Below are 53,519 nucleotides of genomic sequence, written 5' to 3' on the forward strand. Positions count from 1 at the left end.
GAACAATTTATTTTAGACTAACCCAACTAAATATATTTTAAATTTGTTTTCAGTAATTTAATACTAAACAAACAGTGAAATATATTTTTTTCGTTAGGTTCAGAATGATTTTGGCGAAATTATTGCAGACACAAATTTTCACTTGTCCTATATGGCAAGATGAGCGTTGCTATTTAAGCCAAGATCGCAAGTTCTGCCTATTCGGCACGACATATATATATATATATATATATATATATATATATATATATATATATATATATATATATATATATATATATATATATATATATATATATATATACATATATATATATATATATATATATATATATATATATATATATATATATATATATATATATATATGTCGTGCCGAATAGGCAGAACTTGCGATCTTGGCTTAAATAGCAAAGCTCATCTTGCCATATAGGACAAGTGAAAATTTGTGTATGCAATAATGTCGCCAAAATCATTCTGAACCTAACGAAAAAAATATATTTCACTGTGTTTGTTTAGTATTAAATTACTGTAAACAAATCTAAAATATATTTAGTTGGGTTAGGCTAAAATAAATTGTTCTTGTTATAATAAGGTTAGGTAAGTTTAAAATAAATTGTTCTTGTTATAATAAGGTTAGGTAAGTTTTCTAAGATTCTTTTGGAGCAAAATTAAAAATTTTTACATTAACATTAATGAAAAAATATATCTTTAAACGTATCTGGAGTTTACCTGGAGAGAGTTCCGGGGGTCAACGCCCCCGCGGCCCGGTCTGTGACCAGGCCTCCTGGTGGATCAGAGCCTGATCAACCAGGCTGTTGCTGCTGGCTGCACGCAAACCAACGTACGAGCCACAGCCCGGCTGGTCAGGAACCGACTTTAGGTGCTTGTCCAGTGCCAGCTTGAAGACTGCCAGGGGTTTACCTGGAGAGAGTTTCGGGGGTCAACGCCCCCGCGGCCCGGTCTGTGACCAGGCCTCCTGGTGGATCAGCGCCTGATCAACCAGGCTGTTGCTGCTGGCTGCACGCAAACCAACGTACGAGCCACAGCCCGGCTGATCAGGAACTGACTTTAGGTGCTTGTCCAGTGCCAGCTTGAAGACTGCCAGGGGTCTGTTGGTAATCCCCCTTATGTGTGCTGGGAGGCAGTTGAACAGTCTCGGGCCCCTGACACTTATTGTATGGTCTCTTAACGTGCTAGTGACACCCCTGCTTTTCATTGGGGGGATGTTGCATCGTCTGCCAAGTCTTTTGCTTTCGTAGTGAGTGATTTACGTGTGCAAGTTCGGTACTAGTCCCTCTAGGATTTTCCAGGTGTATATAATCATGTATCTCTCCCTCCTGCGTTCCAGGGAATACAGGTTTAGAAACCTCAAGCGCTCCCAGTAATTGAGGTGTTTTATCTCCGTTATGCGCGCCGTGAAAGTTCTCTGTACATTTTCTAGGTCGGCAATTTCACCTGCCTTGAAAGGTGCTGTTAGAGTGCAGCAATATTCCAGCCTAGATAGAACAAGTGACCTGAAGAGTGTCATCATGGGCTTGGCCTCCCTAGTTTTGAAGGTTCTCATTATCCATCCTGTCATTTTTCTAGCAGATGCGATTGATACAATGTTATGGTCCTTGAAGGTGAGATCCTCCGACATAATCACTCCCAGGTCTTTGACGTTGGTGTTTCGCTCTATTTCGTGGCCAGAATTTGTTTTGTACTCTGATGAAGATTTAATTTCCTCATGTTTACCATATCTGAGTAATTGAAATTTCTCATCGTTGAACTTCATATTGTTTTCTGCAGCCCACTGAAAGATTTGGTTGATGTCCGCCTGGAGCCTTGCAGTGTCTGCAATGGAAGACACTGTCATGCAGATTCGGGTGTCATCTGCAAAGGAAGACACGGTGCTGTGGCTGACATCCTTGTCTATGTCGGATATGAGGATGAGGAACAAGATGGGAGCTAGTACTGTGCCTTGTGGAACAGAGCTTTTCACCGTAGCTGCCTCGGACTTTACTCTGTTGACGACTACTCTCTGTGTTCTGTTAGTGAGGAAATTATAGATCCATCGACCGACTTTTCCTGTTATTCCTTTAGCGCGCATTTTGTGCGCTATTACGCCATGGTCACACTTGTCGAAGGCTTTTGCAAAGTCTGTATATATTACATCTGCATTCTTTTTGTCTTCTAGTGCATTTAGGACCTTGTCGTAGTGATCCAGTAGTTGAGACAGACAGGAGCGACCTGTTCTAAACCCATGTTGCCCTGGGTTGTGTAACTGATGGGTTTCTAGATGGGTGGTGATCTTGCTTCTCAGGACCCTTTCAAAGATTTTTATGATATGGGATGTTAGTGCTATTGGTCTGTAGTTCTTTGCTGTTGCTTTACTGCCCCCTTTGTGGAGTGGGGCTATGTCTGTTGTTTTTAGTAACTGAGGGACGACCCCCGTGTCCATGCTCCCTCTCCATAGGATGGAAAAGGCTCGTGATAGGGGCTTCTTGCAGTTCTTGATGAACACAGAGTTCCATGAGTCTGGCCCTGGGGCAGAGTGCATGGGCATGTCATTTATCGCCTGTTCGAAGTCATTTGGCGTCAGGATAACATCGGATAGGCTTGTGTTAATCAAATTTTGTGGCTCTCTCATAAAAAATTCATTTTGATCTTCGACTCTCAGTCTGGTTAGCGGCTTGCTAAAAACTGAGTCATATTGGGACTTGAGTAGCTCACTCATTTCCTTGCTGTCATCTGTGTAGGACCCATCTTGTTTAAGTAGGGGCCCAATACTGGGCGTTGTTCTCGATTTTGATTTGGCATAGGAGAAGAAATACTTTGGGTTTCTTTCGATTTCATTTATAGCTTTTAGTTCTTCCCGCGATTCCTGACTCCTAAAGGATTCTTTTAGCTTAAGTTCGATGCTTGCTATTTCTCTGACCAGTGTCTCCCTGCGCATTTCAGATATATTGACCTCTTTTAGCCGCTCTGTTATTCTTTTCCGTCGCCTGTAAAGGGAGCGCCTGTCTCTTTCTATTTTACATCTACTCCTCCTTTTTCTTAGAGGAATAAGCCTTGTGCATACATCGAGTGCCACCGAGTTAATCTGTTCTAGGCATAAGTTTGGGTCTGTGTTGCTTAGTATATCTTCCCAGCTTATATCGGTTAGGACTTGGTTTACTTGGTCCCACTTTATGTTTTTGTTATTGAAGTTGAATTTGGTGAATGCTCCCTCGTGACTAGTCTCATTTTGTCGGTCTGGGGCTCCTCGCATACATGTCTGAACCTCAATTATGTTGTGATCTGAGTATATTGTTTTTGATATGGTGACATTTCTTATCAGATCATCATTGTTAGTGAATATGAGGTCTAGTGTATTCTCCAGTCTAGTAGGCTCTATTATTTGCTGGTTTAAATTGAATTTTGTGCAGAGATTTAAAAGCTCGTGTGAGTGTGAGTTTTCATCAGAGCTGCCTCCTGGTGTTATTACTGCAACAATATTATTTGCTATATTCCTCCATTTTAGGTGCCTTAAGTTGAAATCCCCCAGGAGCAAGATGTTGGGTGCAGGAGCTGGAAGATTTTCCAGACAGTGGTCAATTTTTAACAGCTGTTCCTGGAATTGCTGGGATGTTGCATCCGGAGGCTTGTAGACTACCACAATGACTAGGTTTTGGTTCTCGACCTTTACTGCTAAAACTTCCACTACGTCATTTGAGGCATTAAGCAGTTCTGTGCAAACAAGTGACTCTGCAATGTACAGGCCAACCCCCCCCCCTTTTGCCTGTTCACTCTGTCACATCTGTATAGGTTGTAACCTGGGATCCATATTTCATTGTCCAAGTGATCCTTTATGTGGGTCTCAGTGAAAGCCGCGAATATTGCCTTTGCCTCTGCAAGCAGTCCACGAATGAAAGGTATTTTGTTGTTTGTTGCTGGCTTTAGACCCTGTATATTTGCAAAGAAGAATGTTATCAGACTGGTGGTATTGTTGGTCCTGGGGGGGGATTTTTTTCCGGCATTAGTATCTGTATCTGTTGGTCTGTTGGTAATCCCCCTTATGTATGCTGGGAGGCAGTTGAACAGTCTCGGGCCCCTGACACTTATTGTATGGTCTCTTAACGTGCTAGTGACACCCCTGCTTTTCATTGGGGGATGTTGCATCGTCTGCCAAGTCTTTTGCTTTCGTAGTGAGTGATTTTCGTGTGCAAGTTCGGTACTAGTCCCTCTAGGATTTTCCAGGTGTATATAATCATGTATCTCTCCCGCCTGCGTTCCAGGGAATACAGGTTCAGGAACCTCAAGCGCTCCCAGTAATTGAGGTGTTTTATCTCCGTTATGCACGCCGTGAAGGTTCTCTGTACATTTTCTAGGTCAGCAATTTCACCTGCCTTGAAAGGTGCTGTTAGTGTGCAGCAATATTCCAACCTAGATAGAACAAGTGACCTGAAGAGTGTCATCATGGGCTTGGCCTCCCTAGTTTTGAAGGTTCTCATTATCCATCCTGTCATTTTTCTAGCAGATGCGATTGATACAATGTTATGGTCCTTGAAGGTGAGATCCTCCGACATGATCACTCCCAGGTCTTTGACGTTGGTGTTTCGCTCTATTTTGTGGCCAGAATTTGTTTTGTACTCTGATGAAGATTTAATTTCCTCGTGTTTACCATATCTGAGTAATTGAAATTTCTCATCGTTGAACTTCATATTGCAGCCCACTGAAAGATTTGGTTGATGTCCGCCTGGAGCCTTGCAGTGTCTGCAATGGAAGACACTGTCATGCAGATTCGGGTGTCATCTGCAAAGGAAGACACGGTGCTGTGGCTGACATCCTTGTCTATGTCGGATATGAGGATGAGGAACAAGATGGGAGCGAGTACTGTGCCTTGTGGAACAGAGCTTTTCACCATAGCTGCCTCGGACTTTACTCTGTTGACTACTTGGTTTTAAACCCGTAAGCTAAAACAACTCATCCATGTAGAATTTTTGGCATTTGTTTTAATACTTGATTAAATCTGCCTAAAATGTTGTGCATTATCATCCATGGGGAAAGCGCTAAACCCCCAGGGGTCACAGCGCCTGGGAAAAATGGGTGTTATATCACTTGTGCGCTTTTGTTTTCGACATTATCATGATTTACATACTTGGACTCGTCCTTCCGAACGGAGAGGTTACTAGTGCCCTCAAAATAATTACCTAAAACAGTAATATTAGGTAGCTCTAAACCCCATGGGTCGTAAAGAGGCTGGGAAATGGGAGAATCAGGTTCAAGAGGAAAGTTTATTCAATTCCTTGAATCATGAGCCCTTCCTAGGTATCAAGGCACCCCTTGCTTGATGGGCAACATTACTTTATCAAAATAGCATCAATATTTAATGTAAATGTTGCACTCTGTACTGTGTTATAGCTCCCATTTATTAACAGTAACAGTATTAAACACTGATACTGTTTTCAATTAAATTTTTGAGTTTGGGTGAATGATAAACAGGTGACAAAGCCAAAGTTTATTCAGTTTTCTGGGTAGTGAAGGATGACTTGTGGGGTCCAGGCTGCATCACTGGCTAGAACACTACGCTGCATTACTGGCTGGAACACTACGCTGCATTACTGGCTGGAACACTAGGCTGGTGCACAACTGGCTGGAACACTAGGCTGCATCACTGGCTGGAACACTAGGCTGCATCACTGGCTGGAACACTAGGCTGGTGCATAACTGGCTGGAACACTAGGCTGCATCACTGGCTGGAACACTAGGCTGGTGCATAACTGGCTGGAACACTAGGCTGCATCACTGGCTGGAACACTAGGCTGGTGCATAACTGGCTGGAACACTAGGCTGCATCACTGGCTGGAACACTAGGCTGGTGCATAACTGGCTGGAACATTAGGCTGCATCATCACCTGGAACACAGTATCATTAGTTGAAACGATTCAGTGTTGAATGCAATATTCATCACATTCTATCAGCTCAGGCTGATAGACTTCAATACCTATAGTGTAAGATTTGTTCGGATTTTTACCCCGGAGGGTTAACCACCCAGGATAACCCAAGTCAGTACGTCTGCGAGAGCTGGTTAAAAACAAGGCTTTGCCGGTAAACAAGGCATCGCTGGCAAAAAAATAAAAAGGCATCGCTGGCAAAGAAACAAGGCATTCCTGGCAGCTAACAAGAAACAAAGCATCGCGGGAAAGAAACAAGGCATCGCTGGCAAGAAACAAGGCATCGCTGGCAAGAAACAAGGCATCGCTGGCAAGAAACAAAGCATCGCTGGCAAGAAACAAGGCATCGCTGGCAAGAAACAAGGCATCGCTGGCAAGAAACAAAGCATCGCTGGCAAAAAACAAAGCATCGCTGGCAAAAAAGGCATCGCTGGCAAAAAAGGCATCGCTGGCAAAAAAAGGCATCGCTGGCAAAAAAAGGCATGGCTGGCAAAAAAAGGCATCGCTGGCAAAAAAGGCATCGCTGGTAAAAAAAAGGCATTGCTGGCAGCTGGCAAGAAACAAGGCATCGTTGGCTGAATGAGGCATTTGCACTCGGGTTGTTTTTGTTATTATGGTTGTTAGTTTTAGTATTGTTAGTACTAGTATTGCTACAATTATTACTGCTTTTATAAACCTCTTATACAGATTACATCAATACGTAAAATTAATGATTATACTAACATATTAAATATTAATACATAATCAATATATTTGGTATTAGAGCGTATATTATAGGTGACCTAGGTAGGTTTATATGGACCATACTAAAGTCTGCCAGCCTCATCTGGCAGTCATTATCTGTAGGATGGAGTATTAAGGAAACCATCCTGCTAGGTAAAGTATAACAGGAAAACATCCTGTGTGAAAATATGACAGATAAACTATGAACATAGGAGAAGGGGTAGCTAGCAGGGACAGACATCGGTGGCAGGAACACAGGTATCTTCGGCTGGTGGTAGCATCCCTGGCTGGAAGAAATGTCACTGTTAAGATAGTTAGTTCAATAGCTTTGTAGTCAAAAGACTACAGAGATACATAATATGTCAGGAACTGGGCGAGAGGTAAACAGGCAAGTGGTAATGAATGTTTTGCAAGTATGGAAAATTTTATAGGAGTGATTGCTTGTACATACCTCAACATTACATGCATACGAGTAATCTCCTTGGGAGACAACAACGATATTGTTTACCGTAGTCACCCATGTAGACATGTGAGAAAACTTAACCACCTCTGGTCACTGCAGGTGGCCCCTCGACCCTCACAATCTTATCCATATCTATCCGAGACCAGTATAAATTGGGTAGCACCCTCAAGTACGGCGCTACTAATTAATAGTGGACTGTATAGATTATATTAGTTTAACTGAATGAAGGGGGGGGTAGGTTACACATGGATATACCCATCAAGGAAAAACACTTGTACATAATCCCACCACTTACCAAATATTCTCTGGTGGTCACTTGATGTGGCTGGATCACCCATAACCTATCCAATTAAAACATACCTAACTGGCCAGTATCAGTCTGCTATAACTAGAAAGGCTACTTAACTGTGGGTGATTGATGCTCCTTATTTCCTCCATTCACCATCTCTTTTCGATGTCCTGCTACACCGACACGGTTCTTATTCCAGCAGGACGAGGTATCCGTTGGTTTGTCCCGGTTTAGAAGTCGTGATTCCATAAAACTTCGCTCCAGGTAAACTCCAGGTATCCTCGGGACGAGAACCACGCGTTCACTCGAAGCAGGGCGATTTATTTCACTTCCCGCATTCTCTTAACTTAATGTTATTATCACTGATTACATTACCATTCACAAGACGATTTAACATCTCATAATTATTATACACATTAGAGGTCACTCCATTAAGATCTGAGACCGATGAGTGAGGATTAACTCACGGGTAACTTCCCCTGGACACATTCCATGGCGGCGCACCCGTCACCCACGGTCCTGCTATTATCCACTTATTTTACCACTTTATCACGGTGGTCACGTAAATCTCGTTCCCTCACTCTTCATCAGGAACAATTACGACACTTCCTATTAGGAAGTGAGGCCTATATTAATCCTTAGGCCGCCGTGAACGCCAATTTCCTGATCCCATGTTTCACAGCTTCCTCACTACTTCAAAACACTCCCGCCACCCCGTGCCCCAGTTCGACCTATACCCCCGCACATCTGCGCATGCGCAGCGGGAACCCAGTTGGTTCCATTCAAAATACAAATACATTTTGACCCAAATCAACACATTAAACACTTATTAGGCACTATAGCTTCGGAAATTAAATAATTTCCACACTGCGGCCAGGCGGAAGTCGTTGTTAGACGACTTAAATTGCGTCTTACTCCAGGAGACGATTCCAGATTGCACTGCTGTTTTCCTAGTGGGTCTTACTACAATTTTTTCTTGCATTACTCGGTCAGTGTCTTCAATATCACTCGTGTCACTTTCCCTTAGATTTCCATCTGCACTGGATTGAACACCATTTAATTCTAAGGGAATTAATTTATTAATTGTATGCAAACTTTCCTGACCACGACACAACACTTTGACGTTTCTGACAACACCTTTTGCATCCGGGTAAAATGTAACTACCTTGCCCAGAGGCCACAATGTTCGATGTTGTTCAGTATCAATTAACACAATATCACCTGGTTGAATGTTCTGTCGGTTTACTGCCTCTGGCGCACCATAAAAATGTTCACATAGTGTAAGAAGATATTCTTTATGCCACACATCGGACCAATGAGTAATTACCTTATTTAACATCTTGAACTTATCACTCAACACGGTCACATTATTGTAATCCTCATCACTTCCCTCGGGATTATCTCTATAGATAGGTGCAGCTTCTAACCTTCGTCCGCATATTAGGTGAGAGGGAGTCAGGATCTCCGTGTCAGGAGTGTCGCTCATGTATGAGAGAGGGCGATTGTTTACCCGATTCTCTGCCTCCACCAACACTGCACGGAATTCCTCCAAATTAATTCTCTTCCTGTGTAGCACCTTACGAAGACATCTTTTCACTGTACCTATCAATCTTTCGTACAGTCCTCCCTGCCAAGGGGCTCTGGGAGTAATAAATTTCCAGACACACCCTCGCTGGGTCAACAAAGACTGTACATCATCACTCTTATTTAATTCCATCAAGTGTTGAGCACCCGCTACAAAATTGGTAGCATTATCTGAGATCAATCTTGGGCAGGATCTCCTAGCTGCAAATTTCTGGAACAGCTGTATGAACTGTTCTGCAGACAAGTCCTGAGCCACTTCTAGATGAACAGCCCTAGTGGCTGTACAAGTAAATAGACATACATACACCTTCAAGGGAACACCATCTGAAGTACCTGTTAAAATGATTGGCCCAATATAGTCCACTCCGGTCACATCAAATGGTTTTACCAACTGCACTCGTTCCTTGGGCAATGGTGGAGGACCTGGGTACATGTAGGTTCTGGCATCCACCCGGCGACATATTACGCACGACTTGATAACCCTTTTTACACTTTGCCGTCCTTGTGGAATCCAGGTTTCCCGAATACAGTTTAAGGTATCCTGTACCCCACCGTGCATCACGTTATTATGGGCATTAAAGACAATCAAGGTTGTCAGGTGATGAGTTTTGGGCAGCAAGATAGGGTGCTTAGCATATTCCCCCAATTCAGCATTTTGTAACCTGCCTCTGCACCTAATTACATCATACTCTAAATACAGCCCCAGCTTTTCTATTATTGAGCCTTTCACAATTTTTCCGTCCATCATTAATTTAATCTCATCCCTGTAGGTTTCTTCTTGTACCCTCTGTAGCCAGTATTTCAGGGGATGGGGAAAATTATATGAGATATTCATCTTATAAATTTAAACACTAACCTTGTCACGCTAATCAGCTTGGGTAAGGAAGAATACCTATTAATGTCAATGGCTAAGGAGGGACTACTGACTGGAGCCGTGCTTACCGTAATTTGGACAGGAGCAATATGTGCCTTTTGCACCGGCCAGTTAATTTTGTCCACCAGCCAACTTGGCCCTTTAAACCACGATAAAGCACTCACAAAATTTTCATAAGTCAAGCCTCGAGACAAGAAGTCAGCCGGATTCTCGTCACCAGGAATGTGATTAAAGGTTAACATATGCTGACCCAAACTGTTATATTTCTCCTGCATTTGATTGATTTCAGCGACTCTGTTTTGTACATACCCAATCTTACTGTTACCATTACGAATCCATTGTAAGGATACCTCGTTATCAGACCAAATTACGGTGTCGCTGATATTTATCTCTCGCAATTTATTTCTTATATAATTGGCTAATTTGACACCTACATAAATGGCCGTTAATTCCAACTGAGGTAAGGTGCGTGATTTGACTGGAGCCACCTTAGCCTTAGACATAACAAGAGAAATGGCACTATTACATTGAAGGTAAGCGACTGCTCCATATGCTAATTTCGAAGCATCGCAAAAAATGTGGAGTACATTTTCTCCATCTTGACTGGCCACATTACGTGGGAACTCCAACACTGGTAATTTTACATATTCACCTATTAGTTCTTCCCACCTTTCAACAAATTCCTCAGGTAGGGTTTCATCCCAAGCACACTTAAGCTTCCATGCTTCTTGTATCAACAATTTTCCTCTTATGGTAAGTGGGGACACTAAGCCTAGTGGATCGAAGCATTTTGAAACTTCCGCAAGTAAGACTCTCTTGGTTAATTTATTGGGCATACTGTAGTTATTAGACTTTAACGATAACAAGTCTCTCTCTGTGTCCCAAGTCAGTCCCAGCACATTACTATATTTAGACACTTCAACTCCAGGGTTGTCTTTATTTATTTGAGCCCTTAAACTGGACGAATTACTGTTCCATTCCCTCAGGGGCATATTTGCACCTTGCATTATTTCATTAGCCCCTTCATATATGCTCATTAGTTCCTCTTCAATAGACGTCACCCCCAGGAAATTGTCCACATAAAATTGTTTACCCATTACTCCACTCAGTGGACCACCCGTACGCTTAAGGTGTGCATTTATCATTGCCTGGAGTAGGAACGGACTGGAGGTAGCACCAAACAATACACTCCTGAAGCGAAAAGTCTTCAGGGGACTAAGTGGGTCATTAGGATTCTCAGGCCATAAGAACCTAGTGCAATCCCGGTCAGCCTCCTGCAGACCCACTCTCAGGAAAGCTTTACTTATGTCCGCCGTAAAGGCATAATTCTTAACCCTGAAGTTTAATAATATGTCTCCCAGTTTTTCCGTCAACGACGGACCTGTCATCAAACAGTCATTCAAACTAGGTACATTTTTGTTACTCCTGGCACTACAATTAAGCACAATCCTCAAGAGGAGTGGTCTTAGAATCCTTCTTCACTCCGTGATGTGGCAAATAGTGACCATAAATCTGGGCTTGCTCAGGAGGTACCTTCTCTATGAATTTATTATTTAACTGCTCATTAATTATATCATCGTAAGCAGTCAACAGTTCTGGTGTCTTGCTCAGTTCATGGAGCTGAGCCTTTAATTGTCCATACGCCATCCGGTAATTAGTTGGTAGGTCTGGATGGTTCAGCTTCCACGGAAGTCTCACCCAGTATTGTCCAGATTCAAATTTAACATCCTTCTGGCATTGTTCTTGAGTAAAGGAATCATCTGGACTTTCTTCATTTACATTGATTCCTATGCTGTCCAATTCCCATAATTTATACACAGGTTCAACTTCATCCTCTATTGAAGTATATTTATACTGGGGTGATATTTCATGAGTAAGACACACCGTAACTGTATTTATGGCTTCCTCCAGTCATTCATTATCAGTACGAGGAAGCCTGCCATACATCACGTGACCTCCTGTGGTCCTTAGAAGGGTGACTCCGCATTTCTTTGTCATACCCTTTACAAAGGTGGCATAATGGTCGCTACTTAGCAAAATATCTATTGGCACTAAGCCTATGCTCTCTGGGTTAATTTATTGGGCATACTGGAATTATGAGACTTTAACAATAACAAGTCTCTCTCAGTATTCCAAGTCAGTCCCAACACATTACTGCATATATGCACTTCAACTCCATGGCTATCCATATTTATTGATCCCTCAAAATGGACTAATTACTGTTCCATTCCCTCAGGGGCATCCTTGCACCTTGCATTATTTCATTAACCCCTTCATATATCCTCATTAGTTCCTCTTCAGTTGACGTCACACCCGGAAATTGTCCACATAAGATTATTTACCCAATTACTTCGCTCAGTGGACCACCTGTGCACTTAAGGTGTGCATTTATCGTCGCCTGAAGTAAGAACAATTTATTATTTAACTGTTTATTAATTATATCATTATAAGCAGTCAACAATTTTGGTGTCTTGCTCAGTTCGCAGAGCTGGGCCCTTTAACTGTCCATACACCATCCTATAATTAGTAGATAATTCTGGATGGTTTAGCTTCCACCAAAGTCGCACCCAGTAATGTCCAGATTCAAATTTAACATTCTTCAGGTATTGTTCCTGAGTAAAGGAATCATCTGGACTTTCCTCATTTATATTAATCTCTATGCTGTCCAGCTCCCATAAATTAGACTGGTTCAACATCATCCTCGATAGAAGAATACTTGTACTGGGTTGACCTTTTATGAGTAAGACACCGTGACTGTATTTACTACTTCCTCTAGTCATTATTACTACGCAGTAGTCTGCCATATATTACATGGCCCGTACCAGTGTTGAGGAGAGTGACGCCGCATAGTTTTGGATTTATGCCCTTTATCCTGAATTATTACATCCAACACCGGCAAGGCTTCCTCAGCTAGGCCATCATTATTGCCATTATCTGCAACCTTTACATCAGTCACTGTAGTGTCAGGGTTATTAACATTATCATTATTGTCACCATTATTATAAGAATTACATACAACCCTGCACATAACTGTATGGTGCCTTCCCTTGTTGCATTGATAGCAACTGTTCAATTTGGTATGACAATCCTTTACATTATGATTGTCTAGACATCTGATACACCTGTCAAGTTCTTTCATTCTTTCCACTTTAATATCCCATGAATTATAGGCATTACAGTTCTTAGTGAAATGAGTACCCTGGCAGAAGAGACAGTCTCCTTTTCCTTGCCTGACCTCTTATTAACTGGGTTACCCTTACTGAGGTACTTATTCCTCTTACCTTGATGTGAGGAACCACTATTACTGATTCCTGTCACTTGATATGTACCTATTTAACTCTTAATTATGATTATTACCACTGGGATTATTTTTCCCTTTTGAGACTTGACAGATACTTCAGAGTCATTATGTGTTATATCCTTAGAACTGTTTGGCTGACTGGTCTGCAATTGAACAATTAATTCTTGCCGACCTAGTCTGATTTCCTCCAGACTGTACTCTGGAGGTTTTGGCAAACACACCCTTTGCATTAATAGGTTGATCAACTGCCTGGCTTACACCCTTTAATTTATTCAAAGCCTTACTTTTACAAGAGAGTTTTTCTTCCAATTCGTAATGTTGATTAATTAAAACATTCATTTCCATTCCATCTGCACAATTCTCCAGCAGATCTATTTCACAGTCTTTAAACCACAATTTGTACCACTCAAATCTACTCTCTAAAGCATCTAAATATAGCTTTAATTAATTAGGGTTCACGGTTTCTTGATTCATTAAATCCAAGCACTTGTATGCCTTTGTAACATGGCCTTTAATAGCCTGCAATGATGCTTTCATTACTCTAAAATCCATGGACTTGTCAGCCACATTAACTCCAGATCCAGTCATGGTTAGAGAATTATTAATCACTGATTATACAACTTAAGTAGGCGCCTATAAGAGTAATTCTTGCACTTTACTCTTGTATAAATCCTAGCCACGCATGTGCTAGCAATTAATTAGGCTAATTATCATCCACCACACGATCGATTAAATTTGTGTACCCTATACCCACTTTCTTCAATCAGTCACTTAATTATTAAGTAATTAATTCAATTAATTTTTCACTGATTGCATCCGGTTCGAAGGACCAATGGGCAGATATGGAAAATTTTATAGGGGGTTACCTGTATGTACCTCAACATTACATGCATACGAGTAATCTCATTGGGAGACAACAACCATATTGTTTACCGTAGTCACCCTGTGTAGACATGTGAGAAAACTTAACCACCCCTGGTCACTGCAGGTGGTCCCTTGGACCTCACAATCTTATCCATATCTATCCGAGACCAGTATAAATTGGATACCGCCCACAAGTATGGCGCTACTAATTAATTGCGGACTGCATAGATTATATTAGTTTAACTGAATGAAGGGGGGGTAGGTTACACATGGATATATCTATCAAGGAAAAACGCTTGTATATAATCCCACCACTTACCAGATATTCTCTGGTGGTCACTTGATGTAGCTGAACCACCCACAACCTATCCAGTTACAACATACCTAACTGGTCAGCATCAGTCTGCTATAACTAGAAGGGTTACTTAACTCTGGGTGATTGATACTCCTTATTTCCTCCATTCACTATCTTATTTCGATGTCCTGCTACACCGACGCGGTTCTTATTCCAGCAGGACAAGGTATCCGTTGGTTTGTCCCAGTTTAGAAGTCGTGACTCCATAAAAACTTCACTATCCTCGGGACAGGAACACGAGGTAAACAGATGCTCACTCTGAGAACGGCAACTCATTTCACTTCACACATTCTCTTAACTTGGTGTTATTATCACTGATTACTTCTTAGCCCACCATACGGTTTAATGTCTCATAATTATTATACACATTGGAGGCCACTCCATTAAGATCTGAGACCGATGAGTGATGATTAAATCACGGGTATTTTTCCCCGGGACACACTCCATGGCGACGTGCCAGTCACCAATGGTCCTACCATTATTCACTAATTTTGCCACTTTATTACGGTGGTCCCGTAAATCATGTTCCCTCACTCTTCACCAGGAACAGTTACGACACTTCCTATTATGAAGTGAGGCCTATATGTATTAATCCTTAGGCCGCCGTGAATGCCAATTTCCTGGTCCCATGTTTTCCCAGTCTCTTACCTCCATTCCAAACACTCCCGCTCCCTGGTGCCCCATCTCGACCTCTCCCTGCCCATCAGAGCAGGCGCAGAGCTTCCCTGTTGGTTCTAGTCCATTTTCAAATACATTTTTGACCCATATCGACACATTAAACACCTATTAGGCACTATAACTTCGGAAGATTAAAATATTTTCCACAGTTTTAGTTTAATATGTTTATTATGCACCCCATACCCATCCTGTGGGCGGTAGTCAAAAGATTACAGAGGTACATAATTGGTCCAGGGACTGGACTCCAAAGTTTTGATAGCTGAGCAAGTTACAGAGGCAATGAACTCACAATTTACAAAGGTAATGAACTCACAATTTACAAAGGTAATGAACTCACAATTTACAAAGGTAATGAACTCCAGGTAAGTCTGGTCACAATCATGACAAGTTACAAAGGTATTTACAGATTACAGAGGTACGTAATGGGTCCAGGGACTGGGCCCCCAAAGTTTTGATAGCTGAACTAGGTACAAAGGTAATGAGCTCACAAGTTACAAAGGTAATGAATTCTGTAGAATGGTTACTTACGTTTATACTTTGGCTACAATCATGAACAAATTATAGAGTAATGAGCAATTCACACTTCCACACCCGGTCACAACTGTAATGAGTTATTGGTGCAAATATTGATTGTTGAGTCACACACACCACACACACACACACACACACACACACACACACACACACACACACACACACACACACACACACACACACACACACACACACACTTTAGTTTAATATCTTTATGCACCCCATACCCATCCTGTGGGCGGTAGTCAAAAGATTACAAAGGTACATAATGGGTCCAGTGACTGGACCCCAAAGTTATGATAGCTGAACTAGTTACAAAGGTAATGAACTCCAGGTAGATCTGGTCACTAATCATGGCAAGTTACAGAGGTAATGAATCAGCTTCACTCCTATACATGGTTACAGTCATGAACAAATTACAAAGTAATGAACCACTGATACGTCCACACCTGGTCACAATTGTAATGAGTTATAAATACAAATATTAAGTGGATCATACACCCACACTAGTGCGCGCGCGCACATACACACACGAGGGCGCACGCACGGACATGTGCACACGAGCGTACAAATATATGCATACACACAAGGACGCACACCCACACACACACACCCACACACCAACACCCACACACACACAGTCACTTTCTTGATGGATATATCCATGTGGCCCAGTGGCCTGGTGGCTAAAGCTCCCGCTTCACACACGGAGGGCCCGGGTTCGATTCCCGGCGGGTGGAAACTTTCGACACGTTTCCTTACACCTGTTGTCCTGTTCACCTAGCAGCAAATAGGTACCTGGGTGTTAGTCGACTGGTGTGGGTCGCATCCTGGGGGACAAGATTAAGGACCCCAATGGAAATAAGTTAGACAGTCCTCGATGACGCACTGACTTTCTTGGGTTATCCTGGGTGGCTAACCCTCTGGGGTTAAAAATCCGAACGAAATCTTATTCTTATTCTTATTCTGTCACCCCCTAAATGGAAATAAGTCACTCTGTCTGACTTTTTTGGGTTATCCTATGTTCTCTACACATATGCTGCTATGTATGATAATTCTATATAACTGTATTTGTGTATACCTGAATAAACTTACTTATGGTGTCACCCCCCCCCCCCCCCCCTTACGATTCCACTACCCTAGTGTAGTGGATAAGATTTAAACCTCATTAACTAACCAAAATCATGTATTATTAAATATTAGCAATTTAATTTTAATTTATCTCGAAATAATTAAAGTTTAAATTGATTTTACTAGATACAAAAAATATAATAACTAGTAATACTTGAATGGCTGATGGTAGTGTGTGTTTAGTGAAGGTCGGGGGAGGATGTGGTCCAGGTGTTCCACTAAACCTGTCGCCTATAAGGCTTCTAAAATATTCTTGAAATTTATTGTGATACCTGTGGCTAATTATACCAGGTAGGATGCCCATTGTTGAAAAATAAATTACCAATCTGGTGGCCAGCAGGGTGACACTTGGTGTTTTAAATACTGTTTGAGTAGGTATATTGTAAATAGTGAGTGATATTGATGCAACACTTTGTGTTTTATCTTTCGGTCTTTGAGTTATTGTTTAAATATGCATATCTTTAAACGTCTTCTGGGCGTCAAGAAGTCAGTTCCACTGTTACTTAACATCACTTGGGCCCCACACTAGTATCAAGACCTGTATCTATACGGTAATTATTTGTCATGCTTATGAGTGTTGTATCAACACAGTTTTCCAGGTGCAAGATTATTTAGGTACACACAAGGTCAGGTACGCAAATATAGGTGGTTATAATTATCATGGATATTAACATACGTGTACATTACTAAGGTTAACCCCAAAAAAGAAGCCAAAGTGGCTTGATGCCGGTGAAGAGCTTTTGATCCAAGGAATTGCATTTGCACTTCCTCTCCTTGGATCTGACTGTAATACCTCCCATTCTCCAGGTGCTACGTGACTTACGGGTTTATTACTTTTGCCAGATTAATATAAATTTAGAAAAATGCTCTGGCATAACAATGGACTTTCTGTATGCACACTAAATGTCCCTCATCTCTGTACAAACATTGTATCATGCTGAAATAAATATTATAGTTTTGATGGCTCTATAAACAAGTATAAATTATTGCAGTATGTTTAAGGCACATAGATCTGTAATTAAAGTTTAATGTGTATAACCTAGGACAACTCCAAAAACCTCAGTGGTACCAAACATTAGAAAATCAAGATATATAATGTATAAGAGAGGTCAGTACCCAGGTAGAGACATAAACAATGATGGAAGATTGTATATCTCAGCCTCCCCTCAGGGAAGGTGTTGTGATGCCAGTGAGGGGCTCTTGATCTAAGAAAGAGAACTTGTCCTCCCCTTCACTGGATTAAACTTAATCACTTCGCATTCCCCATGTGCCATATGACCTGGTATATGAATAAGATATGTGCAACACATTGGTATATGCATTATGCAGATGTCTCGCCAACCAGTGGCTGGCTGGTGAAACGTCTAAACAACAAATGTAAATGTTGCATATATCTTATTCATCTAAGTGTCATGCAAACTGTTAATAAAATAGCACTGTTTGACCTCTACTAGTTTAGCGGTTCCCCCAGTTATAATACTAATAGTATATTTCAACTCCAACTGATAGGCATTCTACATTATATGTTTGTATACATGTATACATTTTAAAATTTCCAAAGTATTCTTTCGTGGGAACTCTATCAAAAACATTCTTAAATTTCATATTCAGTGCTGTAAATTCAATCTTCCATCCATTTCTTGGTTCAGAAATCCCTGGAATAACCTTTTTGTATGTACAGGAGCAGAGCTATGCTCATGGTGCCAAATCTTTAATAATTTGTTCATTGCATAATTTTTTAAGAATTTCCAAACGTTCTAACACTTTTTATGTCCTCTTTTTACTTGTTCCATTTCTCTACCGCTGTTTGCAAAGCTGAATTGATTTGATATACAAAAATTTGCAAACCAAAACCCAAATTTTTTTTTAGTATGCAAAACTGCATAAATGCTGTATTTGAATATGTATAGCAGAGCACTACTAAAACAAACTTGTGAAGTAATATAATGTAGTAAGTCAAAGTGTTGGGAATTATTTTCAGATTTTATTTCATAAAATTTTAACTGGAATATCATACATAAGACAAATTTTGTCACCTAATGAAGAGCAGAAGTTCAATCTTTGGAAGGACATTTCAGCCACTTACTTTCATGCAAATTTCGTAATACAGGTCCACATCCCTTTATCCAAAATTCTGAAATGTGAAAAGTTTCAAAAACCGAAGTTTTTTTGTGGAGTGTGGAGCATCGGTCATGTCCGTGCTGGGTCACGCCACCACACGGCGGCATTGAGAATCCTTCTGAAATTCGAAACAATACAGCCCCCAAGGGTTTCGGATAAAGGGATGTGTGCTTGTAATCAGGCGGACATCAACCAAATCTTTCAGTGGGCTGCGGAAAACAATATGAAGTTCAACGATGAGAAATTTCAATTACTCAGATATGGTAAACATGAGGAAATTAAATCTTCATCAGAGTACAAAACAAATTCTGGCCACAAAATAGAGCGAAACACCAACGTCAAAGACCTGGGAGTGATTATGTCGGAGGATCTCACCTTCAAGGACCATAACATTGTATCAATCGCATCTGCTAGAAAAATGACAGGATGGATAATGAGAACCTTCAAAACTAGGGAGGCCAAGCCCATGATGACACTCTTCAGGTCACTTGTTCTATCTAGGTTGGAATATTGCTGCACTCTAACAGCACCTTTCAAGGCAGGTGAAATTGCCGACCTAGAAAATGTACAGAGAACTTTCACGGCGCGCATAACGGAGATAAAACACCTCAATTACTGGGAGCGCTTGAGGTTTCTAAACCTGTATTCCCTGGAACGCAGGAGGGAGAGATACATGATTATATACACCTGGAAAATCCTAGAGGGACTAGTACCGAACTTGCACACGAAAATCACTCACTACGAAAGCAAAAGACTTGGCAGACGATTCACCATCCCCCCAATGAAAAGCAGGGGTGTCACTAGCACGTTAAGAGACCATACAATAAGTGTCATGGGCCCGAGACTGTTCAACTGCCTCCCAGCACACATAAGGGGGATTACCAACAGACCCCTGGCAGTCTTCAAGCTGGCACTGGACAAGCACCTAAAGTCAGTTCCTGATCAGCCGGGCTGTGGCTCGTACGTTGGTTTGCGTGCAGCCAGCAGCAACAGCCTGGTTGATCAGGGGCTGATCCACCAGGAGGCCTGGTCACAGACCGGGCCGTGGGGGCGTTGACCCCCGAAACTCTCTCCAGGTAAACTCCACTCCAGATGTGGTAAGGTAATCCATTATGCCACTCTTGTCTGGGAGGGCTGCAGTTCAGTCCCCACAAGGAGGACTGAGTAGCCATTGTTTCACACAATTACTATACATAATAAAAAAGTATTTTTAGCTCTTTTAAACTTATTATTTTATTAATATACTGTGATTTTTGTTGCTAAAAAAATAATATATTTTATTTGTAACTTCATTAAAATGATAAAATAGATAAATGCAAGTTTTAATGGTAATCCAGATTCAAGAGTTTTTGTAATAAGTTATTGTACTGTACTTAATATTGTCTGTTACTACTGTACTATAGTACATAAGTATAGTATGTTGTTGTTATTGATGGAGTTTATAGGGCCACAAGTATATTACTATATCCAGTAGATATTTGATGTACAAGAGCTTAGAGAATGTGCAAAAAAAAAAAAAAAAAATCTGAAAACAAAAACACTGAGTTCATACAAGAGAAATGCATTTCAATCTCAAGTAGAACATGAGGATTCATTTTTAATTCACTTAGCTTATTTTCACATTTTGACCTACTGTGTAATGTCATTTTAACTAAATGTCCTTTGTTTTCAGTAATTATAGATTGGCTGAAGTTGGTAAATTTGAGCCTCCAAAGTTGACTGGAAAATATGAGACAGGACAGCTATTTCTACACAGAGTTTTTGGCTACCGAGGGGTGGTTCTCTTTCCCTGGCTAGCCCGAGTTTATGACAGAGATGTTCCTAACAAGAAGGAATCAAAGTAAGAGAAATGTTACAGCTTAGTTTGTGATTTTCTAGAATTATTTGCTGAGCTTCACCAAGAATATTGTGAACAACAAAGAAAATTTTTATTGCAGTATGACTTCCTTGAGGTGCAGTACAGTTTTATTTTCATTGTTAAATGCAGTAAATATTTTCCAGACCCATAGAAGAAAGCATGAACTATAACCAAGTTGGAAAGGAAGTGAAAGGAAGAGCTCACACTTACTATCAAGTACTTATTGACTCGAGAGATTGTCCTTACATTGTAAGTATTTTGCATTGAGGCTAATCTTTCCTCTGTATTCTCAACATTTATTAATACAAACTCTCCTCACTTAGCGACATACAGTGGAACCCTGGTTTTTGTCTTTAATCCGTTCCAGAAGGTTGGCCAAAAGCCAATTTGTAAAAGCCAATTTGTACGAAAACTGAAGCAATATTTCCCATAAGAAATAATGTAAATCCAGTTAATCCATTCCAGACACCCAAAAGTATTAACAAAAAATACATTTTATAGAGAATAACTATAGTTTTACAGAAAACATTGAGAAATAAATATAAATGACTAATCAATTGGTAAATGAACATTTAACATCACACGTACGCCACTCGTATTTTTCTACGAGTTCTTTCTTGAATTCTATCGTGTTTCTCGCCTTTACAAAAGAGCTGGCACTCGGAACTTTCTTTGGCCCCATGGTGGCTTATTCAGCAGTTGCAAGTGCAAAAAACAATGGATTATTACCAAATGTTTCGGATGAATGAGCGGAGTAATGCTCACTGAACGAGTAACAAAGGCAGACTGAGTCATGAACGTATGAGCGGCTATGTCCCACAGGCAAGAGGACACGTCTGGTACGGACAATTTCTGAGCGGATGTACGAAAACTGGGAAAATTTCTCTGAATAAAGTGGCTGAAAACTGAATTGTACGATTACTGGACCAGACAAAAACTAGGGTTCCATTGTACTCGTTTACCAACCACTCAGATTTGCTGCCAGCTCTCCAACTGGTATGCAAACCTAAATAAAGTACAGTGGACCCTTGTTTTTCGTAATTAATCCATTCAGAGAGTGTGATGAATATTGAAAATGACGATTTGTGAAACCATTTTTCCCATAAGAAATAATGTAAATCTAATTAATCCATTCCAGACACCCAAAAGTATTAAAACAAAATAATTTTTTTATATGAAATATAGATGTACATACACAGAAAACAATGAGACATGAATAAAACAGAGACATGAAGAATAAAACAATAATAGCAACAATAATAGTGTATGGAAGACAGGAGGAGGGGAGAGGATGGATTAATTATTGTTTGGAAGGGGAATCCCCCTTCCATAAAGACTTCAGGTACAAAGTGCTTTTCCAGGGTTACTTCCCTTCTTTGCTTTTTAGTGCCACTAGAACCAGCTTCAAAGTCACTGCACACCTGTGGCACTAAATATCTGTCAAGAGAGCTCTGTTTCTGGTGTCTCTTTAAAATTTACCTAACATCGAACAAGACAATGTCATTGTACATGTTCCCGACACAACTTGCAAGAGATTTGTCAGGGTGATGTTCCTCCACAAATCTCTCCATCCTACTCCACATTGCACAAATCTCTTTAATCTCTGAAGAAGGCACCTTCTTCCATCTCTCTCCCTCCTCTGAAGCAATTTCTTGAGCTGTTGGAGATGAAGCTCTTGCAACTCTTCAGTGGTTAGCTCTTTGTTGTGGTCCTCCACCAGCTCTTCCACATCCTTGCTACTCCTATCCAACAAAATGCCACAATAGATTCCACAACTGGCATAGGGTCCTCATGGTCAGCCCCAAACCCTTCAAAATCCTTCTTTTGGACACACACACACACACACACACACACACACACACACACACACACTGGCCACAATTTTCTCCAAGCAGAGTTAAAAGTCCTGGAAGTCACTTCCTCCCAAGCCTTACCTATAAGGTTTAGGCAATGGAGGATACTGAAGTGATCTTTCCAAAACTCTCTTAGGGTTAAATGAGTGTCTGAGGTGAAGTTTGAAATCATTTGCTGGTCCATGGGCTGGATAAGAGGAGTGGTATTAGGGGCCAAGAACTTCACTGTGATGAAACGAAACTCCTCCACAATTTGGTCATCCAAGTCTGGAGGATGAGCAGGTGCATTGTCCATTACCAGGAGGCACTTGAGTTCCAGTTTATTTTCCAGGAGGTATTTCTTCACACTCAGGCCAAACACTTCATTGAACCAATCAAGGAAAATTTCCCTTGTGACCCATGCCTTACTGTTAGCCTTCCACATCACACACAATTTACTTTTGGCAACACTGTTTTTCTTGAACACACTGGGATTTTCAGAGTGATACGCTAGTAAAGGCTTCACTTTGAAATCCCCACTAGCATTACTACAGAACAAAAGAGTAAACCTGTCTTTAATAGGCTTGTGTCCTGGTAGTGCCTTTTCCTCCTGCGTGATGTAGGTCCTCCTTGGCATTTTCTTCCAAATGAGGCCTGTTTTGTCACAATTGAACACTTGTTGGGGTTTGAATTCTTCAGCCTCTACATATCCCTTGAATTCATGCACATATTTTTCAGCCGCATGTTTGTCAGAACTGGCAGCCTCGCCATGCATTACTACACTTGTGTATGCCACTATGCTTCTTAAATCTCTCAAACCAGCCTTTGCTGGCCTTAAATTCACCAACATCAGCACTCGTTGCAGGCATTTTCTTTACGAGATTGTCATGCAGCTGCGTTGCCTTTTCACAAATTATCGACTGCATAACACTATCTCCTGCTAATTGTTTCTCGTTGATCCACACCAAAAATAACTTCTCAACATCTTCGAGTACTTGCAGTCTCATTTTTATGAGCATATTTACCCCTCTTACAACAACAGCTTCCTTGATTTCCGTTTTCTTGGCCACGATGGAAGTGATGGTTGTATGGGGGTTTCCCATACAGCCTGGCAAGTTCTGCCACACGCATTCCACTTTCATATTTTAGTGATGTCTTTCTTGAATTCTATCGTGTGTGAAGAAATTCCTCCTGGAAAATAAATTGCCACTTAAGTGCCTCCTGGTACTGGACAATGCTCCTGCTCATCCTCCAGACTTGGAAGACCTATTGTTTGAGGAGTGTAAGTTCATCACAGTGAAGTTCTTGCCCCCAAATACCACTCCTTTCATCCAGCCCATGGACCAGCAGATCATTTCCAACTTCAAAAAACTGTACACCAAAGCAATGTTTCAAAGGTGCTTTGAAGTGACCTCGGACACTGAATTGACCCTAAGAAAGTTCTGGAGGAATCACTTCAATATCCTCCATTGCATAAGCCTTAGATAAGGCTTGGCAGGGAGTGACTTCCAAGACTTTGAACTCTGCTTGGAGAAAATTGTGTCCAGATGTGTCCTCGACAAGGATTTTGAAGGGTTTGAGGCTGACCCTGACGACCCTATGCCTATTGTGGAACCTATCATTTCATTGGGGAAGTCCATGGGGATGGATGAATGGCCAGGATGTGGAAGAGTTGGTGGACGACCACAGGGAAGAGCTAACCACTGAAGAGCTGCAACACCTTCAACAGGAACAGCAACAGACTGCAGCTGAGGATATTGCTACAGAGGAGGAAGAGAGGGGGAAGAATGTGCCTTCTTCAGTAATTAAAGATATTTGTGCCAAGTGGAGTGAGGTGCAAAGTTTTGCAGAAAATAATCGCCCTGACATAACTGTTGCAAGCTGTGTCTGCAACATGTTCAATAACATTGTCTTGTCCCATTTTAGGCAAATTTTACAGAGACGCCAGAAACAGGCCTCTCTAGACAGATTTTTTGTGCGACGGGTGCAGTGACTCTCGAGCTGGTCCTAGTGCCAGTAAAAAACAAAGAAGGGAAGTAACTCCAGAGAGGGACTTGATACCTGAAGTCCTTGTGGAGGGGGATTCCCCTTCCAAACAATAAACTCTCCTCCCTCTCCCCTCCTCGCCTTCTTCCATATGCCAACAAGTCTCTTCAGTAAAGGTATGTAATGTTCATTTATTATTAAAATTACTGTTTTATATTTTTTTCATTGTTTTCTATATGTAAAACTATAGGTATTCTTTAAAAAAATGTATTTTTTAATATTTTTGGGTGATTGGAACAGATTAATTGGATTTACATTATTTCTTATGGGAAATATTACCTCAGTTTTCGGCCATTTCAGATTTAGGCCAACCTTCTGGAACGGATTACAGCTGATAACTGGGGCTCCACTGTATTTGTATTCAGAATAAAGGCAAAGGCACGAATATCACTGTTCTCAAATAATATACAAAATTGTACGTTGAATTAATTTTCCCCATAAGAAATAATGGAAATCCAGTTAATCCGTTCCAGACACCCAGAAGTATGAAAAAAAAAATTTTGTACCACATGAAATACACCTACCATCCGACTTACGACCTGCTTGACATACGTCCACTCGACTTATGACCGTGCATCTGGCAGCTGGGCTGGGCCGGCTGATGCACACCACTGTACAATATTTGACAATACTCATGGCGGCAATGTGTCACCATGGCCTCTAAGATGAAGTCTGAATCTTGCACTGGAGATTGTGGCAAGAAAGGCTCTTACTCTCGAACTCTCTATTTGTTTTCACTGTTGCACATAAACCTGTCTGTATCTGTCTGCCTGTATATCTGTCTGTATCTCTGTGTGTCTGTTTATCTGTCTGTCTACTAGTGTGTGTCTTTTTGTCTACCTGTGTGTCTTTCTGTCTACCTGTGTGTCTTTATGTCTACCTGTGTGTCTTTGTCTACCTGTGTGTCTGTCTTTCTGTGTGTCTGTCTTTCTGTCTACCTGTGTGTCTTTCTGTCTACCTGTGTGTGTGTCTACCTGTGTCTGTCTTTGTCTACCTGTCTGTCTTTGTTTACCTGTGTGTCTGTCTTTCTGTCTACCTGTGTGTCTGTCTTTCTGTCTGTCTACCTGTGTGTCTGTCTTTCTGTCTACCTGTGTGTCTGTCTTTGTCTGCTTGTCTGTCTCAGAGCCACTCATTAAGAATGTACTTGGTCTTGAAGACGCCATATTAATAATGATAATAACAATAATAATCACTGAGGCGCATTAAATGTGTATAAAACGTTAATATAGACATTTTTGCTTAATCCATCTATTTTTTTTCAAAATTATATAATAAACATGCTACATAACACATAAATTAACAAATATGAGATTTTTTTTGACAGTGAACAGGAACCGTTCGTGTCCGGGCTGGCAACAACAACAACAACAACATTTGTTTATGTAATGAAGTTGGTAGAATTACCGACAATATGTAAAGTAAAAGGACACAAGTGCAACTAATGTGACATTTATTGTGGCAACGTTTCGCTCTCCAGGAGCTTTATCAAGCCATTACAAACAATACATGGACACAGAGGGTATATAAAGGCTCAGAGTGAGGTGAATACTAGTGAGGTACCATTTCGATGTTCACTAGTAGTAGTAGTAGTAGTAGTAGTAGTAGTGGTAGTGACAAAAGTAATACAATATGGTAGAGCAATTAATTCGTACATGAGTAAAAGGATATAAAAGCTATTACTTGGGTAACATAAAAATAGGTTGGACAAATATAAACTGGAATGAGGCAGCTTGTTTCAGTGTTCACTCTCTGTGCTTTGTGTAGTATAACAGGAGAGACTATGTGATGGCAGGGTTTACTGTTTTCAGGAGGATTCTTGCTAAGACTTCGGAGATGGTGAAGCTGCCGTTGTTTTGTTTAATTGTATTCGAAACAGCGATCAGTGCTGATTCGAGGCACTTGCGTCTGCGGAAATTAGTTTCTTTGATCACTAATTGGGCGTCTCTGAATTTCATGAGATGATTGGTGGAATTTCGGTGTTGTACACAGGCGTTGTTCAGGTTATCGTTCCTACATGCGTAAATGTGTTCATTGAGGCGGGTGTCGAGGTTTCTGGCTGTTTCACCTACGTAAATCTTGTCACAGCCTCCACAGGGTATAGTGTAAACTCCTGCATTGACTGGTTCGTGGTGCTTGGATTTTGTCCTGGTTATATCCTTTATTGAAGTGCTAGAAGCGATGGCGACTCTGGTGTTAGCTTGTGAAAGTACTTTTGAGACGTTCAGTGCAACCTGACTGTTGGGAAGAATTATAACTTTGCTGGGAGTGGTGTTGATGCGTGGAGAATTTATGATCTGAAGAGCTCTTTTCTTGCAGTCTTTGATGAAAAAAGAAGGAAAATGTAACTCTGTGAATGTTTGGTGAATGTATGTACACTCCTCGTCAAGAAACTCAGGACTACAAATTCGGTATGCTCTTAGGAAAAACCCGATGATGATGCCTCTTTTGGTCTTGGTATCTTGACTGGAATAGAAGTGTGTGAGATCATTTTTATTGGTGGGTTTCCGATAAACTTGAAATCTTAGGTTGTTGTCTACTTTGTGAAGGGAAGAAACTTCTGTACTCGTTACCAAGCAACCCTAAACCAGCACACATGTATGGTTTACCCAAGACCCATAAACACAATATTCCTCTCAGACCAATCACGTCAGGAATAGGGAGTGCTCCACACAAACTAGCCGGAGTTCTTGCCAAACATCTTTCCTGCCTTCTGGGAACCATCAGCCCCGCTCATCTTAAACACTCAGGTGACCTTCTCAACCGCATCCGTAACCTCTCCATCCGTAACAAGAAACTAAGCAGTTTGGATGTGACTTCCCTCTTCACAAAAGTACCTACCAAAAAAGCCATCGAGGTTCTACGACGTAAAGTCAATCAGGACCTTAATCTTCCTCTACCTCCCGGAGATTTTGTTGACTTAATTGAACTCTGTTAATTTCAACTGTTTTTCTTTCAATAACAAGCTCTACAAACAAACCTACGGCATGGGAATGGGGTCCCCCATAAGTGCCGTCCTAGCCAACTTATACATGGAACACCTAGAGTCCGAACACTTCGCCAACATCATCCCTTCAAGCGTCACTTGGTTACGTTACGTGGACGATGTCCTCGTAATAACTCCAAAACGTTTTGATGTACGGGATCTTCAGGCAAGGCTCAACGCAGTTGAACCGGCGATCCAGTTTACACTAGAAGAAGAGTCCAATGACAAGCTACCTTTCCTCGACGTCCTCATTCACAAAGTAGACAACAACCTAAGATTTCAAGTTTATCGGAAACCCACCAATAAAAATGATCTCACACACTTCTATTCCAGTCAAGATACCAAGACCAAAAGAGGCATCATCATCGGGTTTTTCCTAAGAGCATACCGAATTTGTAGTCCTGAGTTTCTTGACGAGGAGTGTACATACATTCACCAAACATTCACAGAGTTACATTTTCCTTCTTTTTTCATCAAAGACTGCAAGAAAAGAGCTCTTCAGATCATAAATTCTCCACGCATCAACACCACTCCCAGCAAAGTTATAATTCTTCCCAACAGTCAGGTTGCACTGAACGTCTCAAAAGCACTTTCACAAGCTAACACCAGAGTCGCCATCGCTTCTAGCACTTCAATAAAGGATATAACCAGGACAAAATCCAAGCACCACGAACCAGTCAATGCAGGAGTTTACACTATACCCTGTGGAGGCTGTGACAAGATTTACGTAGGTGAAACAGCCAGAAACCTCGACACCCGCCTCAATGAACACATTTACGCATGTAGGAACGATAACCTGAACAACGCCTGTGTACAACACCGAAATTCCACCAATCATCTCATGAAATTCAGAGACGCCCAATTAGTGATCAAAGAAACTAATTTCCGCAGACGCAAGTGCCTCGAATCAGCACTGATCGCTGTTTCGAATACAATTAAACAAAACAACGGCAGCTTCACCATCTCCGAAGTCTTAGCAAGAATCCTCCTGAAAACAGTAAACCCTGCCATCACATAGTCTCTCCTGTTATACTACACAAAGCACAGAGAGTGAACACTGAAACAAGCTGCCTCATTCCAGTTTATATTTGTCCAACCTATTTTTATGTTACCCAAGTAATAGCTTTTATATCCTTTTACTCATGTACGAATTAATTGCTCTACCATATTGTATTACTTTTGTCACTACCACTACTACTACTACTACTACCACTAGTGAACATCGAAATGGTACCTCACTAGTATTCACCTCACTCTGAGCCTTTATATACCCTCTGTGTCCATGTATTGTTTGTAATGGCTTGATAAAGCTCCTGGAGAGCGAAACGTTGCCACAATAAATGTCACATTAGTTGCACTTGTGTCCTTTTACTTTATCTCTCATTTATTCATTTAATCTTGTTTACTCACCTCTCACTCTACATTAAAACTACAGATATTTGGCCTGGTGGCTAAAGCTCCCGCTTCACACACGGAGGGCCCGGGTTCAATTCCCGGCGGGTGGAAACATTTCGACACGTTTCCTTACACCTGTTGTCCTGTTCACCTAGCAGCAAATAGGTACCTGGGTGTTAGTCGACTGGTGTGGGTCGCATCCTGGGGGACAAGATTAAGGACCCCAATGGAAATAAGTTAGACAGTCCTCGATGACGCACTGACTTTCTTGGGTTATCCTGGGTGGCTAACCCTCCGGGGTTAAAAATCCGAACGAAATCTTATCTCTTATCTTATCTTAAGGTAAGTAATGACTGGACACGATTATTATACTATAGCTTAATAATAATATTAATATTAGTACATATGTATTATTGAAATAATAATGATTATTAATATTATTATTAATTTAGGGCACTGGAGCACAGATCCACTGTATAGCACTTTGTCTGGATTTTTTGGGTTATCCTAGGTAATGTATACTATGTATGATGACTTACGTGTACCAGTGAGAGAGAGAGATACAGAGAGAGATACAAAGAGACAGCCACATTCGGTCAGCCAACTACCCACCCACCCATCCAGCCACCCACCCACTCATCCAGCCAGCCAGCCACCCACCCACCCATCATCCAGCCACCCACCCACCCACCCATCATCCAGCCACCCACCCACCCATCCAGCCACCCACCCAGCCACCCATCCAGCCACCCATCCAGCCAGCCAGGCACCCACCCAGCGAACCACAGACCCAGCCACCCATCCAGCCACCCACCCACCTGGCCACCCACCCATCCAGCCAGCCAGCCAGCCAGCCAGCCAACCACAGACCCGGCCACCCAGCCAGCCAGCCGGATACGTATTACACACGTTCCAGAGTTGTTTCTCTTTGCTTAGGGTATAGGTTAAACAACATTCTGGCAGGATGACACTACCAGTGGTATTCTCCCTTTCCACTGTGTCGACAATACATAAAGATAATAGTAACATATGATACTGTATGCGATGTAAAATTTACAATACATATCACTACCATGTATACATTATATACAGTACATAAATAATTAAAATACAACAATAGAAGTAAATTCTGGTAAAAAGAATGAAATAATGATTGTACATTACATTACAGTATTATGTAGGTAGTTTAATAGGAAAGTTTTGACATTATGCCCTACCCAATATGTTGGCAATTTTCAAAGGTTCGACTTACGTCCATTTCGACTTAGGACCGGTTGGTCGGAACCAAGCTTGGTCGTAAGTCGGATGGTAGGTGTATACATTTTCCTACGCACAAAAAGGATACATGCACAGTACGTATACTGTACTAAATGAAGAATAAATGACACTTACCATTATTGAAGATGTAGATATGAGACACTGTTTTTCTTGAACACACTGGGATTTTCAGAGTGATACATGAGTAAAGGCTTCACTTTGAAATCTCCACTAGCATTACAACAAAACATGAGTTAGCCTGTCTTTCATAGGCTTGTGTTCTAGGAGTGCCTTTTCATCCTGAGTAATGTAGGTCCTGTTTGGCATTTTCTTCCAAAACAGGCCTGTTTCGTCACAATTGAACACTTGTTGGGGTTGGAACTTTTCAGCTTCACCATGCCTTATCACTGTGTATGCCACTACGATTCTTAAATCTCTCAAACCATCCTTTGCTGGCCTTAAATTCACCAATATGAGCACTAGTTCCAGGCATTTTTTCTGTTCTCCTGGGTGTTAGTCGACTGGTGTGGGTCGCATCCTGGGGGACAAGCTTAAGGACCCCAATGGAATTAGGTTAGACAGTCCTCGATGACACACTGACTTTCTTGGGTTATCCTGGGTGGCTAACCCTCTAGGGTTAATTGTTTCTTGTTAAGCCACACCAACAACAGTCTCTCCACATCTTCGAGTAGTACAGCTGACAATGGTGCAGCAGCAGCTGACCGTGGTACAGCAGCAGCTGACGGTGGTGCAGCAACAGTTGACGGTGGTGCAGCAACAGTTGACAGTAGTGCAGCAACAGTTGACGGTGGTGCAGCAACAGTTGACGGTGGTGCAGCAACAGGTGACGGTGGTGCAGCAACAGCTGATGGTGGTGCAGCAGCAGCTGACCATGGTACAGCAGCAGCTGGCCATGGTGCAGCAACAGCTAATGGTGGTGCAGTAGCAGCTGACCATGGTATGATAGTATTTCTCCTTTTTATCACAGGGTTGGCACTAGAAGCTTTCTTTGGGCCCATGGTGGCTTATTTAGCAGTTACAAGCACTAAAAACAATGGAATAATACAAAATTTATCGAATGTATGCGTGCAACCGTCCGCCCTGGCTTGTAAACAATGCCACTAGTTGAGCTGAGGCGCTCTGGCCAGACGGACCTCGTTCGGGACGAACAATTTAAGTTGAGCTTTTCTTCGTAGGTCGGGGAAATTTTTTTATGCTGAAATGCTTCGTAAGTCGATTTTATCATAAGATGAGGCCTTCGTAAGTCGGGGGTTGACTGTATATGTATGCACAGCCTATCCTCACTTAACGACGGAGTTCTGTTCATAAGACCACGTAGGTACACGAATTCATCGCTAAGTGAGGAGCATAATATAATGGTAGTGGGTTTGTGTCAACCATCTTTGATATTCATTTAATGTCACCTTTGCACCATTTGTAACATTTCTGGCATATTTTTGAATGTTTATTCAGTAGCATACTGTATATTGTATTAAACAGAATAGAGAAAATCAGCTCTAGTATACATTATTTAGGTATGCAGACTTGTCATAGAGCCCGTCATAATTTCAAGTCGTTGGTAAGTGAGTATGTCGCTAAGTGAGGAGAAGCTGTATACGAGTTTGCCTATGACTGGTGTGACAACGTCAACCATGACCTCTTGTTACCCAGCCAGTAAACACTTAGGCTGCCTGTAAGTAGTGGGTAGCCCAAAATGAAGCACTACATGCTAAGAAAAAGGAGGCCTTAGACAATGCACAGCATTTGTTTGAATTGAAAAAAATGATTGCTAGATACTGATCAGCTGTTGACAAAACTGAAAAGTTTGTTCTAATCCAGTTATCATAATTAAGGTCTTTCTGGATACGCTGATAAATTTAAATAGCATCCTACTTCTTTTTTTATTTGCCTGGGCAATGATGGGCTCTGCTATTGTAGTGCAGTAGTTGCTTGAATATCTAAATTATATGAGCAAAGATCCTTATTTGTATACAACATTGTCTAGCAAGACAGCTCTTGGGTTGAAAGTCTTAAATTTTTGGAGGAGAATTTTTAGAAGAACATGTCACCAATTATAACAGCACAGTGGACCATCACCTTTCGCACCTTGATCTACTGCGTTTTTGTCTGTTTGCAATTCATTTTTTTGTATCTATTTCCACCTTTTGCCTGTAAATTCACCTCCTTCATGTCAGTTCTACCTGTTTCCACCTTGCACTGTAACATGACCAGCCATTGTGGCAGTACATGCATGCCAGTTACCCTTTTGCGTGCGTCACGTAGGCCAGTATCCCATCCATGTGCCTCAGGCCTTTTCTGTTTCACGGTAGACCTAGCTTTGTTTACATCCTTCCCCCTCACCTCCCGCTTACGCCACCAGTTGCCTCTTGAGCATGTACCGTACAATTTCTGTCTTGTGTTATCCCTCCATTTTCAGTGGTGAGAGTGCCTCACAGCAGCAGAGAATTTTCCTGCTGAGTTACTGGAAATGATTTCTGAGGGTGGCTGTGTACCAGAACAAGTGTTTAGTGCTGATGAAAGAGCATGGTTCTGGAAAAAGATGCCTTTTAGAGCTTACGTCAACAGGCAAAAAAAAAAAAAAGTGCTGCTATTGCATTAGCTGTGCATTATTGTAACAGGTGACATTAAGTGCAGACCCATGCTTGTTTATTGCTCAAAGAATCCCCATGATTTAAAATGGAAAGACAAAATCACTTTTCCTGTTATCTGGAGGTCATACAAGTCAGCATGGAAGACAGAGGAATTATTTGCTGACTGGTTCAAGCATCATTTTATTCCTGAAGTCTTGTTTTATCTGTGCACAAGAGCCTCGTATTCAAGATTCTCCTGACTTGATAATTCCCTTGCTCATCCTGACCTATTACAAAATTTAACCCTTTGGGGGTCGACAGGTCCTCTCAGAGACTTGTTCTCAGGGTCAGCCAAATTTCAAAAACAAAAAAATTATTTTTTCTAATGAAAAGGTAGAGAATCTTTTCCTGATCATAATGACACCAAAAGTATGAAATTTGATGGAAAACTTACGGAATTATGCTCTCGCGAAGTTAGCGGTCTCGACGATGTTTACGCATTGGCGATTTTTGCCCACTTTGAGCCCTATTTTCGGCCAATTCCAGTGTACTAGTCGACAAAAATCATAGCTATTTTGCTAGAACTTCATTTTTTCTATCGAATGAGTACAAGAAACCACCCATTTACCGATTTCAACTATCCAATAAAGTGGTCAGAATTTAGCAATTTTGCCAGTTTCACACAAATTTCAAAGGATGCCAATTTCTGAATAGGGTCCAGAATAAACAAGAAAGACATTCCTGGCACTAAAATAAGTTCTCTGTTCGTTAGTCACATCCCCAGGCCCCTCTTATATTTCTTTGGCTTTCCACTTTGAATTTTTATTCTTACAAAAAAATAAGATTTACTGTTATGCAGACTACTGCATTCGTGTAGAATTATATTTTTTTTTTTTTTTTTTTTTTTTTTTTTTTTATCACACTGGCCGATTCCCACCAAGGCAGGGTGGCCCGAAAAAGAAAAACTTTCACCATCATTCACTCCATCACTGTCTTGCCAGAAGGGTGCTTTACACTACAGTTTTTAAACTGCAACATTAACACCCCTCCTTCAGAGTGCAGGCACTGTACTTCCCATCTCCAGGACTCAAGTCTGGCCTGCCGGTTTCCCTGAATCCCTTCATAAATGTTACTTTGCTCACACTCCAACAGCACGTCAAGTATTAAAAACCATTTGTCTCCATTCACTCCTATCAAACATGCTCACGCATGCCTGCTGGAAGTCCAAGCCCCTCGCACACAAAACCTCCTTTACCCCCTCCCTCCAACCTTTCCTAGGCCGACTCCTACCCCGCCTTCCTTCCACTACAGACTGATACACTCTTGAAGTCATTCTGTTTCGCTCCATTCTCTCTACATGTCCGAACCACCTCAACAACCCTTCCTCAGCCCTCTGGACAACAGTTTTGGTAATCCCGCACCTCCTCCTAACTTCCAAACTACGAATTCTCTGCATTATATTCACACCACACATTGCCCTCAGACATGACATCTCCACTGCCTCCAGCCTTCTCCTCGCTGCAACATTCATCACCCATGCTTCACACCCATATAAGAGCGTTGGTAAAACTATACTCTCATATATTCCCCTCTTTGCCTCCAAGGACAAAGTTCTTTGTCTCCACAGACTCCTAAGTGCACCACTCACTCTTTTTCCCTCATCAATTCTATGATTCACCTCATCTTTCATAGACCCATCTGCTGACACGTCCACTCCCAAATATCTGAATACGTTCACCTCCTCCATACTCTCTCCCTCCAATCTGATATTCAATCTTTCATCACCTAATCTTTTTGTTATCCTCATAACCTTACTTTTTCCTGTATTCACCTTTAATTTTCTTCTTTTGCACACCCTACCAAATTCATCCACCAATCTCTGCAACTTCTCTTCAGAATCTCCCAAGAGCACAGTGTCATCAGCAAAGAGCAGCTGTGACAACTCCCACTTTGTGTGTGATTCTTTATCTTTTAACTCCACGCCTCTTGCCAAGACCCTCGCATTTACTTCTCTTACAACCCCATCTATAAATATATTAAACAACCACGGTGACATCACACATCCTTGTCTAAGGCCTACTTTTACTGGGAAAAAATTTCCCTCTTTCCTACATACTCTAACTTGAGCCTCACTATCCTCGTAAAAACTCTTCACTGCTTTCAGTAACCTACCTCCTACACCATACACTTGCAACATCTGCCACATTGCCCCCCTATCCACCCTGTCATATAAATAATATATATAAATAATATAAATAATATCAGCGCACTTGTGAAAGAATATTAGACTCACCAGTTGATGTGTATTGGACGCTTGGCATGATTTGTTTACTTTTGAACTTCGGTAAAAATTGAACATTTCTGCTACTTTGAGCTCAATTTCAAGGTACTTTTCATTGTAAAACCAGTCAAAATCATCTCAATTTCTGTAATATGTCTTCCATTCTATAAAATGAGACCAGGAAAACTAGAATATAACAATAAATACCATACGAAAATACAGTGCAAAGTCGCTGTTTTAATCCAAAAACACGGTCAAATTTTTTTTCCTCTCATTACGCACTGTGTGCTGCAGGATTTTTTTTATACTGCGCACACTGACCACATAGACCCATTCTTACATACGTAGGCCTACCAGCTTTCTCTCACTAGATTTGAGGGCGCTAGAATTTAGGCGTACTAGTACGTCAAAAACCCTGAGTCGTAAGCCGTACTAGTACGTCCGAAACCCCCAAAGGGTTAAACTTTAATGTTTTTTTTTTTTTTTTTACCACCAAATACGACATGACTGATACAACCACTGGATCAAGGTGTAATCAAGCTATTTAAGTTTATCTGCACACACACAGAGTGGGGCAGAAACTGATTGCAGCAGTAGACAATGACTCTGAGCTTGGAGCTCTAGAGTTTTTGTATAAATTCAACAAGTGCCTTACCCCATGTCAAAGCTTTGTGGAATAATGTGCCCCAATCAACAATAAATGCAGGCTGGAGAAAATTATGGTGAGCATGGTGAATATTTCACAGGTGAATATTTCACAGTTGAGGTAACTGTTCAGTTGGCAAGGAGATTGCTTGGTGAGGGCTTTGAGGACATGCAGCCAGAAGACATCAATAAACCGTTAGAAGATAATAAGGAAGAAAGAAGTCCAGAGGAAATGTTGGCAGAGCTGAATTACCAGATAGAAGGGACTCAGAGAGTTGAAGGGGATGAGAAAGAAGAGCCTGCAAAGAAATGGTTAACACTTTCACAGTTATGGGAGCAGTTTCATGCTGCTGCTAAACTTAAAGACTTTTTCATTGAAGAGGATGCTGACATATCTAGAAGCCCTGATCTAAAGCTGCTGATGATGCCCTACCATCAGCTGTATAAAGTATTGCTGAATAATGCACAGCAGACATAGGAGAATACTTCAGGGCTCCTGTAAATAATAACTCTGCATCGACCTCTTCCCATGAACCTCCAGCCATCCACTTCATCCATCTCATCTATGGCCCACACCAAGCCTCTCCACAGACATCAAGCCACTTAATCAGCAACAACTTTCTTAGGTTATGCTAGGTTAAATCATCCTGCATCATACTATAATAATATACATTAATGCCCATAACATCCGTGTGGTTTTAAAAATCATTGTATAATATTTAGTTTATATTAGGTGAATTGTATACATATAAGAAAAGTTGTTTGGCTGTCAAGGTGGCATGGAATATAACCCAATTTTTTCTGTGAGTTGTTCACTCCACCTACTGTGTTTTCACATATAGCTCCATTTTTTATGGAACATTTTTTTTTCAACAAGTCAGCCGTCTCCCGCCTAGGCAGGGTAACCCAAAACGAAAATACTTTCATCATCATTCAACACTTTAACCTCACTCATACATAATCACTGTTTTTGCAGAGGTGCCCAGATACAACAGTTTAGAAGCATAAAGATACAATATAAAAAGTGACCTGAAATAATATTATAAACTCCCTTTAGAATGTAATATCAGGGCCCAATTATATATATACTGTCCTGTTACACTTCCCATTTCCAGAACTCAAATCTGGCTATATAAAAATAACCGGTTTCCCTGAATCCCTTCACTAAATATTACCTTGCTCACACTCCAACAGCTCGTCAGGTCCCAAAAACCATTCGTCTCCATTTACTCCTATCTAACATACTTGTGCATGCTTGCTGGAAGTCCAAGCCCCTCACCCACAAAACCACCTTTACCCCCCTCCCTCCAACCTTTTCGAGGATGACCCCTACCCCACCTTCCTTTCCCTACAGATTTATATGCTCTCCATGTCATTCTACTTTGATCCATTCTCTCTAAATGACCAAACCACCTCAACAACCCCTCTTCAGCCCTCTGACTAATACTTTTATTAACTCCACACCTTCTCCTAATTTCCACACTTTGAATTCTCTGCATAACATTTACACCACACATTCCCCTTAGACAGGACATCTCCACTGCCTCCAACCGCCTCCTCACATATACCTCAATGCACCACTCGCCTTTTTTTCCTCATCATTTCTATGGTTAACCTCATCCTTCATAAACCCATCCACTGACACATCAACTCCCAGATATCTGAAAACATTTACTTCTTCCATACTCCTTCTCTCAAATGTGATATCCAATTTTTCTTTATCTAAATCATTTGATACCCTCATCACCTTACTCTTATCAATGTTCACTTTCAAATTTGTACCTTTACACACCCTCCCAAACTCGTCCACTAACCTTTGCAACTTTTCTTTAGATTCACCCATAAACACAGTATCATCAGCAAAAAGTAACTGTCAACTCCCATTTTGTATTTGATTCTGCAGAATTTAATCCCACCTCTCTCCCCAACACCCTAGCATATACTTCTTTTACTACCCTGTCTATAAATATATTAAACAACCATGGTGACATTACACATCCCTGTGTAAGACCTTCTTTTACTGGGAAGTAATCTCCCTTTCTTCTACACATCCTAACCTGAGCCTCACTATCCTCATAAAAACTCTTTACAGCATTTAGTAACTTACTACCTATTCCACATACTTGCAACATCTGCCACATTGCTCCCCTATCCACTCTATCATATGCCTTTTCTAAATCCATAAATGCAATGAAAACTGTTCACATATATGCTGCAATGTAAACACTTGATTTACACATCCCCTACCCACTCTAAAGCCTCCTTGCTCATCCACAATCCTACTCTGTCTTACCTCTAATTCTTTCAATAATAACCCTGCCATACACTTTTCCTGGTATACTCGGTAAACTTATTCCTCTATAATTTTTACAATCTCTTTTGTCCCCCTTCCCTTTATGTAAAGGAACTATACATGCTCTTTGCCAATCCCTAGGTACCTTCCCCTATTCTATACATTTATTAAACAAAAATACCAACCATTCCAACCCCATATCACCCCCCATGCTTTTACCATTTCTGTCATAATCCCGTCAGTTCATGCTGCTTTACCCCCTTTTGTGTTGTGCAAAAGGTGATTGTTCACTGAAATTCATATACATCGTTGTATCTGACATAAAAACAAAAGAAAAACAATCTCCAAAAATTTTACAGGTCATGTAACAACACATGACTAATTGTACCAAACAAGTAGGAACCCACCAAACCCACATCAATTGGTATGGTGTAATTCTGAAGTTCCAGTTTTCAGCAGATGTCTTTTTCACACACTTGAAAGATAATTACCTGTATTAATAGGCCATATTCTATGAGGAAGAATTAAGAGCTCTGTAGTGTTAAGTTTTATTTGCTTATGAACTGTTATTATATGAACATTAAAATGGTATAAAATACCGACAGATTGTTAGGTAAGACACATATGCAACAGTTAGGTATCTTTATTTCGAAACATTTCGCCTACACAGTAGGCTTCTTCAGTCGAGTACAGAAAAGTTGATAGAAGCAGAAGATACTTGAAGACGATGTAATCAGTCCATCACCCTTAAAGTTTTGAGGTGGTCAGTCCCTCAGTCTGGAGAAGAGCATTGTTCCGTTGTCTGAAACAATATGAAGTTGAAATGACAGAATGGGGCCTTATATAGTGCCAGGAGGTGAGACGTCTCACCTCCTGGCACTATATAAGGCCCCATTCTGTCATTCAACTTCATATTGTTTCAGACAACGGAACAATGCTCTTCTCCAGACTGAGGGACTGACCACCTCAAAACTTTAAGGGTGATGGACTGATTACATCGTCTTCAAGTATCTTCTGCTTCTATCAACTTTTCTGTACTCGACTGAAGAAGCCTACTGTGTAGGCGAAACGTTTCGAAATAAAGATACCTAACTGTTGCATATGTGTGTTATTATATGGTTTAATTGATAGCTGGCAGCTATGATTGGTTGTTAGCCTGGAAAATGTTGATGCGTGCAGTGACCACTCATTCGTACATTGTATTAAATGAGGTTTTCTGACCGAGATCATAAGTATACAGACAAGTTTGTGATCATGTAATACACCCTTAGCAGCACTTTATTACAAATGAGCCAGTGTAAGTTCCAAGTTCCAGGTGAGGGGACCTGGCAAGTCAGGTGTTTCCATGCAGGAAAAACTTATGAGAGTATCTCTGTCATTTCAGACCTTCCTGATACATACAGAAAGTACTAGCCATTATGGCTCATGGCATCATCGGGGTTAACAATATTTCCCCTTTTTTCCATGGGAGGGAGTATGCCTATGGAACCAGGTAATTTCCTGTAGAAGTCCAGGGAATGATACACTAAATAGCCAACTGCTTGCAAATAATATAACAATATCTAATTCAGACACAGTGGTAAGTATAACAGTTTCATTTATTGTTTACAGAGAGCCCAAACTGAAGCTGTTACATTCTTGGGTAATCAAGATAATGGCAGAACACTGTATGCCGTGCCAGGATTAGACTACATTGGACATGAAGATGTAATGCCATATGTTGCAGTAAGTAAGAGACCTATCAGACATGATTTGTTTGATAAGTTTCTTATATATGCTGCTGAGAAAGGTTAGCTTAAATTATTTTGCAGATATGTTACATGATGAGTAGATGTGCTCATGTATTTTTTTTTTATGTTTGCCTTTTTATGAGGAGAGTGTGAAGATGATTTGTGTATGTGATTTCGTGTATAGGACAAGGAGGAATAACATCTTGTAGGAATGAGGAAGAGCCAGTTGTGAGTGTGGGGGAAGTTCGTGAGGCAGTAGGTAAAATGAAAGGGGGTAAGGCAGCCGGGATTGATGGGATAAAGATAGAAATGTTAAAAGCAGGTGGGGATATAGTTTTGGAGTGGTTGGTGCAATTATTTAATAAATGTATGGAAGAGGGTAAGGTACCTAGGGATTGGCAGAGAGCATGCATAGTTCCTTTGTATAAAGGCAAAGGGGATAAAAGAGAGTGCAAAAATTATAGGGGGATAAGTCTGCTGAGTATACCTGGTAAAGTGTATGGTAGAGTTATTATTGAAAGAATTAAGAGTAAGACAGAGAATAGGATAGCAGATGAACAAGGAGGCTTTAGGAAAGGTAGGGGGTGTGTGGACCAGGTGTTTACAGTGAAACATATAAGTGAACAGTATTTAGATAAGGCTAAAGAGGTCTTTGTGGCATTTATGGATTTGGAAAAGGCGTATGACAGGGTGGATAGGGGGGCAATGTGGCAGATGTTGCAAGTGTATGGTGTAGGAGGTAGGTTACTGAAAGCAGTGAAGAGTTTTTACGAGGATAGTGAGGCTCAAGTTAGAGTATGTAGGAAAGAGGGAAATTATTTCCCAGTAAAAGTAGGCCTTAGACAAGGATGTGTGATGTCACCGTGGTTGTTTAATATATTTATAGATGGGGTTGTAAGAGAAGTAAATGCGAGGGTCTTGGCAAGAGGCGTGGAGTTAAAAGATAAAGAATCACACACAAAGTGGGAGTTGTCACAGCTGCTCTTTGCTGATGACACTGTGCTCTTGGGAGATTCTGAAGAGAAGTTGCAGAGATTGGTGGATGAATTTGGTAGGGTGTGCAAAAGAAGAAAATTAAAGGTGAATACAGGAAAGAGTAAGGTTATGAGGATAACAAAAAGATTAGGTGATGAAAGATTGAATATCAGATTGGAGGGAGAGAGTATGGAGGAGGTGAATGTATTCAGATATTTGGGAGTGGACGTGTCAGCGGATGTGTCTATGAAAGATGAGGTGAATCATAGAATTGATGAGGGGAAAAGAGTGAGTGGTGCACTTAGGAGTCTGTGGAGACAAAGAACTTTGTCCTTGGAGGCAAAGAGGGGAATGTATGAGAGTATAGTTTTACCAACGCTCTTATATGGGTGTGAAGCATGGGTGATGAATGTTGCAGCGAGGAGAAGGCTGGAGGCAGTGGAGATGTCATGTCTGAGGGCAATGTGTGGTGTGAATATAATGCAGAGAATTCGTAGTTTGGAAGTTAGGAGGAGGTGCAGGATTACCAAAACTGTTGTCCAGAGGGCTGAGGAAGGGTTGTTGAGGTGGTTCGGACATGTAGAGAGAATGGAGCGAAACAGAATGACTTCAAGAGTGTATCAGTCTGTAGTGGAAGGAAGGCGGGGTAGGGGTCGGCCTAGGAAAGGTTGGAGAGAGGGGGTAAAGGAGGTTTTGTGTGCGAGGGGCTTGGACTTCCAGCAGGCATGCGTGAGCGTGTTTGATAGGAGTGAATGGAGACAAATGGTTTTTAATACTTGACGTGCTGTTGGAGTGTGAGCAAAGTAACATTTATGAAGGGGTTCAGGGAAACTGGCAGGCTGGATTTGAGTCCTGGAGATGGGAAGTACAGTGCCTGCACTCTGAAGGAGGGGTGTTAATGTTGCAGTTTAAAAACTGTAGTGTAAAGCACCCTTCTGGCAAGACAGTGATGGAGTGAATGATGGTGAAAGTTTTTCTTTTTCGGGCCACCCTGCCTTGGTGGGAATCGGCCAGTGTGATAAAAAAAAAAAAAAACTTTATGAAACCATTTGTTGAAAGTCATTTTTTACAAGCAGACATATTTGGTTTGTGTCAGAGCATAGGTAAATATCTTTCTGTTCCTTTATTATTTATTTTATTCCCCCCCCTACCTCTGTATTCTCGCTCTTCCTCTGTGGGCATCTAGCTCCCTTGCAGTGCTCCCCTCTCTTAGTATTTGACTGGCTCCTCCTTACTTCCTCACTACTACTTCCTTCCACTTCCACTGCTGCTGCTGCCGTCGCTGCCGCCGCCACCACTACCACTACTTCTCGCCTATATATACCCATCCTACTCTACTTCTCGATAGTGTGACTTTGTAAATGGTCCAAGTCAGACCGAAACGTCGTCGTAAGCTCCTCTCTTCTATGTGCGGGTTATTTGTGTATCGTTCCAGTCACAGTATTGTGCCTTTTTTTGTTATTTATAATTACTAGACAGAGACAGGTATAGTACATGAGCATAAGAATACTAGTTTATATTATATCGAAGGTATTCAGTGATTTAATAAAAATTCTAATTAAAGATTCATTATGGATAATGTTAGTACCTGAATTGATACAAAAAAAAAATGCCTTGTAATAAATGAGAGTTTAAGGAATGATGGAACAAGAACAGGGACAATATTGGATGACAGACAGGGTTTCAGTATTTGTTTAACATAATAAATTGTTGTCATGAAAACATTAAGGTAAGGAGGTGTTTTTTAATAGTACAGTATGTTTGAAGTGGTTGGCAGATAGAGAGCCTCTGGAATCTTCTGGCAAGGTTCCATATTTTAGGTCCTCTTATACATGCTAAATTGGACACTGAATATCATAGAAACTTTTGTGTTTAGTATTATGTCAATGAGTTTTGTTGCTTAACCCTTTCGGTGTGGTTGCATTATATAAAGACTTTGAAGCCAGTGTTGGTCCTGTAGTACAACACCATGACCACAGCTCACTCAGATAAGCTGTGAGCAGTAAATTTGGGCCTAAATGTGAGAAAATGGGCCCGTGCAGTAAGTGTGCACCATATAAAAAAAAATTCTGGAGCACACAGTACATAAGGAGAACTGCAACTGTATATTTGATTTAAAACAGCGACTTTGTGGCACATTTTCATAGGGTTTTTATGGTTGTATGCTCAGTTTCTTGGTCTTGTTTGATAGACTGGAAGATATATTTACAGAAATAGAGATGATTTTGATTGGTGTCAGGACTGAAAGTAGCTTGAAATTGAGCTCCAAGTAGCAGAAATGTTCAGCTTTTGCCGATATTCCAGAGTACACAAATGACATCATTTGTCCAATATGTGTCCAGCTTGCTAGTCTGATATGCATTTGGGAATACACTGACATTATTTATACAATTATTATAGTAATGCAGTAGTCTGCATAACAGTTAACCTATTTTTGTGAGTGAATAAAAATTCAAAATGGAAAGCAGGCATAATATAAGAGGGGCCTGGAGATGTGAATAAGGAATGGAGGAATATTTTCTTTTAGGGCCAGGAATGTCTCCATTGCTTATTCTGGACCCAGTTTTTAAATTTGCAATTTTTTTAGTTTTGTGTGAAATTGGCCAAATTACTGATTTCTGATTACTTTATTAGGTTGTCGAAATAGGTAAATGGGTGGTTTCTTGTATTCAGTTGATAGAATAGAAGGAATACTAGCAAAATTGCTGAGGGTTTGGTCGAATGGAACAATGGAATTGGCCAAAAATAGGGTGCAAAGTGGGCGAAATCACTGATGCGTAAATATCACTGAGACTGCTAACTTTGTGAGAGCGTAATTCCATAAGTTGAACATCAAATTTCATATTTTTGGTTTCATTACCTTTGGAAAAAGATTCTCTATCGTTTCATGAGTTTTTTTATTTTTAATTCTTCAATCCTGAAAGGGTTAATCATCAGCATCATTTACAGACTTTCAAATATATCTTGCATATATATTTTATTAACAGTTCCCCCATCAACATTAGCTTTGAGTTCTTCCACAGAATACTGCACTTGCATGAAGTATTCATCTTGACAGGTAGAGCTCATTCTATATTTTTCACCATCCCAGAACAAACCCACAAATTGGTAACAGGCTAGGCTTCTAGTCTAAGCTCTGCTGATGTAATCCATAATAATGCTCATTGACACCTTATATTTAATGGCAGCCTGTCTGAACTGAAGGGTTGCCTTCAGTTTTCTTACCTGAAGGTTACCTGGAGTTCTTCAGGGGTCAGTGCCCCTGCTGCCCGGTCCGAGACTAGGCCTTCCAGTGGATGGCCTGATTAACCAGGCTGTTGATGCTAGTCACACACAGTCTACCATATGCACCACAGTCTGGCTGATCAGGAGCTGACTTGAAGAACTTATCACATACCCTCTTGAAGACAGCTAGAGGTCTTTTGGTAATCCCCCTTATGTATGAAGGAAGGGTGTAGAAAAGTCTTGGTCCCTTTACAATTATTGAGTTGTCTCTCATTGTACTCACTGCATCCTTTCATATTTTTTTTTTTTACACAAAATTCATTTATCTTAAAACTCCAAGGGGCAGCTACTGTATTATAATCCATTTTTTTTTTTTTCAACAAGTCAGCCGCCTCCCACCGAGGCAGGGTGACCCAAAAAGAAAGAAAATCCCCAAAAAGAAAATATTTTCATCATTCAACACTTTCACCTCACTCACACGTAATCACTGTTTTTGCAGAGGTACCCAGAATACAACAGTTTAGAAGTATATACGTATAAAAAAATACACAGTATATCCCTCCAAACTGCCAATATCCCAAACCCCTCCTTTAAAGTGCAGGCATTGTACTTCCCATTTCCAGGACTCAAGTCCGGCTATATAAAAATAACCAGTTTCCCTGAATCCCTTCACTAAATATTACCCTGCTCACACTCCAACAGCTCGTCAGGTCCCAAATACCATTTGTCTCCATTCACTCCTATCTAACACGCTCAGGCACGCTTGCTGGAAGTCCTCCATGTTTTTTTTGTTTTTTTTCCAGCAAGTCGACCGACTCCCACTGAGGCAGGGTGACCCAAAAAAGAAAGAAAATCCCCAAAAAGAAAATACTTTCATCATCATTCAACACTTTCACCTCTCACATAATCACTGTTTTTGCAGAGGTGCTCAGAACACAACAATTTAGAAGTATATACGTATAAAGATACACAACATATCCCTCCAAACTGCTAATATCCCGAAACCCCTCCTTTAGAGTGCAGGCATTGTACAGTGGACCCTCGACTAACACTATTAATCCGTTCCTGAGAGCTCATCGCTAGTCAAAATTATCGTTAGTCAAGTTAATTTTCCCCATAAGAAATAGTGGAAATCAAATTAATCCGTGTAGGACACCCCAAAGTATGAAAAAAAAATTGTTTTTACCACATGAAATATTAATTTTAATACACACAAACTGAAGAAGACATGCACAGTTACATGACACTTGCCTTTATTGAAGATCTGGTGATGATTGATGGGATGGGAGGAGGGGAGTGTGTTGATGGTCTTAGTGTTTAGAAGGGGAATCCCCTTCCATTAGGACTTGAGGTGGCAAGTCCTTTTCCAGGGTTACTTCCCTTCCCTTTAAATCTCTCAAACCAACCTTTGCTGGCCTTAAATTCACTCACATCACTAGTTGCTGGCATTTTTTAAATTAAATCGTCATGCAACTTCCTAGCCTTTTCACATATGATCGCTTGAGAGATGCTATCTCCTGCTATCTGTTTTTCGTTTATCCACACCAATAACAGTCTCTCAACATCTTCGAGTACTTGCGATCTCAGTTTCAAAAACATAGTTGCACCTTTGGCAAGAACAGCTTCCTTGATTGCCGTTTTCTTGCCCACAATAGTAGCGATGGTTGATTGGGGTTTTGTGTACAACCTGGCCAGCTCAGAGACACGCACTCCACTTTCATACTTAACAATGATCTCTTTCTTCATATCCATAGTAATTCTCACCTTTTTGCTGTAGGATTGGCACTAGAAGCTTTCTTGGGGCCCATGGTGACTTACTTTGCAGGTGCACTCACTAAAAAGGCTGTGATAATATGAAATGTTCTGATTGTATGCTTGGAAGCAACTGCAGTGGCTGGCTGGCTTGTAAACACTGGCCAGAAGTGGACGCGTCTCAGACGGAACGAATAGTGTTGGTCGAGTTTTTTAGTGCTAGTCGAGGCAAAATTTTTGTGTTAAAATGTATCTCTAGTCGGATTTATCGTTAATCGATGCCATCGTTGGTCGAGGGTCCACTGTACTTCCCATTTCCAGGACTCAAGTCCGGCTATATAAAAATAACCAGTTTCCCTGAATCCCTTCACTAAATATTACCCTGCTCACACTCCAACAGATCGTCAGGTCCCAAATACCATTCGTCTCCATTCACTCCTATCGAACACGCTCATGCACGCCTGCTGGAAGTCCAAGCCCCTCGCCCAAAAACCTCCCTTACCCCTTCCTTCCAACCTTTTCAAGGACAACCCCTACCCTGCCTTCCTTCTCCTACAGATTTAAATGCTCTCCATGTCATTCTACTTTGATCCATTCTCTCTAAATGACCAAACCACCTCAACAACCCCTCTTCAGCCCTCTGACTAATTTCCACACTCCGAATTTTCTGCATAATATTTACACCACACATTGCCCTTAGACAGGACATCTCCACTGCCTCCAACTGCCTCCTCGCTGCTGCATTCCCAACCCAAGCTTCACATCCATATAAGAGTGTTGGTACTACTATGCTTTCATACATTTCCTTATTTGCCTCCATAGATAACGTTTTTTGACTCCACATATACCTCAACGCACCACTCACCTTTTTTACCTCATCAATTCTGTGATTAACCTCATCCTTCATAAATCCATCTGCCGACACATCAACTCCCAAGTATCTGAAAACATTCACTTCTTCCATACTCCTCCCCAATTTGATATCCAATTTTTCTTTATCTAAATTATTTGATACCCTCATCACCTTACTCTTTTCTATGTTCACTTTCAACTTTCTACCTTTACACACACTCCCAGACTCATCCACTAACCTTTGCAATTTTTCTTTAGAATCTCCCATAAGCACAGTATCATCAGCAAAAAGTAACTGTGTCAATTCCCATTTTGTAGTTGATTCCCCATAATTTAATCCCACCCCTCTCCCGAACACCCTAGCATTTACTTCTTTTACAACCCCATCTATAAATATATTAAACAACCATGGTGACATTACACATCCCTGTCTAAGACCTACTTTTACTGGGAAGTAGTCTCCCTCTCTTCTACACACCCTAACCTGAGCCTCACTATCCTCATAAAAACTCTTTACAGCATTTAGTAACTTACCACCTATTCCATATACTTGCAACATCTGCCACATTGCTCCCCTATCCACTCTATCATATGCCTTTTCTAAATCCATAAATGCAATAAAAACTTCCCTACCTTTATCTAAATACTGTTCACATATATGCTTCAATGTAAACACTTGATCTACACATCCCCTACCCACTCTGAAACCTTCTTGCTCATCCGCAATCCTGCATTCTGTCTTACCTCTAATTCTTTCAGTTATGACCCTACCGTACACTTCTCCTGGTATACTCAGTAAACTTATTCCTCTATAATTTTTACAATCTCTTTTGTCCCCATTCCCTCCATGTATGAAGAAATAGTAGTTTTCAATAGCAAAAATAAAAGTAATTTAGAGATTTGCACAAGATAAACTCGTATTGCTTCCAGATACAGTGCAGTACACTATACACTAAAGTTGCACTAGTTTATTTGAATGTCTGACATATTCACAGCACTGGATGTTAATAAATATTTAGAAAATACAAAAGAATTACAAAATTTCATGGAATCTTACCAGCAAAAATATGGCTTTGAGCAGGCTCTGGCCAAAATTATAGGTGATGCCTTCATAACCCAAGTTTTTCCCCACATCTTGAGCACATTGGACAAATGCTTTAACAAAAGATTGACTTGTCAGAAGCATTCCACTGTTTGAAGCATCACGGCTTACTCCAGTACACCTATGAAATGGGTGTATAATACTCCAGTACCATATAGTACTGTCCATCGTTGTCCAGAATTTTGTTTTATTTGAAGTACGTATATTTGTGACTAGTATTAGTCGGAGGGCTGAAGAGGGATTATTATGGTAGATTGCTCATTTACAGAGAATTGGAGAGAATGGAACAAAGTAGAATGACTTGGAGAGAGTATTAATCTGTAGAGGAAGGAAGGCAGGTAGGGGTCGTCCTCGAAAAGGTTGGAGGGAGGGGGGTAAAGGAAGTTTTGTGGGCGAGGGGCTTGGACTTCCAGCAAGCGTGAGTGAGTGTGTTAAATAGGAGTGAATAGAGACGAATGGTTTTTGGGACCTGACAAGCTGTTGGAGTGTGAGCAAGGTAATATTTTGTGAAGGAATGCAGGGAAACCAGTTAGCTAGACTTGAGCCCTGGAAGTGGGAAGCACAGTGCCTGCCTGCACTTTAAAGGAGGGGTTTGGGATATTGGCAGTTTGGAGGGACATCTAAACTGTCGTATCTGAGCGCCTCTGCAAAGATAGTGATTATGTATGAGTGATAGTGAAAGTGTTGGATGATGATGAAGGTTTTTTCTTTCTTTTTGTGTTTTTCTTTCTTTTTGGGTCACCCTGCCTCAGTGAGAAACGGCTGACGTTTTAAAAAAAAAATTGCGATTCTAAATTTAAGAGGAGTTTATACTCTTGAAGGTATTGTAAAATTAGAAGTAGCTAATAATGCTAAGTCTGTTCAGCAAAATTTGTTTTGATTTGGTTTCATGTTTCAGACACCATATTTCTAGTATATCACTTTAATCTTGTTACTATTAACATTCATAAGAAATAATGACGATAATAAAAATATATTTGGGTGCTGGAAATACTGTACATTGGAAAGTGTTGGATAATTACACCTATTTGCATGCTGCCTCTCGGTAAACATGTTAGGTAATCATAATCTGGGAATAAGGAAACTCATGAATTTGGAGCGACAACTGTACATGTATTTGTTTCAGATTTATTGATTTAATGTTGATACTAAGTAAATAATACATAGACCATGAATTTGGGGGATCTAAGTTTAGCTCTGTAATCCTTTGAGAGAAAGTTGGTTTATGTATTACATACTGTACTCTATTTTAGGCTTATTATAAACTGTTTATAATGCTAAATTTTGGTAGATTTTAATTATAGTTTGGTGGTGTTTTCAGGCCACAGATTTTAGGCACAGTAATTAGCTTTTTTATTAGCTTATTGCCTATAATAGTCTAATAAATATAATCATAAATTAAGATGTATAAAAACTGAACTGTATATTGATTATTTATAATGGCACTTTTAGATCCTCCATTTTGTGCTCGTGAAACACTGATGGCATGGCAGGAGCGTAACCACCCATGGCTGGAGCTCTCAGATGTGCACAAGGAAACTACAGAGAATATTAGAGTCACTGTTATACCCTTTTATATGGGGTGTAGAGAATCACAGAATGCTAATGTTTATTGGGTAAGTTGGTGTTCTCTGTGGCACATTTATATACTACATACTGAATATTGAGTAACGGATAATTTGAGTGTTTTTGATATTAGTATTATTTATTGTGATTTTTGTTAAATTTTAAAATCCATTATGTTGATTGCAGTGGAGGTATTGCATTCGTTTAGAAAACCTAGGAGACTTAACAGTACAGCTGAGAGAGAGACATTGGCGCATATTCAGTTTGTCTGGGACTTTAGAAACAGTACGTGGTCGAGGTGTTGTGGGACAGGAGCCAGTACTCTCCAGTCAGCAACCAGCCTTCCAGTATTCATCTCATGTTTCCCTACAGGCACCTTCTGGACACATGTGGTATGTTGGTCTTTATAATTATTGTTTTTCAAAGTGAACTCAAAGTTTTTCTGCTACTGTGGTCTAGAGGAGCACAGACACACTGATTGACAGACTAGCTCACGAATGCTGTCTGCTCATTATCTGTATCATGCACATAGCAGTAGTGGTTGTAGCAGTAATACAGTAGCTATATGGGAAGTGTCTGAAGTACCGTATTTTGACTTACTCCAAGAGCATGACTTATAATATGTTCCAAGTTTCTATGCTGATTTACTGTTAGAGAAATCACAGTACATTAAAAATACTTGTAAAATTTAGTATCATCTCTCAAAGATGTGGGGGTTGATATCATACACCAAGGATTGATATCATGTATCAAGCTATTATGAGTTGTGCTGAATTTAGAACATAGTCAAAAGAATTATTATTAATGGAAGAACTTGGACATTCTTCTATGAAAAGTATAACCTACTCAATTTGTTTTTGAGATTTTTTTTTTTAAGCATGCCAGCCATCTCCCACCAAGGTAGGGTGGCCTGAAAAAGACGGAACACCTTCATCATCACTTTACTATGTTACTATTTTATGCTGATACTAGTTTAGATGCACCTCCAAACTGAAGTATCCCCACCCCTCCTTCAGAGTGCAGGCACTATAATTCCCACCTCCAAAACTTGAGTCCAGCTGACCGGTTTCCTGAACCTTGTCATAAATGTTACCATACTCACAATTCAGCAATATGTCAAGCTATAAAAACCACTTGCCTGCACTCACTGTACACCCTCAAAGCCATCTTATTTTACTCCACCCTCTCTAAATGTCCAAACCACCTCATCAACCCCTCCTCAGCCCTTTGGATAATACTTTTAGTAACCTCACCCCTCCTAATCTCCAAGCTATAAATTTTCTGCATAATATTTACCACACATTGCCCTCAAACACAACATCTCCACTACCTCCAGCCTCCTCCTCACCGCAACATTCACAACCAATGCTTCACACCCATATAAGAGTATTTGTACCTCTATACTTTCATACATTTCTCTCTTTTTTTTTCCACCATAGATAACATTCTTTATCTCCACAGATGCCTCACTGCACCGCCTGCCTTTTTTACCCCCTTGTTAGTTCTATGGCTCACCTTGTCTTTCATAGACCCATCTGCTGACAAGTCAGCTCCCAAATATCTGAACCCATTCACTTCCTCCATATACCCTCTTTCCAATCTTCCATTACCTAAATTTTTTGTTACCGTCACCACCTTTCTCTTTCCTATGTTCACTTTTAATTTCTTTCTTTTACATAGCCCTCCCAAATTCATCTAACCCTTGCAACTTCTCTTCAGAATCTCCCAAAAGATCAAGAAAGGAGGTTTTGTATGTAAGGGGCTTAGACTTCCAGCAAGCGTGCACAATCATGTTAGGAGCGAGTTAGATAGGAACGAGTAGAGGCAAATGGATTTTATGACTTGACTTGCTGTTGGGGTGTTAGCAAAGTAACATTTATGAAGGGTTAGCTGGATTTGAGTCCTGGAGGTGGGAAGTACAGCACCTGTGCTCTGCAAAAGGGAGATATATTGCAGTTTTTTTTAACTGTAATGTAGGCACACCTCTGGCAGGACAGTGATGGAGTGAATGATGAAAGTTTTTTTTTTTTTTCAGGTCACCTTGCCTTCATGGGAAACGGCCAATGTGTTAATAAAAAAAACATTAACCACATTACCTATACTCTTTCTAACCCATCTTTCTCCCATAGCTGCTTATATCTTACCCTAACTACCTCCTCTTCTGGTTTATAAACTTTCACACCTCTCTCTCTCTCTCTCTCTATATATATATATATATATCTGTCTATCTCTATCTCTCTGTCTATATCTCTGTCTATCTCTGTCAATCTCTGTGTATCTCTCTCTCTCTTTTTTTTTTTTTTTTTTTTTTTTTTTAAACAGGGTTTGACACGGTTAAGGATCCCTAGCTTTGACAAGCTACTTACAGGTTAAGGATTCCTAACTTTATTGGCAAGCTAAGAGCTGTTACCTACATCAGCTCATTTGAAAGCACTTTTATTGTTATGAGACATACAAGTAGGGAACAGGATGAAGTTGGAGCCATCTGTGAGCCAGCATTTTCATTTGATCAACTGACTTTATCTCGTTGACATCATTATGCTGTACGAATGTGTTCCATACTCGAGTCATCCTGGGTATGTATGATCTCAGATGGAGTGATGTTCTGGAGAAGGGTACAGCCAGAGTGAAGTTGCTGCTTTCTGCCCGTCTTGTGGTATAAAAGCTTGTTTCACGCTGTCCTCGAAGTGGATCCAAGTGTGGTATTTTGACAATATTGGCCTTGTACATAACAGTAAGGCCACCCACATCCCTCCTATGTTGAAGGCTCTGCTGAAATGACAGATCTATCCAGGATGGGTCCAGGCGAGAGATGAGACGTCTTGCTCTGTTTTCTACTCTGTCAAGCAGTCGCATATGAGAGGGGGGGCAGGCAAACCAAGAAAGTGGAGCATACTCAAGGTGTGAGCGTACTTGCGCCTCGTACAGGATCTTGCAACCCCTACTGTCAAGCAGATGCGAGATACGGCGAAGTGCTGTAAGCTTCCTGGCTGCCTTGTTTGCAAGATTTACAACATGGTTCTTCATGGTTAGTTTGGAGTCAAATTTCTCCCCAAGGATATCAACTTCTTCTCCAGGTGCCAACACCCTCCCATTTATCCTTACTACTGCACCAGCATTACCATCATGGTGCCTAGAGACGATCATCATTTGCGTTTTCTCAGGTGCAAATGTTACTTGCCATCTATTTCCCCAAGCTGATATAGCTCTCAGCTGGTGATTGATGTAGCTTAGAGCAGCTGGCATTTCTTCTCTTGGATAAGTGAATGTCAGTGTACAGTCGTCTGCATATGCATGTGATTCTGGGATGAGATGAAGAAGGTTGTTGAAGTAGACATTCCATAACAATGGACCCAGCACGCTACCTTGTGGAACACTTGCCCCAATAGGATGTCTTGCTGATTCCGTTCCATTGAGAACTACACTTAGAGTTCTACCATGAAGGTAATCACTGAGGAGACATAGCGTAGAGCCTGCAATTCCCAGTGCTTGAAGTTTTGCTAAGAGGCCCTGGTGCCACACCCGGTCGAAAGCGCCAGCAATGTCCAGTGCTACCACACAGCTGACTTTGGATTCATCCAGTGACTGGTGCCACTTAGTGGAGAGGTTTAACAACAGATCAGCAGCAGAGTAACCTTTCCTGAAGCCATATTGGCGATCACAAAGTAGTGAGTGGTAGTCAGAAAACTCTGTCATTTGTCTTGAGATTATTGTCTCAAGGATCTTACCAGTGATTGACAGGAGTGACACTGGTCTGTAGTTGCTGATTTCTGCTCTGCTCTTCTTTTTGTGAACAGGGACTACATTTGCCTCTTTCCATAAAGAGGGCCATTTACACTGTACTAGGCAGTGCTGAAAGATGTGAGTTAGAGGTGCTGCTAGCTGGTCTGCACATCTCAGCAATCTTGGGCTCAACTTGTCTGGGCCCACAGCCTTTTCTTGGTCAAGCGATTTAAGAAGGAAATGCACCTCCTCCTGCCTTATTGTCACCACTGACAGTTTTGACACAGTTCTTGCAGCTAGCCAAGGAGGGTCCCTTGCTGGATCAGGAACTTGCATTTTGGTAGCAAAGTGTTCAGCAAAGAGGTCCGCCTTCTCTTGACTACTAGTAGAGGTGGTTCCATCCTGTCGATTTAGAGGTGGAATGAGTTCATCAGGCAGATAACCTTGTCTGTCCTTGACCAGGGACCACCAGGGTTTGGAGCCTACCCTACCTGATGCTAGCTTTCTTTTAAGTGTCCACCTCCCATTTAGCAATGGCCCACTTTTGAACGTCACCCATATGTCTACAGGCTTGCCTG

General features: G+C 40.9%; 1 protein-coding gene across 1 annotated transcript; it reads left to right on the forward strand.

The window, feature by feature from the left end:
- Nucleotides 1-16,867: 16,867 nt before the first annotated feature.
- On the forward strand, nucleotides 16,868-49,610 carry LOC128688317 (DNA polymerase delta interacting protein 2; the record flags this gene model as incomplete). The annotated part of the gene is given in 6 exon segments (XM_070081283.1): nucleotides 16,868-17,005; nucleotides 20,508-20,675; nucleotides 20,837-20,942; nucleotides 39,628-39,805; nucleotides 49,105-49,268; nucleotides 49,405-49,610. Coding segments are annotated over 6 exon segments (914 nt in total), but the record flags the coding sequence as incomplete, so codon positions are not given.
- Nucleotides 49,611-53,519: the final 3,909 nt, after the last annotated feature.

This window comes from Cherax quadricarinatus, unplaced genomic scaffold, assembly GCF_038502225.1.
Source record: "Cherax quadricarinatus isolate ZL_2023a unplaced genomic scaffold, ASM3850222v1 Contig2192, whole genome shotgun sequence".
Taxonomy (NCBI): domain Eukaryota; kingdom Metazoa; phylum Arthropoda; class Malacostraca; order Decapoda; family Parastacidae; genus Cherax; species Cherax quadricarinatus.